Source organism: Capsicum annuum, chromosome 3, assembly GCF_002878395.1.
Source record: "Capsicum annuum cultivar UCD-10X-F1 chromosome 3, UCD10Xv1.1, whole genome shotgun sequence".
NCBI lineage: Eukaryota > Viridiplantae > Streptophyta > Magnoliopsida > Solanales > Solanaceae > Capsicum > Capsicum annuum.
In genome coordinates, this window is record NC_061113.1 from 229,757,881 (window position 1) to 229,829,969 (window position 72,089).

A 72,089-nucleotide genomic window follows, 5' to 3' on the forward strand; every position below is an offset into this window, starting at 1 on the left:
CATGGTAAAACTCATAATTCAAGATATCTAGGAGACACACTTCCTTGTTTGGGTAATTCAAGCAGCATTTGTAGAGAGACGCACTTTCATATTTGGGTAATTCAAGTGGTATTTGTAAGGAGACACACTTCTTTATTTGGTAATTGAAGCGGTATTTGTAAGGAGACACACTTCCTTGTTTGGTAATTCAAGTAGTATTTGTAAGGAAACACACTTCCTTGTTTGGACAATTCAAGCAACATTTGTAAGGAGGTGCACTTTATTGTTTTGGTAATTCAAGCAACATTTGTAAGGAAACGCAATTCCTTGTTTGGTAATTCAAGCGGTATTTGTAAGGAGATGCACTTCCTTGTTTGGGCAATTCAAGCAATATTTATAAGGAAACGCACTTTCTTTTTTGGACAATTCAAGCAATATTTATAAGGAGATGCACTTTCTTGTTTGGGTAATTCAAGCAGCATTGGTAAGGAGACACACTTCCTTGTTTTGGTAATTTAAGAGGCATTGGTAAGGAGACGCACTTCCTTGTTTTTGTAATTTAAGAGGCATCGATAAGGAGACGCAATTTCCTGTTTGGGTATTTCTAGCAACATTTGTAAGGAGATGCACTTCTTTATTTGGATAAATCAAGCACTTCCTTGTTTTGGTAATTTAAGAGGCATTGGTAAGGATACGCACTTCCTTATTTTGGTAATTCAAGAGGCATAAGTAAGGAGACACACTAGCCTGTTTGGGTATCTCTAGCAACATTTGTAAGGAGACGCATTTCTTTGTTATGGTAATTCAAGCGGCATTTGTAAGGAGACACACTTTCTTGTTTGGGTAATTCAACCAACATTTGTAAGGAGATGCACTTTCTTGTTTTGGTAATTCAAGCAATATCTGTAAGGAGACACACTTCCTTATTTGGGTAATTCAAACGGCATTTGTAAGTAGACTCACTTTCTTGTTTTGATAACTCAAGCAATATTGGAGCCCACCCGAAGCACAAGGTGAATAAATGGAAAGTTAAGCAACAAGGTGAAACAATTGAAAGTCAAGCAACAAATTGAAAAATTGTAAGTTACGAGCCCGCCTGAATAATAGGGTGATGAAACTCAAGTCAAGAGTTCAAAAGAAGCTGCATAGATAGAACTTTTATAATTTTATTTATCTTTTTAACTATTGTAATTTTTATTTTTTGATGTAATAATAGAGCCGCGACCGGAACCTCGATGGAACCTCAGTCGACTCTCCAACTCGGTATATCCCTTCTTCTTCTAACTCTTTGAGATACCTGGGACTCAATTTCTTCATAACTTGGGTAGTTAGGATGTCCTGATGTAGACTCGGTTTCACTACTTCTTTCTATTTCATTATCTTTGAATAATAGTCGGAAAAAAATTCTGTCTCGTTGTCTACTTATTTGTCTGAAAATACTTCGTGTTTACATTCATAAGGGGCATGATGTAGACACGTAATTTCATCCCTTCACAACTTAGTTTTACCATTTTACCTCTTGTTATTATGCACCCTCACCCGTATAATTACACTCCACAAAAATGACAAAAAAATAACAACTCCTAACTAATTTTATCTTTTCCTAACAAACTCACACAAAAAAAATAAAGGACACCTCACCAAAAGGAATATGTACGCATCATACACGACACGTGAGGAGGAGCATATTTTTTTACTCACAGCAACAATACCCCATAACAATATAAGGTGGGACCCACATCATCATTATGATCACATTCCCTCACCATAGAAAATAGACACTCCTCCTTCTTCATCAAGGCCGATTCTCCTCTACAAAAAATACAGAGCACACACAATTCATACACAGACCATCGTCCACACTCTTATCACCAGAACATACGCTCATACGCAGCAACCAGCACATACATATAGAAAAAAAGGGGGATTTACGCCATATACACCATACGAACAGATCCTTCATCATTTTTAGACCCTTCACACAACTACCATCACACCCGTACCACCTTCTTCATATACGCACAAGACCTCACGGGAAAATTCTCATACACCACTACACGCATAGAGGGATTGACGCAGTAACACGAGAGAGAGAGAGTAAAATCGTGAGGTTAAAAAATAGAAATAGTGAGAAATTGAGGAAGGTGTGCAGGATCCAACCAGCATCGAAGCTTTCCAGCGATGATGTCGTCGAAATCTGTTACCACACGTCGGCTAAACCATCACTGACCCAAAAATCATCTTTCTCACCATTAAAAGTCAGAACCAGTAACTGAAAAATTAGCTGAAATCGACATTTGGTTTGATTTTTCATTGAGATTCGAGTTGATTTCGATGGGATTTCGATACATTTCTTTTCTCAGGTTTTTTTATAATTTCTGTCTCGATTGAGTTAATATTCTTCTTTAATTCTGTTTGGGGTCAATTCAATTCTGTTTGGGGTCAATTCTGGATTCAAATTTGTTTGGAGAATTTGCGATATCGAGTTGGATTTTGAGGTACAGTTCGAGGCTATCGGGAGTGGATTTCTTTATTCTATCAAGCAATATTCTTTGAAAGTTCTGAATTGAGATCCATTTCTCATCTCCTTTCTTTGAGTAATTTTAAGTTTTGACATTTTGTGTGGCGAATTGATAATGCGTGAATCTTTCATTGTTTGATTTCGTGATGTTTGAATCATGAATATTGGTTGATGTTGAATTCGAATTATGAAAACTTGAATTGACAATCGAAGCTTATGTTAATCATTGGTTAATGGATTCCGGGGATCGAAATTTGATAAAAGATGAGTAAATTAGTTGTTTTGATTCATTGTTATTGTTACTTTGTGTCTAATTTTCAACTCCTTGATAGTATCATAATATGTTGAAATAGATAGGCAAAAGTAGGTCCGGGTAGGCAAAAATTTAGGAATAAGTATTTTCCTTATTGAATGTTTGAATGTGGAATTTGAGTTGAATGTTTTGGTTTTGGTTCTTACATTTGGAAATGTATTCTTTTAGTCGGGGAATGCCCTGTAATCACTTGTATTTATCCGTTAGGGAATATCCTGAAGCATTTTGTATTTGGAGGACATCCGTGATGAAGGCCTGAGGCATCGGGTAAAGCGTTGGAGCGTAGTTTAGGAATAATGTAGGTTAGATAGGATTTACTTTCACATTTTTATTTATTTTGGACTGTATAATTGGACTGAACACTATATTTTGGATTATTTTTATTTTTGTGTGTTTGGATGCTTGTTTATGTGTTTATGTGGTTTATACGTCCTTAGTGCCAAAATTAGTCGATACACTTCACCAAGCGACCATGGTCAAACCACAGGACTGAGGGGTGCCTAACACCTTCTTCTCGGTCAACAGAATTCCTTAGTCGGAATCTCTATTCACGGATCAATTTTAGAGTCAAAATTGTTTCGAAAAGGAATTCCAAAGGTGACTTGGCACACCGAATTATGCCAAGTGGCGACTCCGAGTTTTGAATGTAAAAATAATCCTTTTTCGAAATAAATTTTCATTTTTTGTCACTTTGATAATAAAACCCTTTCGAAATCTTAAAATGAATCCTTTTTGGAGTTAAAAAAAAGGGATGTGACATCTCCCTCATTGGCGGATGACAAGAAATAAATCATCATCCTTTTCTATAAATACCTTTCTCCCACATTGATGGAGAAGAAGAAATAAAACCTCATTCTCTCCTATAAATACTACCACTACTTTGGTAGTAAATGGGGTTGAAAAGTAAAACAAAAAAATGCTAGAAAGGTGAAAAAAATCTTTTTGAGCAAAATAGTTATTTTTATTTAGTAAAAATAAAATTTTCATAGAGTTGGTCGGCTAATCAAAATTTTTGAGTTGCCGACGACGTTTTTCTGTGGTGGTTGATTCTGACGAAACTCGTAGTCTTGTTTTGCTGCCCCCAAAAAGGTAAACACACCTTTTTTTTTTTTAATTTTATTATCGTTTTCTTCTTCATAGTTCGCAGTTATAATTTTATTTGCTGGGATTGTTTGCTGTAGATGGCCTTGAAGGCCATAGGACGTTGTGGTATCAATATTTTAATTATTTTCATGTTTATGATATAAAAATGAGCTAGCAATAGTTGTACGTGCCTTTTTTTTACTTTATTATTTATTTATTATAGATAAAGTTTCAATCTTTGTTTAAAAGATGTACTTATACTTTGTTTAAACTCATTGTTGGTGGATATGTTTGTTTTTAGAATGTAAAGTTATTTTCTTCATGTTGAAAAGAATAGTTAATATTTATTGTTTTGCCATTTCACTTTATTCTTTTGATTATTTTGGATAAAGTTTAGATCTTTGCTTGAAAAACATACTCATGTCTTATTTAAACTCATTGTTGGTGAATATGTTTGTTTTTAGCATATAAAGTTATTTTCTTTATGTTGAAAAGAATAGTTAATATTGATTGTTTCACCTTTTTACTTTATGCTTTGATTATTATAGATAAAGTTTCAATCGTTGCTTAAAAGTTATACTTATGCTTTGTTTAAACTCATTGTTGGTGGATATATTTTTTTTAGCATGTGAAGTTATTTTCTTCATGTTGAAAAGAAAAGTTAATATTGATTGTTTTGCCTTTTGACCTTATTCTTTGATTATTTTGTATAAAGTTTAGATCTTTTCTTGAAAAACATACTCATATGTTGTTTAAACTTATTGTTGGTAGATATGTTTGTTTTAGCATGTAAAGTTGTTTCTTTTATGTTGGAAAAATAGTTATTATTGTTTGTTTTGCCTTAATAAAACTAGTAATTAGTTAAGTCAAAAATTTGTCATTTGTTTGCTAATTATTTTAACGGTTTCAAAATCCTCATATAAGAGATGAAGTGCTAGCTTTATTTTCCATCCAAGATGTTTATTCTTCTTTTGTTTGCATGTTGTCTTGTCAGAATGATGAGAAAGTTTGGACTTTTTTGGATAAATAGAATCATTTGGATATTTTTGACTCATGCATAGTATGATTGTTGAACGATATTTCACTTTTAGAAATGTTAAACTTTATTCTTATTTTCGTACTCCGGATTGTTATATGTGCTCTTTGTGTGTGTAAAGACTTGATTCATTTCTCTCTTTTATTCATAATATCAAAAGAGAATCAACGTTGTCTTAGAAATATAAATCATAGGTCGTTACACGTTTTTTCATAAAATGTTGGTTCTAATTTAGATATATGAATTTTCGTTAATGTCGCCTTTATTGAAATTTAAAGATTCTCTTTCTTGAAAAGTTAACTTTTATTTTCTTTTGTTATATGGATTAGTGTTTATGTTTGTTCAATTTTAGAAGTCATGAGTATTTTTCCTGTTGCCTCATCCCTTACTTTCGCAAGCTTACGCTGTTTGTTTCTCGCATTAATTCATTGAATATGACCTTCTTCCTTTTACCTTTATTCATTCTTAATATGAACATAAATACTGAGGCATGCCAGTGGATGTCTTTGTTTTGCATTTTATCTATTGACTCTCACTCTTGTTATACATGTGCAAGTGTGCATATCATTGTAATTCAAAAATCGATTCTTGATATTTTCTTTTGCTTTGAAATATGTCACTTTTATGCCTTGAACGTATATTAATTTCTTTATCTTTTATTTTCATGCAAAAAATGTCTCGAGTTCAAATGAGCTCCTCTCCTCTTGCATTTCATAATGGGCCAATGAGGTCCACCTCTTCGAGTCAAGTTCGAAGTTTAAACCCAAGATCAACTATATGGCGTGTGGGTGCCAAAAGATAGACGAAGAAGGAAAATGAGTCAAAATCCATTGATGAGATCACTAAGAGACTTGACAAGACTCAATTTTTATTATTGTCTTCTTTTTATTTATTCATTTAGTCGTTTATTGATTCATTCATTTGTGCCTCGAAGCTAAAGTTGTATTTTAATACAGGTAAGGCGGATTTTGAGCGTCAAAGGTTCGAAAACTAACTTAGGACAGGTTGTGGGTCAAAAGTCCAATTAAATTAGGACTGGGTCTATTGATTTGGGCCCAATGGCCTAAGTCTTTTATTTTCTCCCCTTTCCCTTTTACATGTTTTGTTATTAATTTGTTCAGACTTAGTTAAAATTCCTACTAAGTCGTCTAAATCTATTTTACACAAGTCTTTTCCTAAAATCAATTACTTTTCAACAATCAATCTTTCTTTTTGAAGTTAGTCAAAAAATATTTTCAAACAGTCCGGATAACCGCAAGTTAGCGGATATTCTTGGTGCCTTAACAACCTTCCAAGAGTATTAATAGGAAGCGTTTACTCAGAATCTTCAAACTTAAATGATTTTTTTTTATTGTTTTGGATCGTTTAAGTAACTTTCAAAGGTTTCTTAATTCCTTTTAAAAATAAATTAAGTGGCGACTCTTAAAAGTCAAAATTTTCGTAAAACACCTAACATATTTCATAGCTGCTTATAGTCTCTCTCTTATGTTAGAAAAACTAACATATATCCTCCATCTTCTTTGAGGAATCCATCTTTGTGCATCATGGTATATTTATTAATTGTATACCGCACATCAAAGCTATTAGATGGAATAGTTGGTTCTGACCTTGAACCAATTGAGAGGGATGAAATAATCATAATTTATTGGTCTAATGCATACAAATGCTATTGTATGCAACATATCATATTTCAGACCAACACATGAAACTTTGTTCTCATTTGCAATGGTTTTAAATATTTATCTTATTCAATGCTAAACCATCATCATCAAGATGAATTGTTTTGATTACACAATCTGAAATTTATGCTCTTAACTCAATTTTATTGAATAAGCAACTTTATGAATGTCAAGATGCAGGTTGGCAATAAATGTACATATGATCATATTATTTCGGTGAATCTTAACAGAGCACATGATGGGTGAACGAACCCTTATTCACTTTTTATATTTTTCAGATTTTAAGGGATCCAATCCCAAAATTAGTTGGTCCAACCAGCTTGTCATGAGAACAAGAAACATAAACAATTCTTGAAAAATCTTTTAGTTCTTTGATCAACATATGTTTAATACTTAATATGCACATATTCGGAATGTAGCAATCGTTCATGTCAATTTATGAACTTTTATACTAGTAAACACCAAGTTTACCATGACATGTGTCTCTTTGCTTTAGTAAATTTCAGATTTACTATTAAATGAATAAATTTTTGAATTTACTACTCCAAAAGTAGATTTCAGAATAACCCTTCTCGGTTATTCCGCCTCTTTCAGAGGTGAGTTATGATACCATCATAATCAAGTGCACATTTGCATTAATAAGCTTCTCATTCTCCAGGAATAAAATATAATCATGTCTTAAGCCTATCAAATTCTGATAGTGTAATGCCCCAAAATCTGATCTCGAGACGTCACACGGTGCTCAAGACTACGAGTAGCCTTAAGCTAACCCTATCTGCCTTCTACTAGATCTGAGTCTCATAATAATGGGAATATAGACATAAAAGTCATACTAAATGTGAAAATTAATCTGAAATAACTAAGAATAATCTGAATATAATTTCTGAAAACCAAATACTATAAGTCTGAATCAAATCTAGCAGTCTGACAAGCCTCTACTACTAATATCTAGAGAGTCACTGGGACAAACCCCCAGCTGACTCGAACTGTCTGAAAGAATATTGAATCATCTAAACTGATAAGTTGAAAATAAACTGAATGACTAAGTCTCCGATCTATGAGGACTCACCAACTGTCGGATGAAGATGGAGATGCTCGAAAATCATTCACGCTGCTAAAATTGAGCACCTGAACCTACATTATGAGACAATGTATCACATAGACGTATATGTGGATTAGTACTTTGAGGATGTACGGAGTATATAAGGGTGAATGCATAAGTAAAACATAATCTCAACATTTATATCAATTTGCAAAAGAATGCATGCTAAATGTAAATGACTCACATAAGCTGGAATATCTGAAAGCTGAAAATCATAATTCATGAATAGTAAATCGTACTTTATAAATCTAGTGAGTCATACCATTTAGTTCTAGAAGTTGTACTAGTGATCTGTCTATAAATCATGCTGCCTAATTGTAGAAAGGACTCACTTTTATATCTGAGATCTAAAAGTTGAAGTTTGTAGCTAATATCTTTCTGTAAAGCATAATCTAAATAAAGTTGTGAGCCTTTACACTTGGTTTTCTAAAAGCTTTTCTTTACTAGTAGAGAATTCTCTTAAAAATTGTTCTCCAAGGGAAACATACTTTATCTGAAGAAAATTATTTTGGAAACTGTTCCGTAAGTCCTTACTGATAGGGAGGTTTTCTAACCGACATAAACCATGTGAGCTAACATGGAGTCCAATGTTTTGCTCCCCTGTGGAAAAAAACTCATGATGGGGAGAGGTGTCATACTCTTGCCAAGGAGTATAACCTGAGCTAAGTGATCACATCTGTAATTGTCACTCGTATTGGAATGAGAATAATCTCATAATTTGTACCTACATTGGCTACGTAGTTCTGTGGAAGATAGGACACGCTAATCCCACACTTTTCACTCGGTGCTAAATACTACTCTCTTTAAATCTGTATACTCATTCTGTTGGAAATCCACTTTAAAATCTAGTATAATGGTTTATTACGAAACCAATTATGCTTTTATCTGAGTTGTTCTGTAATTAAAGCTAATCTGAATTTTGTAATCTATAATGAATAAGTAAAGTGGATTCCAAATCTTATTTGAGGATCAAAAGATCAAAACTTTACTGAAAATCTGTAATTAATCTGATCATAAGATGCTTTAAGCATCATCTTTTTTGAAATATCAACATAAAAATGTGGGCTTAATAATTTTGATTTAACATGCCACCGCAACGCGCCACTATCGCGATGGCTCACTGGAAACTGACAACTGGGAACTGGAAGTTCAACGCGACATGGAGCTATCGCGGTACTTTATGGAAATGTCATTTAGGCCTTCATCGCGACACGGTACCTTCGCGTTGGCCTATTTGAAATGGACAACTGAGAAATTGGACCTCTCCGCGATGCGAGCTTATCGCGGAGGTCCATTGAAAATTGACAAATGAAAATTTAACCTTCACCGCGACGCGGTGATTGCTCAGGTGACACACTGCATTACTAAAAATGCCATTATTCCTCAACCGAGTATCGGATTGGGCGAAATTGATATCGATGGAAAGTTTGTTCAATTATCTACACAATGGAAAGTCAAAATCTGAAAAATTTTACATGTAACAAAAATTATTCATTTTTTAAGCTAACCCTTGACATTCTAGGAGCGAAATTAAGCTAGGAAAAGTACGGGGTATTACAGATAGCTTATAGCCTCTTTTAAGATATTGCTAATTTAGGAGCAGATCAAGGCATACATATGGTTGTAGAGAAATTTTCTCAAACATATATTATAATCATAATAAGCGTGTGAAAATATTATCACTTTTGATAATTATTAACATATTGTCCCTCTACGTTTATATTCGTACGTTGAATCACTTGTCTTCTTTTAGACATATTAAGCATTGCTACCACATTCATTTCAGGGAATGAAACATATTCAATAAAACATGTTTCTTTCATGACTTTTCACAAAAGACACATTGTTTTGCCTTAGCCATCATTATATCAACAATATGGTGCATTGAGATTCAAACTCGATGTCTTATCCATATAAAGGCGTCTTAGGCCACAAATCGATGGGGTTTGAACAAAAAATCTTATTTTCATAGTGTATGCATTCATATCGTGCTTTTGGGAGGATGACCATCTTCATGTAGTCAAATATTTCTTTTAGGCTATTCCATAAAACAGGTGGATCTTTAGTAGTAAGGTGTTCAATTTTTAAAATTTCGTCAAGATGATGACGCAAGAAAATCATAACCTTAGCACGATTTTGATTAGATGATCTGTTTTCTTTCTTTATGAAGTCTGCAAGACTCATAGCATCTAAGTGGATTTCAGCATCCAACACCCATTAGAAGTAGTTCTTGCTCGAGGCAACGAACTCAAGTTTTGTAAAATTATTAGTCATATGAAAAGAAATAAAATAATACCTTAGCCTTCAAATTTAAGACAACAGAGTCTCATGCTGATAACGTTTTATAAAATAACAAATAATAAAGAAGAAGAATACAGAGAATGTAGAGTAATTCTTATTTTTCTTGAGAATGAGAGATCATAAAATTGACTAAAAGACAGATACTTCAAATTCTGATAGATATGAACTAGATCTTGATAGATCTTATCTATATTTTTTATAGACATTCGCTATAATGGAAATACATTTATAACAGTAAAATTTTTGTAAATTTATGAAATTATCTTTTTTAGATGTAACCAAAAAAATAAAATAAAGAATTATCTTTAAAATTAGGTAGGATCAATAAAGACAAAAAATAGTTGTGTCGTTATATAGTTACTAAATAAGAAAAAAGTGATATTTCTTTTGGAACGAATCCAAAAGAAAAATATATCACGTAAAATGTAACTAATAGCGTGTAAAATAATGTTTGGCTGAATATGGAATATCATATAATATTATATTAGTTCAACATTTTAACTTATAAATATTAATATTATAGAAGGAAGTTAGAAGAAAAGATTAGCATATCAATATATAGTTGAAAAGTTAATTTGAAAGGAAATATAGTAAATTTGAAAAGTGTTGACTAATAGATTTGTTGTAAGCCCCTAGGCAGTGGCAGTTTGGCAAATTGAGTGGTAGATCGTTGAGTTATAAATCTTCTTTCAGTTTTGTAATTCTCTATTTGGTGATTAATAAAATGTTGGCTATAAAAAAAAAAAACAAATCTCCTAGAGGCTTCTCAAACTATGAATATAATTAGACATTTTAAACAAAATCTCCTGAAAATTCACCTTTTATTTTACAAGAGCAAGGTACGATTGGGAAAACTATCTATCTAAAGAAAAAAGGTGTGGAAAGCTTTTGCGATGAAGGAAACACATCAACCTTTGCCTCAATAATTTTTGTGCACAAGTAAGTTGATTATCCAACGAATTACGAATTACGAATTAGATATAGTTCTATTCTAAATTAATTATTATTTATTACATTTCAATCAAATATTATCAAATTAAAATTTTTCATGGACATAACCGTGTCGCCGACCAGTTGAACCTTTTTCACTTTAATTTTGCATCTTTTCCCTATCTCGGTTTAATGTTTGCTCTAAGAAAAGCATTTCATCAGTAATTAGTGGGTTCTTTCTTTTCTATCAAAAGAGAGAATGAACTTTTGGAAACTTTAAAACAGAACATGGGTACACATGATCTTTAATAGCAGGAAGGTTTATTTCATTCAAAGACTCAAACTCAAAATCTCTAATAAAAAATAAAAGAATTTTATTCATCTCATCACACCTTAAAGTCGAGCACTTGCCGTGGGTACACACAATTGCCACAAAGAGCAAGGCGGAGCAAAGTAGGCCGAAGGAGTTCATCAGAGCATCAGTTGATAAAAAATTACATTGTTGATACATGATTAATATTATTTTATAAATATAGTAAATGTTGAAATCTCTTTAATTTCTTTGAGTGTTTATTTCTTTATATTTTAAAATTCCTTAGTGAAAATTTGGGTTTAAGTAACCACCAAAAAGCCACCTTTTGACGTAACAACATCTGAATTATGCAAGAGATTGGGTAAAAGTATGGGAAATCATATGCTTAAAGTTTGGGATCAAAAAATTATAAGGCCAAATCCATCGGTGGTCCTCTAAACTTGGCATGATCTTTTACTTAGGTGTCTCAAGTGAACGATTTTCATTTTTGGCACCTCAAGTAGATATAAGTGTATCATTTTGACACTTTTCGCTGACATGGCAAAGAAAGTGCATTACACTCTCTATAGGCGCGTGAATGAGGAAATTTAGACGATTTTTAATTTTTTTTCGTCTTCTTCTTCTTCTCAATTACTCCAACCATTTTTCATACTTTTTCACCATTTTTTCACCTTTGCATCAACCTTAAACTCAAATAAGTTCTTCAAATCTCTCAATAGTTGTAGTTCCTCTCTCCCAACACTATTATTTCTTAATTTTTTTATTAAAAAAAAAATCATCTTTTCAGCATAAAAGAAAAAAAATTATAGACTCAAGAATCATCTTGAAAATTATTTTTTTGATCATCAATGGCGAATTCATTGACAATTAGTGTTGGTCATTCATGACGAATTCATTGAAAATTATTTTTGTTGAAAATTATTCACCGACGCCTCCATGATGATTTATTGTTCAGACCCCAATTTATGGGTATGTTGGTTGTTGCAGTGATGAATTATTGCATTGTTGTATTTTGAACAAAGCAAAAGAGAAAAGCAATGAAATTTTGCTATTGCAATCACAATTTCTTATGACCATTAGTGTTATTGAAGAAAATTTAAAGACATTTTTAGAGATGAAAATTGAAGAAGATCAAGGAGGGGGGACGGGGGGAGGGGGCTGCGTTGCTGCAGCAGTAGTTTGTGGGGAAGGGGTTGCTGCAGCAACCTTGGGGTGGAGGTTGGGTGGCAGCAATCTTGTAGTGGTGGTGGGGTGGGGGTGGTGGGGTGGGGGTACTTGGAGAAGATGATGGTTGGGGGAGTTATTTATTTATTTATTGATTCGTATTTAAAATTAAAATTAATTATTTAAAAATTAATTTTTTAAATTATAATTTATTTAAAATTATTATTTTAACAAGAACACCACATGTTGTTTTTTAATTGATGGTATGCCATGTCAACAAATGTGTATATTACACACTTTGTAAAATCAGTTGATTGTAAAAAGTGTCAAAATAACACAATTAATAGTTGGTTGAGGACTTAAAAAATAACATCGTCCACTTGAGGTGCCAAAGTGAAAGATCGTGCCAAATTCAAGGGGTTGGCGATAGATTTGGCCTTATAAAGAATCTCATGCCCACTGTGTATACTAGCCAAATCCTACCCCACCCCCTCCCCCTTCAGCCAGGGAAAATAGTAGTATATACTAACTATGAAGTACGTGGAGGAGGACCAACAAACAGTTTAAGGAATTGTGCAAAGAAAGAATTGAATTAAACAGATGAAACGTATTATTCGGCGACTTTGTAGCCCATACAGACATATTACTATCTTTCAGGGCTACAACTTTCTTGTCAAACATTGAATTTTTTAAAAATAATTAATTTACAATGATTTTTAATCAAAGACGATCTCCCTGTTTTGTCCAACTATTTTGTTGTTGTTTATTCCCCATCCGATAGCTCATAGGGTTAAAATTTATCCACACCCGATATATACATCAAGTCAATATGTGCAATGCTATGTGTTTGAATTTATAATTCGTATTGCCTAATCCTGATTAATTAACATGTATTTTACTTCATTTAATCACTTAACCATGATAAATTATATTAATTTGATATATACACCGGGTGCGAATAAGTTTTATCATCTCATAGTGCATGTATTCAATTTTTTATGAGAAAAAAACAAGTTACAGGTAAAACTGAAATTTAGAGAGAGAAGAGAACATATTCGTTTTTGTTAATTACGCTCGTTTTTTTTATTTCTTTAAAAAAAGGTGACAGAAGAAAATTGCGTAGTCCTAATAAACATATGTTGTTTTCTCTACAATAAGTGTAGCAGTATTTACATGGCAAAAAGGAAACTTAGGCAGTTAAAATTAGTCAATGCCATACAAGATTCTCTCCCTTAATAATTGACGAATAAATAGCCGTTTAACAACAACAACAGATTCAGTATATTCTCACAAAGTGATATAAATAGCTGTTTAAAATAAGAATAAAAAGATGGTACAGCATGGAAATACAGAATGAGGTGGGGATTATTTTGTTTTTGAGCAAGCTGGTGGTTGTTGTATAGATACAATTAAATATTTAGTCATCATACAATATTAAGATTTACGTATAAACATAAGATTTACGTAAATATATGTTTATTTATATAACTGCTTTTGTAGTACTAGTAGTAGTACTTTACAAGAGACATAGTAGGCAATCAGAAAAAAGAGAGGCTAAAGAGGAAACTAGCACTTCATCTCGTTTATTTGTCGTGCTTATTAGAAATAATTAATCCAAAATTATAATTATTTTAAAAATTTAAGACATAAATACTTAGTACTTCATTAGTTTTTACTCTTACATAACAGTTTCCTTTTCCTTTGAATCGCAATAAATATAGAGAAACATTACTATAATAAAAAAATTAGTAATTAAATTAAATAATAATAATAATAACACTAATAAACTAATTTAATCATATTATTTATTTATATTTTAGTAATCAAGATACAAAAAAAATATACTAACAAATAAAAATGAAGCAGAGGTATTACTAAGCTATAATAGTAGGGGCAGGTCAAAAAGATTTCCATTGGAAATATCATGAGTACTGTATATATGAGTGGATCCCAACTCCTTGAAGGAATGAATACTGAACTTGGCATTCTAAAGAAAGAAAACAAAAACGTAGGATTTCGTGGGAAGAATCTGATAAATTATTGTACTTTGTCAAAGTATATTTTATTTTGACACTCCCAGTTACTTTGTACTGGCCAGCCGAAATCTATAAAATTTGTACAGAAAATAATTAATCGCAGGGAATTTTTTATCAAGTGTTTTGATTACACAATTGACAGTAATCATATGAAGTTTCTTTTATCTCATAGAAAATTGAATCGAAATCTTATACTTTTAGGTCGACAAACTTTAGAAGCTCAAACAACTAATCACAAACTAGAGTAAATTATTTATCGCTTCGCTCTTACTTTCTAGTCCAGTGCTGAAAGGGTTAACGAATACTTTTAAATGCCTTATTCTCAACTAGCGCAATACTTTTAAATGCCTTTGTTCTCAAATCATTCTTAAGATTAAAGTTGGCATGGGTATTACCTAATAATAAATACATACAAAAAGTAATACAATCTTAACTGTATTTGGTCCCACTTCCCAATCCTCAAAAGTTAATAGTATAAACTAGCGCTAAAAGTCCATTACCAATTATTAAACCTTCTAAATCAAACTAACGTGGGTAAGGGGAAAAAAATCAACTAACGTGATCTATGGGTTAGTTAACCCAAAAGATTTCTAATAAACTAACTAAAATCCACCACAAATACTTTTTCGTCAGAAAAGCAGAACAAAATAGTACTACCAACTTACTATTCGTTATTCCTAGTGCTAGTCTGATCTATGAATAGACAAAGAATAATGGACTTTTCCAACTTTAATTAATGATAAAGAAATCTCATTCATCTCGTTATGTAGTCCAAAATTCTTCTGCTCACTAGCGATGGGCATAGCACAACACTCAGAACGTCTTGACTGAAACTCGGTATATACTAGTGTATAACTCATGTATATAATAATTAATATAACAATGGAGCTCTTTTGAATATTTGATATCTGTCATACCATGCTCACTCCTACTCATTATTGTGACTTTGCTCCATTCACCAATTAATCACTACATAATCACAGAGTCACAAACTAATAAGTCGAAGCCAGCTAACTCTCTTCTCCCTTAAGACATCGACCTCACACCAACCACTAAAAATCCTTCTTCTTAATTTACCATAACTCACTCTTCCACCGCCCAATATATACTCACTATATTCTTGCATTCTCCCTCACACTCTTCCACTCAATAACTTCACTTGTCCCATTTTTCATTCAACAATTACATAATCTTTCTAAAACTAGTTAGTACTAATTCATAAAAATGGGCTATGGCCGTCTAGGAAAACCCGACCCAGGAGAAACCTCCGGCAGGGTCATGATTCCCAATCCAAATCCCAAACCCCGCTGCTCTAAGATCAAATTCCTTGTAAGTTTTGCTACTGTACTTCTACTTGCCGCTGCAATTTCAGTTGCAGTTTTGGTCGGTGTGAAGCATAAGGCTGGAAACAGAATAGATAAACCAAGTCAAGCTATGGCGCATACCTGTAGTCGCACACTGTATCCATCTCTCTGTCTGAATTCTCTGATCAATTTCCCTGGCGCTAACTCTGCGTCCGACAATGATCTCGTTCACATTTCCGTCAATTTAACACTCCAGCGCTTCGATAAAGCGCTTTACGTTGCTTCCGATATCAACAACCTGCAAATGAACACTCAAACACGATCAGCTTACGACGATTGTCTCGAATTATTGGAGGAATCAATAGACCTTTTATCACAATCATTAACCTCTGTTTTCCCCGGGGATAGCAATTCTCCGACGGGATCGACAAATGACGTGATGACGTGGCTAAGCGCGGCGTTGACAAATCAGGACACGTGTACTGACGGCTTCGCTGATGTTACTGGGAATGTGAAGGATCATATGTCGGAGAACCTTAAGGACTTATCTGAATTAGTGAGTAATGCTCTCGCCATTTATGCTGCTGCAAATGGCGACGACGACTTCTCTGGAATTCCGATACAGAATCGACGGCGGAGATTGATGCATTTTGAAAAATATCATGATGAATTTCCGAAATGGATGTCACGGAGGGACAGAAAATTGATGAATAAATCAGTGTCGGCGATTCAAGCTGATATTATTGTGGCCAAGGACGGTACTGGAACGGTGAAGACGATAGCAGAGGCAATTAAAAAGGTGCCAGAAAAGAGTAATAAACGGACTATAATTTACGTCAAGGCAGGAAGGTAAAATTCAAATTACTCACCCGAATATAAGCTTCAAATTTTATAAAAATAGAAAATATTCTATAATTACATAAAAATATACTTCCTCCGTTAAAAAAAAAAGAAAAAAAAAATGACCTCTATTCACGTGATTCAAAAATTATATTTAAAAATTATACTTAAAATAATTTTAATTTATAATCATAAAATTCAAAAATAATCTTTACTTTTCTAAATTTCATGCAAGTCAAATTAGATTTTTTTTTTTAACAAAAGAAGTACTAATACTTCCTTCCTTTTAGTTTCGGCCTACTTTTCCTTCATTATGCTGCAAAAAAAGACCCTTTTTTAATTTATTTAATTTTAACATTCATTTGACAAATTTAAAATTATTAAATTAAAGTATATTTTAATTTAAAATTATAAAATATAAAAAATTATTTCCTTTTAAACGTTATCAAGTCTAAAAATTAAAATAAAAAAATAATTCATATTATATATAAAAAAATTGACCAAAAGCAATTAATTGACTTGCAAAGTTTCAATTATTACCGCGTAAATTGAGCGGAAGGAGTTTTTTTTTTTTTTTTTTTTTTTGATCGGGTACAAAGTTGTTGGAAAAGTGAAACTTTTTGATTCACTTTTTGGTAACGTATCTGATGCCCTTTTCAATCTATTTTTTATTTCACATATACGTGGCACACTCAAAAGTAATCTTTCCTTCAATTCTTTATCGTAGTGATTAAGCAATTTGACTTGGTATTGTTTATCATTTTATTATAGTAAAAGTATTTTACAATAATAAATGAATGACAGGTATGAAGAAAATAATTTGAAGGTAGGGAGGAAGAAAATGAACGTGATGTTCATAGGGGATGGGAAGGGGAAGACGGTGATTACAGGAGGAAAAAGTATATCCCAGCACCTAACAACTTTTCATACTGCCTCCTTTGGTAAAATTCTCACTCTTCGATACTTCATCAAATTTATTTCACTTATCATATTTTTCTCCGTATTCTGAATGTTTTTTAAAAGTAATTATGTGCATTAAAGTTTTTCGTTGTGTGGTTATTGAAGAAAAGCCAAATCACAAATATCTATTTTTTTTTGTCACATTCATAATTATTAAGTAAAAATAAAATAAAAATTATTTCTTTCATTTTAATTTGTTTATCGTACTTTTCTTTTAGTTCGTTTAAAAAACAAGTTTGTTTTCAGTTTTTGGTAACTTTATAATTTTAAATTTTCACGTAAGATATTGTTTAAGAGTCAAGAGTAAAGAACATTTTGATATATTTTATGTATCTTTAGTTAAGATCATAAGATTTAATTTATTTTTTTTTGTTAAATTTTATGTATAATCAAAACCAAATAAAAAAATATTGAAATAAAGAGAGTAATAATTAATTACTATATCTTAACTTTGTAAAATTATTATTATCATGCAACTACTAAAAATCACAAAATATAATAACAATATGCTCCTTCCGTTTCATAATAAATAAATTGTTGGATTTTGGCACACATATTAAGAAAAAAACATTAAAGACATAAATTTAACACAATTTTTTATTTTTACCCCAAAAAAAAAAAAGTTGACCTTGTAATACCTTTTCAAAAGTTAATTGGTTATCAAATCATAAGGACAAATTTGAAAAAAATTTAATGATTCACTTATTTTGAAACATCAATAAATACCCCAACAATTCAGTTATTCTGAAACGGAGAAAGTACTTAATAAAATATTACGAGTAAAATTTTTTTAAAAAATGAGTATCCATAAATATTGCCTCTATCTTTTCGAGTCAAAGAGGAATATAGTATCTTATCTTTATTTTTGGTGTCACATGAAATTAAATTTGGAAAGAGTGGGCATGGAGAATACTGGCTGGCGGCGTCTAAGCAGAGCATGTGGTAGAAAATGCTCGTGCATGGGATGTCATTGAATTCTTATTACCAAATCCTAATTAAGTTCTCCTAGCTTTAGCCCTTTGCACTTCTTCTGTCTTTTATTTATGTGGCCCACCTCACCCAAAAAAGTATTCCTGATTTACATGTTATGAGTTGGGATTTGTGATTTGGAATTTTACATGCTCCATCAAGTTTATTGCATTCAAAACCTATTCAGATAGCGATATGACCTAACTAATTTTGGTGGCCACAATTTAAAGATGGAATATAGCTATTGTAGGAGCAGGTGAGCTCATGACTCATTGTCCATGTCCTTTGATTCGTCAATTAAGTTCGCATTTGTGTTTAACTTGGTTATTTTGCAAGTACACTTCTAACATCTACCATAGAGATGGTATGTTTGGTGGTGACATGGGAGCTAAAATATAGGAAATAGAGCGATGAGGTTTCTCTCGCGCCATAGTGGGCTACTAGTGAGAGGCTTGGACGACGGGATATTAGCTCAGTGATACAGCACGCCTTTGATAATGCGTGGTGGTGCTTGGGCTGTGAGGGCACCCTGGAGTTATCCTATACTTGGAAAAAGTAGTAGAAAATGGAACAAATACCATGTTATGTTATAGGAGTTAATTATTACTATACAAAAATGCTCCTAGTATTTAATTAATTGAATTAATTGTGATTATGCAGCTGCAACTGGAGCTGGTTTTATTGCCAGGGATATGACATTTGAAAACTATGCTGGACCAAACGACCACCAAGCAGTAGCCCTTCGTATCGGAGGTGATCATGCCGTGGTCTTCCGCTGCAATATTATTGGATACCAAGACACACTCTACGTACACTCACAGCGCCAATTCTATCGCGAGTGTGATATCTATGGGACAGTGGATTTCATTTTCGGCAATGCAGCAGTAGTCATCCAAAACTGCAACATCTATGCTCGAAAGCCCATGGCCAATCAAAAGAACACCATCACTGCCCAAAACAGGAAAGACCCTAACCAAAACACTGGCATTTCAATCCATGCTTGCAAAATCTTGGCTACGTCTGACCTCGAGGCATCCAAAGGAAGCTTCCCTACATATCTAGGCCGACCATGGAAGATGTACTCTCGAACAGTATACATGTTATCTAACATGGGTGATCACATACACCCGCAAGGTTGGCTTGAGTGGAATGGTAATTTCGCGCTGAACACATTGTATTATGGCGAGTACATGAACTTTGGGCCAGGAGCAGCCTTAGGGAAGCGCGTTACTTGGCCAGGGTATCGGGTGATCAAGTCGGTGGAGGAGGCCAGCAAGTTCACGGTGTCAAAGTTTATTTATGGATCATCTTGGTTGCCTTCAACAGGGGTGTCTTTCTTGGCAGGGCTAAGTACTTAAAGGAAGGTCTAAATATCAAACACCTATTCCGGGATGGAGATTAATGGTTTTTACAGTTGGTATATAAATAAGTGTGTCCATTATTATTTAATTCCAAAGTGCAAATAACTTATAAGCCGTTAAGTTGCAATTTGCTCTATTGGTGAACCGACTAATTAAAGAGCAAGCCTGCAACATTCTATAGATACGTCTTCATTGAATGATCATAAGTGTTGTAATTTCGTTTTTGTTGTAATTAGAACATACTAGCAAAAAGCTATTGGTTCAATTGAAAAAGTTCCAGTTTTACTTTACGAATTAGATTCAATTGATTGAGTTTCAAATTGATGGCAACTTTTGTGGATGTGTCTCCTTTAATAAAATGCAAGGCTTCCATTCCTTTAGTTATTTTTTTAACCCGTGAAAACGCGTAGATGCTTTGAACTGTTAAAAACACATTGATGTCTCGGGGATTAAATAGTTTGTGAAACTTTCCCGAAGGGGCTTCAGCAAGCACCGAAGAAAAATCATATGCACTTGGACTAGTGCAGAAAGTTAAGCTAGCTAGCTAGAAGCTTAGTGAAAAGGGTCTCCTATTATAGAACTTTCGATCAAATCTTTTTTCTTTACCTTTAAATTGTACATAGATAGGAATGTGATACCGACAGAAGAACAAAACCAAACTTATGGTGTTAGTGCTCTGGCTTTTCTGAAATTTAAAGTAAAACATGTAAGAATGTCAAGGGCCTAACTTTTTTGGGTCCAAAGGCATAGAATAAAGGCAGAGTTGGAGAAATTGATTCGTTTGTTAACTTAGGGAAGGAAGGAAATTGATAAAATGACAGCTATAGTCTCTGAAATAAATGCTTAAATAATGGACACCCCTGTCTACTTTTGTAGACCTTACCTTAGCTGCGAAGCTAAATTAACTGCCTATAAATTAGCATGGCAAATCTCACACAATTTGACCTGCAAGATGAGTGAATCTCACACAATTTGCCACGTAAAACGTGTGTATCTACGTGATCAACTTTACGATAGTTTAAGTGAAATCAAGCATGCATAAAATACTTAACTTTTCCTCCAAAGTTGAGGACATAGAGGCCAGCCGAGACAAAGTCATTTATGTATTCTGCCCAAAATTTATTCATCATATCATGAGTGGTGGAGGGGACTGCAATTCCAATTCAATATGTGGATAGTCATGAGTCCAAAAAAGCTACAGTAGGTTATATTTACCAAGTCACATTTCCAGAATAAGCAAAACCAAAACATCAAAGTTAGTGGCCCTTATCTGTATGATGGAACTTGTATGAACACTACATCGACAACCACCATCAAATTAATACCATCCATCAAGATACAGAGCATAATAATATTCACATCCCATCTTCCCCAGGATTTAAGTTTCGACCAAGTACTTAACTGTTAACATATGCACAAAATTTACATCAAAATACACTTTACTTAATCAGGTCATCAAGACGTCGATCCATGATGAACGAAACAGACTGCAAGAATGCTGCCTCACTTGTTCCTGGGAGCACACCTTCTTCAGCTTCTTCCACAATCTCCTCAATGATAGACTCCTTCTTTACCGTTTCCCTACACATGATTCTTCCAATTGCAAAAGGTGTGAGCCCTCTCTCTGCACCTTTCTTCAGAAGCATAGTAGAGATACGAAATACACGTGCACAAGCAAGGGATATGGTCCAACCATGAAACTTCAGAAGCTCAATGTCTTTTTCGACATCAAGAGAGTTTATGTAAGCAATTGTCTCAGCAGAGTAAGGTTGTTGTGCTTGGGGCCAGTAGAGCCAATCAAAAGTACAATCCTTGAACTACATTAGGAAAGGCAAAATTAGAGGATATGAGGGGGTTAAAAAAAAGAGACCGGAACCACTATCGGAAAAGAAAAATCAGGGCACACAGAAGCTGTCTTTGATTAGTGCAATCACATTCCACAAACTGGCAGATACTTCAAGAAGCATAGGATGTAAGACCGAATCAACACCTTGTGTACCATGATCTAGAGTGAACGAGCAAGGTGATGCATACCAGGGGACAATCTCTTAAGCTATTATTGTACTCCTCATACTATATATTCGGCTAAAATATATCACAGAAAATATATACATCACCAGAGAAGTCATACAAAGGACGGAAATAGACCCAGTAAAGGGAATCAGAAGAGAAGTTAATTAATACCCATATCATCTTTGGATAGATCTTCAAAAGCCAAGACATTTTACAACAACTAAAATGTATTCCAACTTATCAGATTTCGGTAAATATAAAATGCTGAGTTGAGACACTTACATTTTCAGGCAAGCAGTAGCCATGATCAATTGGAATAAGCACAAGCTGGCCATCCTTATCATCTTTCTGAACCAAGATGTTTCCAGCATGCCTATCTGCATTCGCCAACCTTATGTCCAGTACAGAAATCCTGTGCACATCATCAACTGGAAAAGCACGAGGACCAATATCCTCACAACTTCCACAGTTTTTCATGAACATCTGCAGCGACCCAATCTTAAGACTCTTGGATGAATATTCACAACCTTCAGCATAATTGAAACCTGTATGGAGACACTTGACCATAACTGTGGGAGGAACCCCAGCAAATCCCTTCTCTTCACTACAAGTTGAGCGAGGTCCGGACTTGGGATGGTCCAAAATATATGCAGCAACCTCCCTAAATGCTCCCTCTCCTACACGTGTGCCCTTCTTCAACCCCTCACCATCTACGGACAATGGCAACCCCCGGGGATTATTCACAGCCATAGGCTCTTCATCTATTGGTTTGAAAACAGAGATATAATTCTGACCACATGAATCTAGCATGAAATAGGCACCCCCTGATCCCTCAGAAGACCTGATTGGTAGGTGACCCCTTGCTATCCCATTGAAAGTGCTACTGATCAACTGCTTAACCACTGGTGATAGTGTGATCTTAGGGTTAACAATGAACGGTTCCAAAATAAAACTTCTTGGAACAGTATTGAGTGCAACAACCTGAAAGGTCTCTTGGAGCTTCTCTACTGCTTCAGCTCCATTCTCATTTGATGCTGATGCTACAATTGAAACTTCAAAATCTTTTTGCACAACTTTAGCCTGTACTTTAGCTGATTTACGCACCAGCAAGTGAAGCACGGCATCATTGCTTTTACAAATATCATCTATCAGCCTCTTATCTTCCAGTTCCTCACCATCAAGTATTAGTTCCTGTTCCTTAAGATCACGAAAACCTTTCCCCTTCTTTGCAATCTGCTGTTTTACATAGCCAACATTTTGCTGTCTCCCGACGTGGAACTCGAACTCCTGACCACACACTGTCCTAACAGTAATTGCTTGTAAATCAGACAGACGAAGAACCAAATGCAAAATGTTACCATCAGCTACCCCATAGTCCCTCACACAGGAATTGTTCCGAGCCAACTCCTTGCCATCAAAGACAAGCTTCTGCTTTTTCACAAAGAAACCTCTGGACGTCTGGATTCTAAACTTCACAGAAGCAATAGAGTCGCACTCCTTAACACGCAAGGGAATTACAGACCCACCCACGGTCAAAAAAATCAAGATTGCATCATTCGACAAGGAACCGTGTTGGCCTGACAAGCAGCTTGCTAAATTCAAATTATCCTCATACACAGAACTAAGTGCAACAGTAGCAACAGACATTGTTCCCTAAAATGTAAGGACTTCTTTCCCTACAAATCAAATGTTACTTGTGAGAGTTAGGATATGATCAATAACCGTGAGCATCATGCTTGGTTAACCAGTCAACAATTATAGAGTGACAATTAAATATACAATAGTTTTTTTTCTTTTTGAGAAAGATTAAATCTACAACAGTTTAAAATGCTAAGAAACTCACAAGTTGACGGTAAAATTAACAGCTTCAGTTACAGATTTAAACAAATATGCCCACAATAGCCAAGAATTGGATATAGCAAGAGCATAGATGTGGAATTGAAGGTACTGCATAAAAACTCTTAAGTGTCATCAGTAAATCAGCACCAGAACTAAGGTCCAATTCAGAACCATATCAGACATCAGCTCACCAGCTCTTAGCTATTTCTCAAACATCACAATGATAACATCAACTGTTTATTCAAGCATTAAGGACTAAAAGAAAAGAGGGTTTTGGGGTTTCAGCAAGAAACAAACACACTAAACGCCCACAAGAATGGACAATATGATGGTAAATATCCAAATTTCTTATCAGAAAGAAAATAGTTGTCTCTCACGAAAAAAATTAAGAATCTAAAAACTTCAGGCCTTATGGTTGTTCGTTTATATTTGTTGTTTTCTGATAAGGATGTGTTTATTATTATGAGGTTTCCAGTCCCCCGGTTATTACTTGTGCATATGAGAAAACTCATTTGGATCCATGAGAATGATTTCCTCTCTTCTTCTTTTCAATTTATAAATAAAGTTTTGGGTTTTGGGTTTGGTTTTAGGTTTAGACCTGGACGTTCAAATGGTGAAATGACTAGTTAGAGCGGCAGAATCATGGTAGTTGTATCTGTTTGTCTATTAGATTGCTGATATTTCAACTTTTAGATTGAGAAGCATTGGTCTCTAGCAAATCAACTGTCCGTACAGAGTTCATTTTGTACTCAGCAAAAGCAGATCTAAAAGCTCTCCATTCCAATCTCAGATGGATGTTGAGATACTGATTTTATTGGCCTGTGGTTCTTTTTAAGAATCCCCTTGGCTACTATTTGGTCCCCATTACTCTTTGTTACTGGAGATTTGCTACATTTCTTCGTATTCGGGAGAAATAGTTAATGGTTACCACAAACCAAATTTCGCTCATCAGATTAAGCACATGATTCATAATCCCAAATAATCATGTGATAATCAGTCAAGAAAACCACAATTATACATCATTTTGAAGAACCAAAACCTTGGTATAATTGCACTTAAAGGAAAAATACCTGCATATAACAACGACGGCAACATACCTAGTGAAATCCCAAAAGTGGGTTTGGAGAGGGTAGAATGTACGCAAACTTACCACTACCTTGTGGAGGTAGAGAGGTTGTTTCATGTGACACTCGGCTCGAGTAGAACAAATCAAAGTAAGTAAGGTAAGGGAAAACAATAGAGAAGAAAACGTAGCAACGAAGCAAAAGAAAAATACTGCATACTTACATTAAATTCAATATCGTGGAAACACTTAATGATAATTTATATGTACATTACATACAATGTCTTGGAAATTTTTGAGGGATAAATTGTGTCGTTGTTAAGTTAATAGTCCCCGCGTCCAAAACAAGCATTCCTTTAGCAAAAAAATACTTGTCCCAAAATAAGTGTCACTTTAGAAATTCAAGACAATAATTTGTAACTGTTTCCAATAATACAGTTACATTAAAAACCTAAGTTGCGCGGACTCTTCATTTTTTACGCCGCAGCCGTGTCGGATTCTTCAAAAATACGCTAATTTTGGCAAATCCGACACGCACCCATTGCATTTTGACGAGTTCAAGTAGCATAGTTAAAAAGTATTTCTTCTTAGTTGTGCTCAATTCTCAAGAAACATCTAACAAATAGGGGAAACTTAGAGCAGCCAAGGGTGTGGCCTAGTGGTTCAAAGAAGTTGGTTGTTGGATTGAGCATCACGAGGTCTCAGGTTCAATTCCCAACCGAGACAAACACTAGGTGACTTCGTGATTCAAAGAAGTTGGTTGTTGGGTTGAGCACCACGAGGTCTCAAGTTCAATTTCCAATCAAGACAAACACTAGATGACTTCTTCCCATCTATTCTAACCTAGGTGGACAGAGTTACCCGGTGCCTATTGCTAGTGGGAGGTGGCAGGTATCCCGTGGAATTAGTCGAGGTGCGCGCGAGCTAGCCTGAACACCACGGTTATCAAAAAAGAAGAAAAAATTAGGGCAGCTCATTAAATGATAACTTATACTCCCTCCGTCCCATATAGTTTATCGATCACTTCCACTTTTCCACGATTCTTACGAAATCATAAACAAGAAGGATAGTTTTACTAATTTACCCCTTAAGATACATTCTTGGAATTTTACAAACTTATTTTTACACTTCCAAAGAGCATTAATTGTACGAATAAAAATGGAAAAATCTTAATTAATTTCATTTAAGTGGACAAGTAGTTTGGGACATGTATTTTAATAGCAAGATGACCAACTAATATGTGACGGAGGGAGTATTTATTATTTTTCTCAATGAGCGTGAAAAGAGCTTTAAAAAAAATACTTACTTTGGGACAGAGGTAGTATATGTCTCCTGGTGATTTAGAATTTAACTTGAATAATTAAAGTAATCATTACTTCAAAAGTTTAGAGAAAAATAATAACCAATCAAATTAAGACACTAAAAGAATTGAAATCTAGGCTTAAAATTGTCCAGGAATCTTCAATTGAAAAAAAAGAAAAAAAGCAACATAAAGTCACTACAATAAGTAGCATTAAATAATTCTCAATTCCTCATAAATGTGGAAATACAAAAGTGGGAAAACAAACACTGGTGTAAATAGGTACCTTCACGGGTTGGATTCGGGCACTTTCACGAATTGAAAAAGGTTATGCCCAAATCAGCCCATCAGAAAATTGTATCATTGTCCAAAACGTAAATCACTGGGTGGGCTAGATGGGCATGGGTCATTTTTGCCATTCCTAGTTCCAGCAAAGAGAACCAAAGATAGTATTTCTGGGGTTTAAGCAAGAAACGAAGATACACTAACTATGAAACATGAAAGAGAAAAATGTGAATTTCTTATCAAAGTGGAAACATATTAAATCTTTCATCCAAAAATGTTAAGAATCTAATAAAAAAATTTGGATCTTATGGTTGAACAATTATATATGTTGTTTTCTGATAAGCAGGGGTGGACGCATTCCCTTAAGTGGCATCATCCAACACCGCTTCGCCGATCAATTCCCCGGAATTTGTGACTTTGTTATTGCTTTTAGCATTTTACGTTTCTTTAAAAAGAGATCCTCAAAGGATTCGAAACGCCAACCTCTCCCCTTCAATAAAAATCAACAGACCAACAGACAAGAGGCTCTTTGAAAGTAATTTTGGGTCAATATTTTCCTTTTGAAGTGACAGGGTAACAACACAAAATATTTATACCGACCGAGAAACTTCATGAAAACATTTACTCTCGTCAATTAGTAGCATAAAGATTAACATTTACGTTAGTTTTTTTTTTTTTTGGATGAAGTAAGTTGTTTCATTTCTGGCATCAAGCAGATGCAAAGAGTACAAAAGTAGATATGCTAGCTCCATTACAATATAAAAGTTAAAACCCGGGAGCCAGCCACAAAATCAAAAAACCTAGAGAAGACTTAACATGACTATGGACAGCCTAGAGTTAAAGAGCTAACGAAATCTATGTAAGCAGTAGAAGTAGAAGTAGAACTATTCACAAATGACGGGTCGGACCAACAAAAAAAGGACTGAACAAACATTTACGTAAGTGTTACCAACAAAAAAAGGACTGAACAAACATTTACGTAAGTGTTATTTCGACACCATTTATGAGAAGTCCACAGCACGCCTCTAATGATAAGGATGTGTTTATTATATGATTTTTGGTTACCCAGCTATGAGTTGCGTTTATTAGAAACTCACGTGAATCCATGAGAAGGATTTCCTTTTTCTTCTTCTTTTTAATTTAGGAAATAGGGTTCTGGATTTCGGTTTAGGTCTAGACTCAGAAGTTCAAATGGTGAAAGGACTAGTAAGTGCGGTAGAATCATGAAGTTTAAATCAGTTTTTCAATCACATTACTACCACTTCAACTTTTACAATGAGAAGCATCGCTCTCTAAACAAATCAACTGTTTGTATAGATTTCTTTTTTTTTAATGGTATCGGTATTGTATAGAGCTCATTTTGTAGTCAACAAAAGCAGATCTCGGTTTCAATTCTGGATGGATGTAGAGATACTGACTTTATTGGCTTAGGCTTCTTTTAATGATGAATATACCTTGACTACTACATGGCTTCCATTACTCTTTATTACTGCACATTTGTGACATTTCTTTTATAAATTGGGGAGAACTAGTTAATAGATTGCCACAGATCAAATTTTGCTCATCCTTTTATTTTCTAATTTCTACTTTTCCCAAACAATCATGTTGATAATCAGTGAACAAAACCACAACCATACATTATTTTGGAAAGCGCAAAACTTTAGTATTGAAAAATTGCAACTAAAATTAGTAGCAGCAGCAAACTATAGATTTCAAACAAATATCCAAAAATTAGGCACAACAGAGCAGACACATTGAACTACAGATAAATTTTTGTAAAACCCTAATTATCAACAGTAAACATGCACAAGAACTAAAGCTCAATTGACACCCAGTTCAGTCTCCATCAGCTCAAAAACTCTCAACATCAAAGTTCCCAAAACCCCACTATAACAAAATCAACAATTTTTCAAACAAAGAAACCAAAAAATACAAAAAGGGGTACTGGGGTTTAAGCAAAGAAATAAATATACACCAACTATAGGGGGAAAAAAAGGGTAAAAATGTGAATTTCCCAAACCCCACTATGATAACATCTACATTTATTCCAACAAAGAAATCAAAAACAAAAAACACACAAAAAGGGGTTCTGCGGTTTAAGCAAGAAACAAATACGCACTAACTATAGTTCAAAAAAAAGAAGCTAAAAATGTGAATTTCCCATACCCCACTATGATAACATCTACATTTATTCCAACAAAGAAATCAAAACACACACACACACAAAAAAAAAAAAAAGGAAACACGGGCATACACAAACACAAAAAGGGGTTCTGGGGTTTAAGAAAAAAAAAAAAAAAGCTAAAAATGTGAAGTTCTTACCAAGAAAGAGAAGAGAAATCAAAGGAAAGGTTGAATCTTTTTAGCATAAGATCTTGAAAACTTATCAAGATTATCCAAAATCCATTATGAATTGTGCCCTCATCAGTTTAACCTGTTCCCAAGACTCATTATCCCTTTCTCACACTGTAAGTTTTTGCTCCTTTAGAGAGGGTTTAGGCATAGACAAGACGGGGGAGTAATGATATGGAGCTGGCCCCCCATGCATATATAGGGAAAAAATGAAACTATGACGCTCTTTTCCGTAAGAAACGGACTTTATTTTTCTTTTTTACACAGTTTCATATTCTAGAACTTACCATAGGAATTGTTTGTAAACTCAATAGTAATAATAATGTACGAAGAGGATTGTGTACTGTACTTATTCGTACTACCAGATACCCATGCCCGTGCAAGATACCGGCATTTTAGCAACACTAATATAAAAAAAAAATTAATTTTAGAAAAGATTATTTTTTAATTTTTTAAATTATTTAATGTAGGAGTAAAAAAAAATGTAGTACTGAATCAATATTAACATAATATATACATTCAGTGTGGAACAAAATTTAGCTTGCTAGACTGATCCAACCAATACAAAAGTAATTATATAAATCGATAAAAATCTAGTTATATTGTTACAACTACAGTTGGCCGCACGTCTTTCATTTGGACATTCCTGAAAAAGTACATGATGCAAGTCTTATTTGAAAGTTTCAAATATATAAGTTGAGAAGACATACGTCGATTTCAAAATATTTATTGCATCATAAAATTACCGAAATACCCTTAATAGTCATTTAATAAGGAAAAAAATGATATTTATAAAAAATTAATACCATGTATAATTCATTTATAAATATCTAAATAAAAATATTATTAAAATAATACATGAGGACAAAACTAATAAATATAAGAAAAAATTAAAATGCATGTGTAACCATTTTATTGCACCATAAAAATGGGGACAAAACTAATAAACATAAGAAAAAAGCAATATGCATGTGTAACCATTTTATTGCACCATAAAATTACCAAAATACCCTTGGGATATAAAAAAATAAGTAATTTAATAAGGAACCAAACAATATTTATAAAAAAAATTACTACTCTATGTAATTCAATTACAAAGGTCTAAATATAAATATTATTAAAATAATGTATGAGAACAAAATAAATAGATATAAGAAAAAAGCAATATGCACGGGTAACCATTTTATTGAACAATAAAAATGAGGATAAAACTAATAAATATAAAGAAAAAACATATTTATGTGTAACCATTTTATTAACTATAAGTGAAGGTTGAGGTGACTAAAATATTACTTATAAATGAAGAACAATCTCATTCTTCATTTATGTCAAGAGATTGTTTTGAAAGGTCATCGATTCAAATTGTGTATAATTGCGTATCTGAAGTAAATATAATGAGTAAAATAAATTAGAAAATTAGATCGTGTTACAATTCAAAAGTTTAATTAGAAAAGCAATAAAAAAAATAAAATTTGAATTTTTTTCTTTTAAGATTTATTATTGTATCAAATCGATGGAAGCAAAATATCTATTGCTTTTCATATTTAATTATTGTTGAATGATAAATGATACTATATTTTACTATTACTTTAATATGATATATATTTGTAAGAACGTATAATTTGGATATGAATACGTATTTTACAAAAGGTTGCCGTAGTTCATAACAAAAAAATGGAACATAAACAAAAATGTATATGAACAAGATGTATTTATGCATTTTTTTCTTAAACTTTTTAATCCAGAAAATTTGTCTCCAAATAATTATCAATAGTAATTGAAGACTAAAAGGTAACAATTGTTTTCAACTATTTTCTTAGTAAAAAAAAGTGTGCACAATATTAAAGATTAAAATTAGTCTACTTTGTGAAATAAAAAAAAACTTAGTAAAATTATTATTATAGTCAATGAGCGTAAAAAAAGGTAAAAGTGATAGTTAAATGTAACAGCGGAGTAATCTTTTAACCTTTTAACTTGGCCAGCAAGGACTGTTTTTAGGGAGGTAAAAACAATAGAACTTGGCCAACAAGATATGTCTGACATGGCAATTACAAATGATGGCCAATTGTATTTTGCCAAGTCAGCAAATTGACATGTCCCCTTCATTAAGGTAACGTTTGATTACAGTTAATGATCTCAACATTTGAAGACAACTAAAATACTCATGTTTTAATTTATTTGTTTTACTTTCTTTGTTAGTCAATTTTAAAAAGATTATTTCTTTAACAATTATTTAATTCTAACTTTTTGCACGAGTTTAAAATCACAAAATTAAATGATAGTATGCTAATAAATTAAATATATCTTTAATTTAAATCATAAGGCGAACCTCCTTACTGTCTCTGCACCTCTAAATTTTTATTTGTTTTCTTAAATTTTCTGTCATGTCAAGTCAAAATCAAATAATTAAATTAAAACAAGAGAGCACTTGTATTTCTTTCTTAGGAATAAATTGCAGCAGGACCATTTGAATATTTGAAAGTAACACCTAATTCACTTAAAATGGTTGTGATTAACTAATGCTAACTAAACATTTAGGACACTTTTGAAAAGTCATGAAATTATTTGAGAATTACTCAATTACTTTTTTGCACCAACCTCACTAAAAATTATGGAAATTATACTTTTAGGCTATTGGTTCAACCCCGCCCCCCCCCCCCCCTCCCTCAAAAAATAATAAAATAATAATAATGAGAATGTCTAAAAGTGATCTATCTTTAGAATAAGAGAAAATTATAAAATAATAATAATGAGAATGTGTAAATGTGATCTATCTTTAGAATAAAGGTTGATTGTTTCTTTTGTGTTTCTGTTAACAAAATTCCAAGAATGCATTCATCCCTAAATATAGAATAGAAATGGCAGCCAAATTGAAACCTTCCATTGTATTTGCTGTGTCAGTAATTGCACCTTTACTTTGTGTTGATCCAATGCAAATGCACTATTACACAGTTTAGAAAAATCTATTGTTGGTGGGAGGGGAAGAAGGGAGTAGTACATAAAATCTATATTGGTTAGACTCTTAAAAAAATGTTTGACAGACGCCAAATCTAGTGAGAGTACAAGAATAGTGGATCCAACACGAGTGCAACATCATTTTTGCAAATTAAATAAGAGGAAAGGCAAGTGCACTAATCACTGGCAGAGATGGTAGAAAACAAATTTCTCCCCAAGAAGTGGGGGTGTTTGTATTATTTTTGTACATCTGCTAAGCTTATGGTAAATGGCAGCTATTACAGAGACAACTTTTTATTAGCCTGCCTACCTTTGTTTTATCAGAGAATAGTACAATTTCTTCTATAATCAAGTAAAACATGCTATGGTAAACTGGAAATGAGACCCAAAATCTCTCTACAAGTGATTGCTACAACAATGAAAAGGCAATTCACAAGTTCCTCTCAATGAATTCCCAAATTCTCTCCTCCATGTATATACGGTCTCTGAGTCTCCGAGGCATGTGACGTTCATCCGGGAATATTAACAACTCATAGGGCTTTCCGGCTGCCACTAGCGCGTTAATAAGCCTAGCAGTGTGCCTAAAATGCACATTTTCATCAATCATGCCATGTACAAGTAAAAGCTTCCCTTTGATTTTGTCTACATGGTGCATTACGGAGCTCTCTATATAGCCGGATGGATTTTCAGATGGTAGGCCCATATACTTTTCTGTGTAAAATGAATCATATCCGTCCCATGATGTGACGGGGGCACCAGAAACAGCACACTTGAATACCTCAGGGAACCTTGCTAACGTCATAGCTGAGAGATACCCACCGTAGCTCCATCCATATAATCCAATGTGGCCCTGTTTTGCTAGCCCTTGTTTCTGGAGCCACTCAGCTCCTGTCAGTTGATCGTCAGCGTCAACAAGGCCAAATTTATGTTTGAGAACACCCTCGAACATGAGTCCTCGTCGAGCAGTGCCTCTATTGTCCATCTGCAAAAAGTTGAGCAGTAAAGTCGTGAACGCCTTAAAACAAAGATAAACAATCTCCTCTGATAAAAATTACAGGAAACTCAATTTAGAAAATATACAACAGACAAAGACAATGGTCTCCACATAAAAGTCATGCTTGGAATCGGATTTTGGGTCCTAACTATGGCCGAAGGAGGAGAGCAGCAATTTAAGGACAGAGAACCAAAGATGCTACAACAACAATCAGACTTCAACGTCTCTTGCATATGGCCAACTACAGCTGAAGGAATTTAGATAAAAATGCATATGGATAGAAACGAGAAGAGGAGCAAACCTTCCAAACTAAGACACCTTTGCTTCTTAGATACTGAGCTCTCATGTCGACTGTGTTTGTCCACGAGTCACACACAAGCTGTACACTGGGACCACCATAGACTTCAATCATGGTTCTGTATGGAGGAGGTCCAAACTTCATCGAATCTGGTTTGTATAGTGCCCCATATAAAGCGGTTCCATCTTTGGCCTGTATCTGAATTATTTCTGGAGATTCAAGATGGAGTTTTTTGGATTGTAGAACACTGATCGGTTGATCAAATAAATGCATAATCAAGCTTCCATCATGCAAGGAGCAGAGTGAAATTCTGGGAGGTGAGACCAAGGAATCATGGATATCTATGAATCTTTGCATTTGATGATCAAGCACAACTACATGTTTTCCACGTCCATTAGTCAATCTCAAAGGTGACTGCAATAAACTGTTAGCATCGGGGAACAACTTAGCACAGTAAAGGTGAGATTCCATAGGACTGTCCAAAGTACCTGTAAAATATACAAGTCCAGTAACTTCATTTACACCAGCAACTTGTTCGACCAGCCAATCACCTTGAGTTATAGGCCCCAAACAGACTCCATTGGTGTCGTGAAGATACAAATGTTTGAACCCTGTTTTCTCACTAGCCCAAATAAATGCACCATTAATTCTGTTAGGTCCTTTATCCAAAGGTATAAAACAATCGTGAACATTGACCCATGTATCATTTTCTTCAATTAATATTACATTCCTTTGCCCTGTCTTGATATCAAACTTAAGGATTTTCAGTTTGGATTGTGATCGATTCAAGACCTGTGCGGTCAGAATATTTCCATGCATCCAATTCACTCTGGCTAAATATTCCTCGTCCTCATTTGCTTTGTCCGTTTCACCACAAAAAAGATCCATCCATGTTATTTGACCTCCATTAGTTGGAACTACTCCTAGGCGAACTTTGACATTTGGCCCTCCCGCAAAAGGGTAAGCATGGTCTTCCTGTGCCTCGGGACCAATGGAATTTTTACCTTGATGCATAATTCTGAATAAAGGTATACCAGATGAATCAACCTGGGTGAATGCTATATATTTGCTGTCCAGTGACCACCAGTACCCATTTTTCCGTTCCATTTCCTCCTACAATCAGCAATGAAATGGTTTCAGGCTAAGACCAAGAAGGCGACATTGAAGCATCTTGCAATAAGCAAGCGGTCCCCTTCCTTAATACTAGAACTGTAAAAGATACTTTTGTTGTTTGCAGGTCAAAATTTCATAACAGCTACCGAAAGTAATGGATAAGCAAATTAGTCAGAGTTATCAAAGAAAAAAAAAGATTTAGGAAAACACATAAGTTGCACCTCAAACTTGTCCCGAGAACTTTAGCAACACACCTAAACTTTACGGGCATTTCTTTACCGCCCCTATTCTAATCTGAATCCTTAACAAGTGGCATGACAAGAAAGTGTTGCTAACTTTCTGGAAGTGCGTGAAAACGAAAAATTAACACTAAAACTGATTCAAACTATACATATCATCTTCTAATTGGATGAGATTTAGTATACATAAAATAATATTTTATTTTTCATTTTAGGTATTCTTTTCATTTCGCTTTCTTGTTCTTTCCTCAGTTTTCTCTTTCTTGCTTTCTCCAGATTTTCCCGACAGTGTCTCCCCATCTCCCCACACCTCCATGTCATTCTCTCGGTCTTCTTTGTAAATAAAATTAGTAGATGGGTTAATATTAATAAAGATCAAATTTATTTCTCAGACAAATTAGATGCGGGTTTGATTGTCCAGATAAAGTATTTGCCGGCACCATTTTCTTATGATGAAATTTACGATGTGTATGTTTCTTTCTAAAACATGAACAAAAATACTTTTCACAGATCCCTTGTAAATCAAAATCTAGGATTCAAAACTAGAGATTGAAGCCGTCTCATCTTCACCAGAAAGTTAAATTCTGGCTACTTTGCTTTCCTCTATACGGTTATCTATCTCATCTATACATTACCCCATCGATAACCCCTTTGGATTATGGGTGAGGTGTGCGCGTGTTGGAAATTCGATAAACAAAAAATAAACCTAGCATCAATGTGCAGCTGCTAACCATGGATTTGAAAAAGAAGAAAAAATAAGGAAAAAAGAAAGAAGAGGGTAAAAAACTTTTTCTAAAAAAAAAAGAACAAAAAAAATTTGATCAAAAAAATGATGTTATATACGTGTCGAGGACATGTAGAACACTCATTTAAAGAAATTTGGGATTTTGTTTGGAAGGAGGTGTTAGTTTTACTTCAGATTAGAATAGAGGGGGGTAAATAAATGCCCATAAAGTTAAAGTGCGTAACTGAGTTATCTGAACAAGTTTGAGGTGCAACTTACGTATTTTCTAGAAGATCTATTTTAGCTACATCATACTTCTACGCCAAGTTGTCAACCATAGTTCCACGTTTTAACAAAAAAGTTCAAAAGCACTAGATCCTAACCAAAGTAAATAAGGATATCAACCATTTAAATAATTTCTCCATTCACTTGACTATGTCTATGTTCATTTCCTTGCTCAGAGAAAATAACTTTTTGAACAAGTTTTACGGAGATATTCATAAACGTAGGTGTTAATGGTATTTATTAAAACAGGTAAATGATGAAATGTCAATATCAACATCAAAGAGGCTAATCTTCCCTAAACTAGTAATAAAACATCGATAACGATCTAACCTGAGCAATGTATTCAGCAAGACCATGTGTCTGCAGATGGGGAAAAAGGAAGGCAAAAAAGGATTAGTATCAAATTAAGTTAAATAAAGCAGTATAAAGCGAAACAATGGTCAACACAATATTTATGGAGAACTTCATATCTAGAAGATGACTCTGATGAATGGAAGGATTCAGATACGAACTCCAGCCAATACAACTCTTAAATGATAATTCCTGTTAAAACAAGATATTCTTATGGATACTCAATGGTTCTTCCTCTTCACCATATTCCTTTGTTTTTCCTTTGTAACTTGACCATCCCACTTGTCTTTCTCCCTCACGCAATAACTTATGCTCTTGCTATAGCCTAAAAGGTCTCTTCCTACGATCATCAGTATCAGATTACTTAGATACTTAAGACTTATTGCATGTGTAAAGATGTCGTAGTTTATGTATTAGTATCCTACATTGGGTAAACATGCTGCACAATTCAAGATATTTGTCTTCACGCATTATCCTCATCTTTCTCTCACATTCTCTCCAGTCATAGATTGAGGGTGCACGTGATAATAAAAATTCCATTTTCCGCAAGAATCATGATAATCTCAAAGAGAAATACAGAATAACATTTATATCTAATCGAACTTGGTCGTTTAAAATAAAGCTAAAAGAAATTACAACCAATGTGAAGGTTGGAAGATCATAAGAAAGAGACAAATTAACTAGTGCAAGTTGTTGTTTCTCAATGTTTCTCTCACTATGCTATGACATGTTAGAGGTAGGGGTTTTCCCCATTGAGTGGAGTCTCATTCCCCTCATTGAACACGTGCTTTCATTCCTCAATCCACTGGTTCCTTCCTTCATATATTTGCCCACCAATAGATAGAGACAAATAGGAATAGCCGAACCACGTCTACAAAATGTCAGTACCATGCAACTACTTCAAAGTCAATGTAATGCTCCTTGGTCGGGTGACCATAGAGTGGTTTTGTTACAAGAGTTCAATTCGAGGAAAGCATAAAATATAGGAAAGTACCAAGTTAAACTTAAAAAAAAAAAAAAACTCTAACTCAAATATAAATTAATGAGCCTTCAACTTCAAATTCCTATTTAAACAAAGTTTTATTGGTATTGTTCCATTTGAATATAAGTAAACTAATATAGCTTACTTAATCTCCCAATTGCTTTTTCATAGGCTTTTATGAGAGCAAAACAGTCCGCTATGGTGCAATTGGTAGACACACTGCTCTTAGGAAAGTGGTAATGCATCTCGGTTTGAGGCTGAGTGGCTGCATACCACCTTCTAAAAAGGATAAATAGACTTATAAGAAATTGAATTCCCGATTTCCATTTTAGAATAATGTAATTAAGGGACTCTTCTTTATAAAAACTTTATTTTCAACGTTAGAGCATATATTAACTCACATTTCCTTTTCGTTACGTTTCAATTGTAATTACAATTCATTTGATAACCTTTTTAGTCGATGAAATCGTAAAACTATACGACCCAAGCAACGAGGTCAATAAGATAGACCAAATAAATGAATCAGTGAGGATGAACAAGGTAAAATTAGCATTAAAACAATGGCATACGATGTACATTACATGTGAAGAGCAATTAAGTTCATTAATTACTCATAGCAATAGATAAGGCAGATATATCAGCAATAAGTATGTGGAACAAGTCCTTACTATAACATTGCCATCAGCGCCTGTTGTTAATTGCTTAGATTCATTGAACAAAAGGTTTAACACATGCAACTCATTATCTCTCACATAGGCAAGCCTGGTACCATCAGGTGAAATATGTGGATCCAGGACCGGCGAGGAGGATGTACTTGCTATCGTAAGTTCTGGTTCTTCATCCTGATCCTTCAAGTATAGCTGTTTTACATATAAAGTAAGCTCTGATTAGATCTGATAATTGGAGAAAAACATTCAAACAATCAGTTTGGACCCTGACAAAAATAATATGGTACAGATATATATTGGATTTCAAGTAAAAATGGAATTTTCATGAAACAAAATCATTATGATTTTCTCCAAAGCAGTCCCAAGAAAAAATTCTTTTTGCAGATAGAACAAAGTCACAAAAAATAAGAACGTGTCAATCAAAACTCAAATATTTGAGAACTACTACAAAACCCAAGATAAGGACGGTATATCAAGTGAGCTATTATAGAAAGAAAAATTGTCACTATTTCAGATAAGATGAAGAAAAGAGGACTGGCTAACAGATAGTATTCAGATAAGACTGTTCTAGATTTTCACAACTTAATTTTTTTTTTTTACACCAAAAGAAGGCTTTAACAGCTAAATGATTACTCCTATATAATAGGAGCCAGTAGTGAGGTGGTGAATGTATATCAGTTTTTTCAAAAAAAAAAAAAAAAAAGAGAGAGAGAATTGGGGTGGCCCAGTGATTTTGGAATATACAAAAAAAAATGAGAGAATTTCACAACTGGCAGAGAGCAACTTTCTTTCTTTAATTATCAATTGTATCAAGCAGTAGTTCCGGAGATTATAGTTAGTTCAGTTGAACAATAGGGATTGCAATAAATAGAAAGTGAGCACTAAAACTTACATGAGAAAAGATAACTTACTCCAGCAGGTAGTGGTACCATGATGACCTTCCGTCTGGCGCTTGCCTTAATCCATTCATATCGTGTTACCCCTAAACCACGCTCTCTTGACCTTTCCCTTCTAAGCTTCTCTTCCGCAGATAAGTTATTCTCATCGAGTCCACCATCCGGTGGACTAAAGAACAATTCGTGCCTTCCATTCTTGAAATCTAATACGAAAACCTTTCTACATAGATTTTGGTTTGGACTATACAAATATGTAACTAAACTATCATCTGGACTAAAACTTATACACGTTGGCGAACCACAACCAGGCAAAGGGTACTGCACTATATCTTCAACGGGAAACAAGATGCAATCCTCTAGAGGCTTTGCAACATTTGTATTTGGCATCTCACTCGGAAATGATCTCGAACGTTTCAAACACTTCTTTTCACTTGAATTTGTTGATTGCATTACAGATTATATCATCCAAGATTGTACAATTCACACATTGATCCAATCAATCTCAACAATTCTGCAATAAACACTATATCAATTTCAATCTGATGCTACCAGTCTTCACCAAATTACTCCTCAAACGTTCCACAACAAGAAAATAAACCAAATAAAGCACTAAAACAAGAATACACTAGCAGACAGCCAATAGTTAAATAAACCAAATGAAGAACTAAAACAAGAAATATAAAACACCCACTAGTAAAATAAACTAGGTGTAAATAAACAGAGTGTAGAACTAAAACAAGGAATTAACCAAATAAAGAACTAAAACAAGAAAATAGAAAACACCTACAAGTAAAACAAACCAAGATTCTAAAACAAAACCAAACAAAGTTGCAAGCTTTAGATTACCACCAAACTCTTACTTCAAGAAGATAAATATAACACTAAATAGAGGAAACAAGGATTTATAAACCAAATGAAGAACTAAAACAAGAAAATAGAAAACATCCACCAGTAAAATAAATCAAGAATCTAAAACGAAACCAAATAAAGTAGCAATCTTCACACTACCACCAAACACTTTACTTCAATAAAATAAACAACAAACACTAAATAGAGGAAATAGAGATATACAAACCAATCAAGAAGCTAAAAGATACTAGTAAATCACACAACAAACATACAAATCCAATTGATAAACCAAAATTTGTAATAAGTGATTAAGAGATTAAATGAACATGCCTGAAAGTGAGAAAACAGAAACCCAATCAGACCCTTTTAGATTCAATGAGCAAGATTTGAATTGAAGAATTTTGCATTTATTTTTCTGTTGAAAATTTTTAAATTATTCTGAAAAATAGAATTGGAGATTCTCCATGGGCAGAACAGAGTTGTTGGATTTTTCAGATTTCGAGGAAACTTGAAATTGACTAATAAAAAATGGTTTTATAGAGGGACAAACAATTAAGAGGAGCGTGGAATAACGTGCACATGCGCGCGTTGGTGAAGGTTTTGATGCGATGCATGATTGGCTTCGTTGAAAACACACATTTCATTTAGTACGCACTTTGAGTTCTACAAGGTTGGATTAAAGTACGCACTACTTTTATTTGTGAGAGTTGGATCAAAATAGTGTCATATTAGGGTTAATTTTAAAAAATTGGATTGCTAGATTTTTTATGATCAAAATGGTGAAAATGCACGGATATAGAGCACCTTCAATGTGTAATTTTCACGTTAAAAAAATAGACGGACGTTAAATATATTTGCATTGAAGGTACTTTACTTTCACGAGTTTTTAGTGAATCTTTTACATTTTAAAGAAAGGCTCCTTGATGGTCATGAACCTTCCGTGAATTTTACATTTTGAAAGAAAGACTCATTTCCTTCCATGCACCTTCAATATAAATTTTATTATCTCGAAATCTGAAAACACTGTCATCATCTGAATTGATGGGACAAGAGAAGACTATTTTTTCACATACTAAAGACTCATCTTTACAATATACCTTCAGTCAAATTACAAAAATACCTTTGAGATTTTTCTCCAAAAAATAATTTTTTATCTTCACTTTATCTCAACTTTACAAAATCTCTATCTTTACTCGAGGTCCCCCTTCTTCATCTCAATAAAATATATTTACACTGAAGGTTCTCTACTCTCACAAGTCTTCACTAAATTTTTCTGAAAAAGATTGTCATTTTCTGAATTGTCCATGAGTTTTTAGGGTATGAAAAAGTTATCCCCTATTGTCCCATCAATTAAGAAAATAACAACCTTTTTCAGATTCTTGAACAGTAAATTTCACAGAAGACTCATGACGATTAATGAGCCTTTATTTAAAATATAAAAAAATTACTGAAGACTCGTGAGAGGAGAGCACCTTCAGTGTAAATATATTTTATTGAGATGAAGAAGAGGGACCTCGGGTAAAGATAGAGATTTTGTAAAGTTGAGATGAAGCGAAGACAAAGAATTATTTTTTGGAGAAAACTCTCAAAGGTGTTTTTGTAATTTGACTGACGGTGCATTGTAAAGATGAGTCTTTAGTATGTGAAAAAATGATCTTCTCTTGTCCCATCAATTCAGACGATGACAGTCTTTTCAGATTTCGAGATAATAAAATTTATGTTGAAGGTGCATTGAAGGAAATGAGTTTTTCTTCAAAAATGTAAAATCCTCAGAAGGCTCATGACCAGCAATGAGCCTTTCCTTAAAATGTAAAAGATTCACTGAAGACTCGTGAACGTAGAGCACCTTCAGTATAAATATATTTAACGTCCGTCTATTTTTTTAACATGAAAATTGCACACTGAAGGTGCTCTATGTCCATGCATTTTACCATTTTAGTCATAAAAAATCTGACAAACTCATTTATTAGAATTGACCCTAATTTGACACTATTTTGATACAACTCTCTTTATTTGTAAGTACTTAGCCTAATTTACTTTTCATTACTTTTTTAATTTAATTTTCTTTTTACTTGTTAAATTTTATAAACTAAAAAAAAATATTTTATTGTTAATATTAATTACTTATTTTTTAATATCTATTATTAAATACTAATTAATAAAGATAATATGACAGAATTACTAAGCAAATTATGATTTTCTTAATGAGTGTGTCACGTTAAAAGTGATTTATAAAAGCAAACAAAGTGACTATATTTTAAACACCGAAGGTTAGGTGGTCAAAATATCAAATACAATTTCAGATGAATTCATAATGCATCCATTATAATTATCATGATTAGATGACTATATTGAAATTACTATGAATCCTTCAATCTTCAAGAAATCATTAAGGTAGTTCGAGTTAGGATTTTGAGTTGGTTAACTGAAGGATGAGGCTAGCAAAATTCCTATTTTGAGATGTTTAGAACTTAAGGCTCCAAGAATATTTAAAGAAAATTTTATGATTTCATTTTTATTTAAAACAGTATTAAACATGTAAAATCATCTAAATATATTTTTTAAAAAAAAAAAGAAAGAAAAATTATATATTTTTTACTAGAAATATATTAAAGCTTCGGAATAAAAAATTCAAAACTTCATATTAATAAATAAAAATTTTATAATCACATTCAAAGTAATATATTACAAACAAATGGCTAACATTTTATTAACTAGAATTAATTTTTACTTTTATAAATAATAAGATTACTATTTGAAGTTAAAGAATTCTTAAGAATAATACACTAAAAACAAGTAATAATATGTAATAAAAATGCATTACTACATTATTATTATTATAGTAACACTAATATAATGTGTTTTATTAAAATTTTATTTTAAATCACTAATTTTATTGAAATATATTTAATTTTGGGACAAATTAAGGTAATCATTTCTTCATTATACCTTTAAATATATTTAATGCATTTTGGAATGCCGATAGAGTAATAGCATGTTTGACATTGTTTTTTTCTTAAAATAAATCATTAAAAAATTACATGACTTTGAGCCTAAATTTTAAATATTCGGATAAATCGAGTAGACTAATTATGAGTTGTTGATAATGAATACATGTTGTAATATGTAGTTTGACTACAATGCAATTATATTAGAGCATGTGTTGTGAATGTTGGGCGTTGAATGATAATTTAGAGTGTCTTAAGAGGTTGAAGTAAAAGGAAGTTGAATTTACTTTTGGAAACGTTCTATTGACATCTTTATAAGTAAATTATTAGTAAATGTATAAGTCCATACTTGCGGGAGGCAAGAGGGCATGAGTTTTCCATATTTTATCGATTAGATGCATGATTAGTATCACTAATTTATAAATAATATGGAAAAGGACTCGATTATGCGGAATGACCTGTGCTTTGTTATATTTTGAGATAAAAAATGCCTCCATCGTTATCTACCACAAATATCCTTTAAGTTAACAATCCTTTTTTCAATTGACGTGACAAGTTACGCGTGACTTATCCCTCCCCCTAAACATTGCCAACTAGGATCCCACTAACCTTTAATCCATTTTTGCTTATCCATTTTCTAACCGGACCTACTACCAATTAAAGGCAAACACCGACCTACAATTCTCATTTCACCATTCAATCATTAGATAAGAGAAAAAAACGTTGATCCCTTGTTATGAAATAGTTTTGGGAATTTAAGGTAGTTCTTGAAATCTGCACATTAATTTAGAACTTGTTATGTTTTTTTTTACTTCAAAAATCTGATTCTTGCTTCTCCTATTGGAACGAGCTAGAATTATCATGAATGAAATGACATTATGTATTCTCTTGATCTTGAAACTAAGCTGAATCGAACATATTAGTAGAAAATGCAGAAGAAGAGTTCATGTCAGTTCGTATAGTCATGGTGTTTTGACTTTGGGTTTCAAATAGCTTTTGATTTTGCTTCTCTTGATGAAAATCTTTCATGGCTTTAAACCTTAAATAAATGGAGTAAGTACTTTCCTCTGAAATTTCATCTGGAATAGCTATTTGTTCTTCAAAGCATTACCTCAGACACAATAGGCCTAAGTGGAGGACTGGCACTAGTGCACAAGAGTGTCACTTTTCTATTTTTTTCACTTTTTGTTTATTATTATTAGACTCCAATCTCTAATCTATGAGCTCTTCTATACTCCCACTTCAAGAATTACCACAACAAAATCTCTAAAATAAGAATTTCAAAACAATGGATCGATCTTTTTTCTCATATCTGATGCTTGAATGGTGAAATCCGGAGTAAAGGTCATGTTTGACTTTAATTAGTAGTGGGTCGGGTTGAAAAATGGATCAACAAAAATGGGTTGAGGATTAGTGGGATTCTAGTTGCCAATGCTTAGGTGGAGGGATAAGTCTCGTGTGGCTTACTACGTCAATTTAAAAAGGGTTATTAATGTTAAAGAGTGAGGCTAATTTTGGCTTAGCAAGCTATTATCAGAAGTTCATTGCTAGCAATTTAAAGAAAGTTGCCTCATTGATGGACGTGTTAAAGAAGAATGTTAAGTGGGTTTGGTCTGAAGCAAGTAACTAGGCTGTTAAATCATTAAAGAAGGTCATTGTTTTCGAACCAATATTACAGTTGTCTAATTTTGACTTATCATTTGAAGTTCACATCGATGCTTCTGCATATGTAGTCGATAATGTGCTAATTCAAGAGGATCATCCGATAGAGCTTGAAAGCAGAAAATTGAATCCTACAGAGCAAAGTTATTTTACTGATGAAAAAGAGATAATGACAATCTTCAAATCTGGCAGGTTTATTTGTTGGGGAATGAGGTTTGTTGTCAAGACGAATAATGTGGCCAGTATATACTTCAAAACTTAATAGAAATTGAGTCCAAAGCAGGCCTGATGGAAGGAGACTCTTACTGAATATAACTTCATTTAGATATATAAGTTAGGCAAGCAAAATCAAGTTGCAGATGCATTGAGTCGCAAAGAGGTATTTGTTACAGTTTATGCAATCACCAGACTTGACTTAGATTTCTTAGATAAAATAAAGTATAGTGTTGCATATGATTCATTATATATAAAATTGATGGACCAAGTGAAAGAATGGATTGTTAGATGGTATTAGATCAAGGACGATCTATTGTATTTCAAAGGGGATAATAGTTGTGCCTCAAGGTAATAGTTTGCATTTAAAACTCCTAAAAAATACATGATACTGGTCATTCAAATGTTGAAAGAATGATGGCATTGTTGTCCCAAAATTATTTCTAGCCAAAAATGAAAGATGATATTGAAACCTATATGAAGTCTTATCTTGTTTGTCAACTTGATAAGACTGAAAGAAGAAAGAAAGTTGGCTTACTGCAACCTTAACCTATTGTAGAGCATCTATGGGCTTACATTTCAATGGATTTCATTAGTGGATTTCCAAAGGTTAATGGTAAAGCGTCAGTCATGGTTGTGGTTGACAAATTTTCAAAGTATGTTATTTCATTATTGCTCCTACTCTTTGTTCTTCTAATATAGCTGCTGAATTATTCTATGAGTTCATAGAGAAGAATTTTAGTATTCTACTTGATATTGTGAGTGATCGATATACGAGGTTCACACGCTAATTTCGGACTGCATGATTCAACATGATGGGTACTGAACTAAAGTTCTTAACTACAAATCATCCACAAACTGGTGGACAGACCGAAAGAATCAATCATCTGCTTGAAGAGTATTTGAGGCATTATATAACTGCAAGTCAGAGAAATTTGGTAGAATTGTTAGACAATCCATAGTTTTATTATAACCTGCGCAGATTGTCGGCAATTGAGAAGAGCCCATTTGAACTAGTTTTGGGCATGCATCCTAACACGCCACTGGAAGTCGCTAGGTCTAAATCAAAAGGCAAGTGCCCTGCTACCTACAAGTATGCACAAAACATGTAAGAGTTGCTAGATAAAGCACAAGGTAGCTTGAGAAAGGCAGCAAAATAAATGAAGAAGTATGCTGATAGACATCAGCGTAATTTAGAATTCCAGGTTAGTGACAAGATGTTGCTAAAGCTTAATCCCTAAATCTAGAAAAAAATCATTAGCAAGAAGATTCATCGTTGACTAATTTCAAATTATAATGGACTTTTTGATGTGATAGAATATGTGGGTGAAATAGTTTATCGATTGAATCTGCCGGAAAGACTAAAGATCCACCCTACTTTCCAGATGAGTTTTCTGAAGCCTTTTTATGAAGATACTTAAGATACAGTAAGGTCGACAAAAATATGCTCCTCTTGTTGTATGGCAGCTATATGGAGAGAAGATTGAAAAAATCTTGGATCACCAAACTTTGGGATAAGGCAAGAAGAATAAGCAAACAAAATTTATGATTTAATGGAAGGGCAAGCAAGTGTGTGATGCTACTTGTGGCAGTTTGAAAATGAATTCAATGCTTACTTAGATTCTAACTCATTGAGAACGACGAGCTCATCTGGTGGAGGGAATTTATTAGACCCCCAACTTGATGACTTGGATGGCTTGAGCTTGACTAGGATTTTGCATGATCAATCTAGCTAAGATCAAATGGTTAGCATCAAGATTAGATTCACTTAAGGCCAATCTTCCAACTTGAGCATGTTAGCAAGGAATGACACGTATCGACAGTGCATAGCAAGAACTTTCCAACAGAGTGGCTAAGGCATGACAAGGCTGGCAAACTAAGTCATATCAAGGCTAAGGATGATTTAAGCTATGACAAGTCATGTTGCAAAGGCGTGGATTATACAAGAAACGTTGGGATAGACATAGCTCGGATTAGGTGACTTGGGTGCTGACAAGGTAATGGCATGGGTGAGTACACAGATATACAAGGCCCTGGTGAAAAATTAGAACAAATGGTGTCAAGGATGTGCTAGCACTTGTAGTTAGGTAGTTACAACCGCTTGGACATATAGCAGGCTTTGTTTGCTATTGTAATTTGAATGTTGTATTTGATTCAAATTAATCCTATCAGTTGGGGATGCCAACTGTAATAGGATAAGATCATGTGTTGAACATGTGACTAGCATGTGTCAAAAGATATGACATATAATTAGGCACAAACAGGTCGTCTCAAGCCAAATTTAGTTGTGATGGTTAAATTTTTGTAAGGCTTTTTGAGTATGCTTCTTTGTGGCATAAGTTAAATACAAAGTTGGGGATTCATTCCTATTTATGCTTGTGTTTGTTCATTTTATAAGACTAGGTAAACTAAATGTTGAGTGAAAAAAAGTAAGGGATGAAGCCATAGTACGTGTGGCTGCCGAAGTGGGTTTGAACTAAAAGGTTGACCCCCTATTAGCATGCCTCAAGCTACGAGAGTTTCTATAATAACCCTCCTAAATGTTTTATAAATTTTAATTATCTTTTCTATTTTAGTTCTACCCGTAGTTTGTATACATGCTTTATGACTTACAGCAGAGGATAATACCGATTCTTGAGGTGTGCGAAAGTGATTTTAGTTATTGATGCAGTTCTTGAAGTTTAAAAAAGGTAGGTTCGACCACGGTCAACTTTTGATCAAGATTACCTCGATTTAATATTTTAATATTTTCAAATATTTTTTAGTAAATTTACATATTCGACTTATTTTCATGAGATTTTGAATGATTTTCAAAGGTCTATTTAAATTTTTGGATCATTTTGACAACAAATTAAATTGACGAGTAATTAAACTAAATCTATAAATTCACAAACTACCGTGTATCACCTAATCCAAATTCAAGTTAATTAAAATTATTAGTTTTAACTCCATATAACCGGTGGCAGATTTAGGATTTAAGGGTCATGGGTGCTCATGAGGTTCGAATACATTATTAACGCCCAAAGCTTCAAGGTTCCGCCTGAAAATCAAAGCACTCAGCTATCTTCTTCATTTCCTAGGTGCTTTTTTAAAGTTTTTTCTAATTTTATATAATTATATCTAATCTGCGTCAGATTTAACGAATGTCAAAGCACAAAAAAATACATATAAGTCTGCCTGTGCATATAGCAATAACAACCAAATCACAAGAGAAGTTATTCAGAAGCGTGGATTGTGCGGCGTCGAGGCAACAACGATTTCAGGTGAGAACTTGAAATTATATGCGTTTGAAATTAGTGTAAATTAGTGAATATTAATATGGAAAATTGTGAACAGTGACCGGTGCATGTGAGTAGAAGTTAGGCAGAAAACAATGTTTAGGGTGCAGTTGTTGGGTTCAAGGTGTATATGTGAATGGAAAATGGAGGAAAAATGGTGGAGGGAAGAGAGACACCAATTTAGAAAGTATACTCTCAAATTGGAAGTCTACTCTTTTCAAAAGAAAGTTCACTAATTCTCGCACATTGGTGAGAGAAGAGAACTTGTAAGTGTTTATAATGAGAAACACTAACTCCACATGGATAGTGAGGCAAGAACAAGGTGGTTCCTCGCACCGTTGTCGTCGTTGCTTGCTCAGCTCGGATTCAAATTTGGATTTGAAAAATGATCGATCGATAAGATCTATTTTTTTCGACAAAATTTATTTGAAACTTGTTTACAAGTGAAATTTTTAATCCAAAATCTGATAGTATTATTTTTCTCCAAGTGTGGGCGCATTTTTTACGCCAAGCAGACGCATACGCAATACATCACGAAGGGATGCGACCCTTCGAGGGAAAAGTCACACTGTTTTACGCTATAGGGTGACCTGCGGTCGCAGACGCAGAGCATGTACATGACTTGTTGGCGCAGATGTAGCGGAGAAGCTACTGGAATATGCCAAATGTCACCTGCAGCCGCAGAACAGGCGTATGTCCAGCACAGACTGGGCGTAGGGACGTGACTGCTGCTGAAAAGGTGCCTTTCTGCTGAACTAATACGTCCTTTCTAAAAGGATACATTACATGCTATAAATACCTAATATAATCCTCAGGTATTGGTATGATATTTGACAGTAAAAACACTCTTCTTCTATACAAAAAATCTGTGTGATCATTAAGCTGTTTAGTGAGTTTGAAGAATCCAATAATTTGAGGTACCGCTATTGTTCGGATTGAAGGTCATTTTATCCTGGGAGGAAGATTTCATAACCTCGGGTATAGTGAGGAAAATTATTCCTTAAGTACACTCCGTGAATTTGGGGGACTTGGCCTTATAATTCTGTTTCATCTCATTTCTAAAAGTTAACATACTTCTTGGATATATTATTTATAATCTTGTGTTGGAGGTGTTAAAGAACTTCATAAGTGTTCTAGTCGTAGACTTGAACTTGTGCTGAAGTTATTGTTGCATGTATATACAGATTCTTGTACCCGAAATATTGAAGAAATAACAATCTTAAGGAATTACTTCGGAATCTGTATAGCTTGTTTTTTTAGGTTAAAGCTTTAAGTTTTCTACTTCGTTTGAACTTAACTAGTGATTTGAAGACATAAAATCTTCATCACAAGTTAAATATCACTCGGTTGACAATTTGAAGTCATAAAAACTTCGTCGTTAAACTAGAAACAAGAGGTGTTTTAAAGTTGCTGCAATTTTAATAAGCATTTCTATCTACTAAAGGTACTGTCTTGTGGTGACAGAAATATGACGGCTGATAGTCAAATGCATGACGCTGCAATAACTATGGAGGCAACTACTATTGCCACATCAAGTTGTACGAATGCTCCGCCGGCGATGGCACCAGTGGAAAAACCTAAAAAGTTCGCAGGTTTTGACTTTAAGAGATGGCAACAGAAAATGTTCTTTTACCTCACCACTCTCTGTCTTCAAAGGTTCACGGTTGAGGAAGCTCTGGAGGTGCCTGAGGGAACCTCTGAAAAAGAATACTTCGTGATTGTGGAGGCTTAGAAACACTCAGATTTCCTTTGCAGGAATTACATCTTGAGTGGTTTTCAAGATGACCTTTACAATGTGTACAGTGGAACAAAGACATCAAAAGAGTTATGGGGGGCGCTAGAACGGAAGTACAAGACAGAGGATGCAGGAACTAAAAAGTTCTTTATTGCAAGATTCCTGGAGTATTAAATGATAGACAACAAGTCTGTTGTTTCCCAAGTGCAGGAACTGCAAGTAATCATCCATGATCTCCTTGCGGAAGGTATAATTTTGACAAATAACTTTGTTGAACCATTTAAAAATGGTCTTAATATTCACTTAACCTTTATTATAGGTCTGATCGTGAATGGGGCGTTTCAAGTAGCAGCAATGATAGATAAGCTACCACCTTTGTGGAAAGACTTCAAGAACTATTTAAAATACAAATGTAAGGAGATGTCAGTCGAAGATCTGATTGTACGATAATGCATTGAGAAAGATAATAAGGCTGCGGAAATAAGGTCAAGAGGCAATTCTGCAATGAATGGATCAAACATTGTTGAAGATAACCAAAATAATTCCAAAAAGTAAAATAAATCTGGAAATGAAAGCAATCAACCCAAGAAGAAATTCAAGGGAAAGTGCTTCAACTATGGCAAGATTGGACACAAGTCTATGGATTGTCGTGCTCCGAAGAAAGGGAAGAAGAAGGACCAAGCAAATCTGGCTGAGTCTAAGAAAGAAACGGATGATTTGTGGGATATGCTTTCTGAATACAACATGGTGGGAAATCCTTATGAATGGTGGATGGATTCTGGTGCCACCCACCATGTTTGTACTAACAAGTAGTTGTTTTCGACGTTCTCTCCGGCTCAAGCAGAAGAAAAGATTTACATGGAAAACTCCGCTACTGTAAAAGTAGAAAGAACAAAAAAAGTGTGCTTGAAGATGACTTCCGGCAGAGTGTTGACACTTAACAATGTCTTGTATGTTCCAAAGTTATGGAAGAACTTGATTTCAGTTTCACTTCTAGACAAAAATGGATTCAAATGTGTATTTATTTTTGAAAAAATTGTACTTAGTAAAGGAGAAGTGTATGTAGGAAAAGACTACCTCAATGAGGGCCTATTCAAAATGAATGTAATGAATGTTGAAATTAATAAAAATTTAATTTCTTCTTACTTGCTTGAGTCTTATGATTTGTGGCATGAACATTTAGGCCATGTTAATTACAAAACATTACCAAAACTGATTAACTTAGAAGTTTTGCCAAACTTTAAGTGCAATAAATGAAAGTGTCAAACGTATGTGGAATCAAAGTATGCAAAGCATCCTTATAAGTCCGTTGAAAAGAATTCCAATCTCTTAGACTTAATACACACGTACATTTATGATATGAAGTCAACACCATCACGTGGTGGAAAAAAGTATTTTATAACTTTTATCGACTATTGCACGAGATATTGTTATGTCTATTTGCTAAATAGTAAGGATAAAGCAATAGATGTGTTTAGGCAATACAAAAATGAAGTTGAAAATCAGTTAGAGAAAAAGATAAAAATGATAAGAAGTGATAGGGGTAAAGAATATGAATCTCCTTTCGCCGAAATATGTGTAGAGAATGGAATTGTCCATCAAAATATAGACCCATCTTCACATCAATCTAATATAATTGCGGAAAGGAAAAACTGAACTTTGAAGGAAATGATGAATGCCTTACTTATAAGTTCAGATTTACCGCAAAGTTTGTGGGGGGAGGCTATCCTTATAGTCAATCGATACTCAATAGAGTTTCCCATAGTAAGACACAATTAATTCCTTATGAAAAATTGAAAGGAAGGAAACTCAACTTGAAATATTTCAAAGTGTGGGAGTGTCTAGCAAAGGTCCAAGTTTATATGCCTAAAAGGGTTAAGATAGGACCTAAGATGATGTACTGCGGGTTCATAGGATACGCTAAAAGTAGTAAAGCATGTCAATTTTTAGTTTATAAATCCAAACATTCAAATATTAATAAAAATACAATAATTGAATTAGATAACGCTGAAATTTTTTGAAAGTAATTATCCATATAAAACTAAGCATGAACAGTATAGTGGAGGGTCTTAACGACCTCGAGAGAAACCAAGTGAAAATGTACATAATGATGAGAATCCAAGATGTAGTACACGTCAAAAAACGTCAATTTTGTTTGGATCGGATTTTATAATATTTTTCTTAGAAAATGAGGCTCAAATATTTAAAAAAGCGATGATATCTTCAGATTCATCCTTTTGGAAAGAGGCAGTCAATAGTGAGATCGATTCAATCTTAAGCAACCAGACGTGGGAGTTGGTTGATCTTACTCCAGGAAATAAGCCTTTAGGTTCTAAATGGATCTTCAAAAGAAAAATGAAAGCAGATGGTACTGTTGACAAATACAAGGTAAGACTTGTTGTAAAAGGTTTCAAACAAAAGGAAGGTCTTGATTACTTTGATACATACTCGCCAGTAATAAGGATAACGTCAATTCAGATGTTAATTGCCTTGGCGGCAGTATATAGTCTTGAAATCTATCAAATGGATGTGAAAACAATATTCCTAAATGGAGAATTGGAGGAAAAATCTACATGAAACAACCTGAGGATTTTGTGGTTTCAGAAAAAAAAAAGATGTGTAAACTTGTTAAGTCACTTTATGGACTAAAACAAGCACCTAAATAATGGCATGCAAAGTTTGACCAAACCATATTGGCAAACGGGTTCAAGATAAATGAATGTGATAAATGTGTTTACATTAAAGACACTCCAAATCACCAAGTCATTATGTGTTTGTAAATGGATGATATGTTGATCATCAGTAGAGATCTTTCGGACATAAATGCAACGAAATGAATATTTGAGAGAAAGTTTGATATGAAAGACCTTGGAGTTGCGGATGTGATCTTAGGAATAAGAATCCATAGAACTCCACAAGGGTTGGCATTGTCACAGTCTCATTATATCGAAAAGGTACTTGACAAATTCAAGTATATGGAATTCAGTATTGCCAAGACTCCATTGGACGTGAGCTTTGCACTTCGAAAGAATAAAGGTGAAAGTGACTCACACTTGGAGTACGCAAGAGTATTGGGATGTTTAATGTATATAATGAACTATACACAACCAGACATAGCATGCACTATTAGGTAGTTGAGTTGGTACACGAGTAATCCTAATAAAACTCATTGGATGGCAATGAAAAGATTTTTGGGGTATCTTAAATACACTCAAGATTACGCTTTGTATTATAATAAATATCCTGCAGTACTTGAAGGATATAGTGATGTAAATTGGATCATCGAATCAAACGAAGTACAATTCATGAGTGGATATGTATTTACTATCGGTGGAGAAGCGGTCTCTTGGAAATCATCCAAACAGACTTGTATTGCTCACTCTACGATAGAATTTGAATTTATCGCATTGGATAAAGTCGGTGAAGAAGCAGAATGGCTCCAAAATTTCTTGCAAGATATTCTTTATTGGCCCAAACCAGTGAAACCAGTATGTATACACTGTGATAGACAAGTGGCAATAGGTAGAGCAAGGAGCATGATGTATAACGGTAAATCTCGTCACATAAGACAGAGACATAATACCATTAGAGAACTTCTCTCAAGTGGAATTATCACTGTTGACTATGTAAAGTCATGGGATAATGTGTCGGATCCACTTACAAAAGGCCTATCTAGAGAAGGAGTTGAGAGGACATCTAAAGGAATGGGTGTAAGGCCTAGGACAAGTCAGCATGGCGGTAACTCTACCTAGCAGACTGGAGATCCCAAGAGTTAGGTTCAAAGAGATCAAATAAAGTTGTGTCTGACAGGTTCAACATTAACAATACCCAACCCATTCTCATGATGTAGACAATATTTAGTAAACAAGAATAAGACTTAAGGTGAAAAACTTTTTAATGATTATCTAAATTTGACAGATTTGACCAAATAGTTTCATCTATAGGATTGAACATTTAGAAATCACCTATGTGAGGGCGAAGTAGAAGCCGCTTCAAGGAGAATGTTAGTAAAGGCCTATTCTCTAAGCGCTCATGAAATCGAAACATGTTCATAGCTGAAAAAAAATAAAACTGTGAGAACCATAAACAGTAAAAGACTGTTTGTGTGACATGTGTTGTCTAAGTATATATTAAAGCTCGACGGTTCAAAGATATTAAATCTACCGATTGACCGAGTTCATCCGATGCATGTTCACTATGGAAAGTTCAAAGGGAAACCTACTTATCCAGATGCAATTAGCCTTTGCTAAATGATCACATGATTGTCCGTAAATTTCTTCAAAGGATAGCCATTCCCCATTCATGTGGGGAATTGTTGGATTCAAGGTGTATATGTGAATGAAAAATGGAGGAAAAATGGTGGAGGGAAGAGAGACACCAATTTAGAAAGTATACTCTCAAATTGGAAAGTCTACTATTTTTAAAAGAAAATTCACTGATTCTCCCACATTTGAGGGAGAAGAGAACTTGTAAGTATTTATAATGAGAAACACTAACTCCACATGGATAGTGAGGCAAGAACAAGGTGGTGCCTCACGCAGTCGTCGTCATCTCTCGCTCGCTCGTCTTTGGATTTGGATTTAGATAATGATCGATCGATGAGATCTAATTTTTTAGACAAAATTTATTTGAAACTTGTTTACAAGTAAAATTTTTAATCCAAAATCTGATAGTATTATTTTCTCCAAGTGCGGGCGCATTTTTGACGCCATGCAGACGCATACGCAATGCATCACGAAGGGATGCGACCCTTTGAGGGATAAGGCACACTGTTTCACAATGTAGGGTGATCTGCGGGGGCAGATGTAGCGCAGGTACGCGACCTGTGGGCGCAGATATAGCACAGAAGCTACTAGAATATGCCAAACGTCACCTGCGGCCACTAAGCAGGCACATGTTCAGCACAGACTAAGCGCAGGGACGTGACTTATGCTGAAAAGGTGTCTTTCTGCCGAACCAATACACCCTTTCTAAAAGGATACATTAAAAGCTATAAATACCTGATATAATCCTTAGGTATTGGTATGATATTTGACAGCAAAAACACTCTTCTTCTATACAAAAACTCTGTGTGATCATTAAACTATTGAGTGAGTTCGAAGAATCCAATAATTTAAGGTACCGCTATTGTTCGGATTGAAGGTCATTTTATCCTAGGAGGAAGATTCTATAACCTCGGGTACAGTGAGGGGAGTTATTCCTTAAGGACACTCCATGAAGTCGGGGGACTTGGCCTTATAATTCTGTTTCATAGTTAACATACTTCTTAGATAGATTATTTATAATCTTGTGTTGAAGATGTTAAAGAACTTCATAAGTGTTCTAGTCTTAGACTTGAACTTGTGTTGAAATTATTATTGCATGTATATATAGATTCTTGTACCCGAAATATTAAAGAAATAACAGAAGTTAACAATTTGGGTGCTATGGGAAGTGTGAATAATAAATAATAATGATGCTAATCATTAGGTTATGGTAGAATAGTAGCATGGTTAGGACTTGTTAGGTATTAAATACTCCTCCCTCCCAAATTATTCGTCCCAAATTTTTTAATTTGATTTCTCATTTTACTTATCTTTTTTTATTAATCAAGACAAGACAATTTTTCTTCTCCGTTATACCCTTAGTAATTGATTACTCCTTGTTGCTAACATTGAATTATAAAATCTTGAAAAATATTGCAAAGACTTTGATAATCCTATAATCCTAATTATCCATGCAAAAAGTGGTATCAGCCATATAATAACTACATTAATATTGGAACTAACAGTATGACAAAAGTAATAGAGGCAAAATGGTATAAAGTTACTTTACCAATCATTGTTTTCTTAATAGCCGTGTCATCTCAATTTGGGACGGGTAATTTGGAATAAGGGGAGTAGTATTGTTGCTATTGTTTCTCATAGGATTATCACGAGAAATTAGGTAATTATGATAGAACGAGTTTGGGTTAATTGCTGCTGTAAGTTTGATGTTTTGCAGTTTACTGTCTTCGTATCTTTTCTTGAAAATTTTAAAATTTTCATATGATTGTCGATTAACTATCGTTTCTCGATAAATTAGATTTTAGGTCTAAAACTTTTAGAGTAAAAAATTCTAAAACGTGTCATTAAGTTTGTACACTTATGAAAATTACATATTGGAATAAATTTTTGACGTTTCAAAACTTTGAGCAAGGACAAGACGCTTGCGGACTAGCTATTTTCGGATTTATCGGTTGAGGTACGTTGGTTTAATTGAAGTTTTGATTCGATTTAATTGTGTGTATGCTTCTAAATTGATGCTTGTTGATTGGTCTTTGGACATACTTGAATTTGATGATATTTGAATTATTGACGTTTATGTGAATAACTAGTTTAGTATATGTGCTTTGCACGTTTATGAATACTCCTAATTTTAGTTAAAATTATTTAATAGACACTTCGATTTATATTATAATCAAATTTATATAAAAATATTAGTTGTCTTTAAAGTAGAGTTTGATACTATATACTACTCTACTTAGATTAAAATAAATAATTGATAAAAATATTTAAAATCTCTCACTTTTAATGATAGTAAAAATATATAGAACTAACCACAAGAGTTGGAGCAAGAGGTTGGGGGTTCGATCCCCACCTCTGGTGAATGAAAAAAACTTTGTGGCCAGTTCTCTATTGCTTAATGCACTGACCGTAGGAACGGAGGATTAGTCTCACGGCTGCCGGCTGTGGAGATACCTTGGGAAACCAAAAAATATATATATAGAACTCACTTTTTTAGATTTTTGTGATTTTCTTTCCTTTTTAAGATTTAAATTGTGTTAACTCAAAAAAATATGTTCAAATATACTTTTTTATCATATTAACACGAGAAAACGTGTGACTAATAATACTTGTCATATATTTTTAAATGTTATAATAACTAGTGTAGGTACCTGCGCTATGCGCGGATGACCTTAAAATTCGTATATAATTGTTTAAGATGATGATTGTAATATAAAATTTTAAATCATATTAAATTAAATAAGTAATAATTATATTATAAAATATTGTATGATTTAAAAAATTTATTAATACAATATTTATTATTATTCAAACATTTTAAAAAGATTTAAGTACTTAAAATATATTGGTCACATTTATAAAATTGTTTATAATGTTGTATTTATTTAGTATTATATAATTTATTTTAAAAATAGGTTCAAAACAGAAAAATATATTTAGTAACAATAACTCTAAAATGTTAATTTAACCTCTAATGTTATGATTCATACACACAAAAATATAAATAAATTATATTAGAATATAAATATTAAATGTTCTCATATTTTTTTAATTATGGATTTTAAAAAAAGAGTACACAAATTATTAATAATATTTAACAAAAAATTAAAAATTTTATATAAAAATGAATGGTTGACAAAAAGGTGATTGGATAACATATTGGTCCAATAGTAGTTAAAGTACAAATAAAGTAATATGAAAGTAAAACACTCTACATTCTGATTCTAGAAATTTCTCTTTCTCATCTACTTTCCTAAAAATCACCTAGTTTTCTTCAGCAAGTTTTTCAAAACTCAAATGTTCTTATACAAATTAACTCTAGAAATATTATTCCAGAGGGCAATAATGAAATTCAAGAAAGAAAGATAAGAAGAAAAAAAAGTGATGCTAGTATGGTTGTGGTTGTTGGCGTTGACAGGTAAATAATTTAAATTTATGAAAAAAAAAAATTACATATGCTAAATAAAAAAAATGGGAAAAAGAGTTAATGGAGTGATGTCAATGTGCTTGTGTACTCTTCTTCTTGCTCATTTTTTTCAACTTCTGCTCTTTGACTGATATCTATCTCTTTCAAAGTTGAGTTTTTTAGGTTTTGACCCTCTTCAATTCTTGATTTTTCTTGTTTTAATTATGTACCAGCTTTACTATGTAAGCTTTATATGTAGTATTTTTAGCTTTTTAATAGGTGTATCATTTATTTTTTTTAGGTTTTTGTTTTTCATGTGTTTTGTTGGTAAGTTGATTTTTGTTGTTTAATCTGAAGCTTGTAGTTTTTGATGAGAGTTGTGTTTTGTTGGTAACTTCATCATCACGAAACTTAATAACTTTGTAGACCTCATCATATTTGTGTATATTAGATTCCTTAACCACGATCTTAAGCATGAGTTTTTTTTTCAATAATATTATCCAGTTCAGTTGGATATGAACATTCATCATCTGAGATTAAGCCTTCCTTTAATTCTTTTGCGGACTTCCCTATAAGTTGCATAGCCTCACGGCTTCAAAGCAGTAATGTTATAAGATCAATTACATCCAATACACGAACTTGTAGCCTATACCTGAAATAGAGTATTTATCACGTTAAAAAATTTATTTGTTAATGAATTAAATTGATATAGGATTGTAACAATCTGTGAATAACTTTTGTTTTTGCATTGCATTTTGAGCAAAGATATGAGTTTCCATCTAGTTCAACCTTTATAAGACATTTGCTGCAAGACAAATATGACTATCCATATTCAAGATCCAAGCAAACTAATTGTGCACCAATCCAGCAGGTATTTTCTTGTTTATTAGAAATGTTATTGTTAACAATTGTTAAAACAATATTTGTAAAGTCAATATGAACTACAAAAAAATTATCAACGTACTTCAGTGCATGTAATCAAATCACTGATAGATTTAAAAGGAACAATTTCTTTGGATAGCTCATCAGTGATGGATTAAATTTGTTGAGAACTTGTCTGACTAAGCCGCTCACAGTTAGAATCACATACTGCCTTTAATCTAAATAAAAAATATTATAATATTATTCTAAATAAAAAATATTATAATATTATTCGTTAAAAATTTAATTGGTGAATATTTTTAAAAAAGGGTAGTGACAAACCTGTTTTTAAATGCAATAGATTCAGGTAGTGATGGATTTATCCATAACTTAGTTTGATACCAACAACTACGAATAGAGTAGATATCTGTGGAAAAATAATTTTATAATCAAATAAATAATTTCTTTTTTAATAAATATGATTTACATTACAATGCCAATTAGTTATACCTCTAAATTTTTGAGCATTCATAAGTTGAAAAACCACAATCAAAGGTTCATCTGTAGATGCAGTTAAATGAGGTTGAATTTGATCCACAAGTTCCCCTCATATAGTTGTTGAAAGCCTATTTCTCTTGTATATGTACAATAGTTTATGAAATCGGTGAATAAAAAATATGTATTTTGTAATTGAATTTTTTTTAGTATGTTGCAACTTCTGTTGTGAAATGTAAAAAAACTTACTTTTCATCTTTCAATACAATATTCTGAAAGACACTATTATTTCCTCCGTTATTACATATTTGAACTGCTTCATAACTTACAACTTGACCAACGATATCTACAAATACTCAGGTTAGGCAAAGTGAAAAAAAATATATTATCGTAATTAAAGTGAATAGGAAGAGATTTATTACCAAATGGTTCAGTGTCATCGACGTTTTGTTGAATTGTCAGGTGGTCAAATGAGCGCAAATCAAATATGTCCATATCAAATGAAGGATTAGTGATTTTCTCAACAAAAGTTGTTTTGATGAAAAGCAACCTGTGTTTGTGTGTCGTTGTTTTAAATTTTTTTGAATTTGATGTAACAACAAAGTAATTCATGCGATATAACTCGAGTTCTTCTATCTTGTTCCTGAAAAACTTAACATCATATTTGCCAATTGACGCATGAATGCGATCGTCCTAAATTCATCAACAATGAAAATTAAAATGATTGAATTCATTCGGAACATTAAAAAGGATGATTAATAATAAAATATAAGTGAAAGCAGTAAACTTAGAAGAAAAAGAGAACAATCAGTACCTTTGCATCCTGTAATATCATATCAATTGAATACAGTATTTCAGGTTTGAATTTATCTGGTACTTGACAGAGTCGAACAACTCATACTTTCAAATTCCATTGCATGGAATTGCTTGTAATCTGTGAGATATTATGAAATTGGAAAGACATAGTTTTATGGTTGTGTTCGGTAGATGTCTTTTTGGAAGAAGAAGTAAACATCGACAGAAAGTAAAAAAATATAAAAAAAAGTGGTATCAAGTGTTTGTGTTTAAGAGTGTCTGAGATTTACTTTTTAAAGATAATTGTTGTTTTTTTCACAAATGAAAAATATTAGTATTTTCACAAATAATAAATAATACTGTTTAGACATTTTTTGTGTTGCAGTTTTGGTCTTTTTTAAATTTATAATTTTTAATGAAAAATATGTTTTGATTTCTAATAAAACATGTAATTATTAAAATAATACAAATAATAAATAATATTTTATGTAAATGATAAATTTGTAGTGTGCTTTTGTATGCGATATTTATATTTAAATAATTATTTAAATAGTTAATTCTGAATGAAAAATACTATTTATTTCAAAGGATAATGACAATGATAAATATTGTCCAAAAATAACTATCGTTTTAAATTGTGTAGTGTTTATCCGTTTTTTGGGGGTGTGGTTGTTTTAATATTTTTAAAGTTTTAATTTTAATTTTAATTTTTAATGAAAAATATTGTATATTTGTAGTGATGACACGTGAACTGTTTTGCTTCCTACAGATAACTGTCATTTTAAATTGTGTTGTGTGTTTATCCTATGTTTTGGGTGTGGTAGTTGTAATGATTTTAAAGTTTTAATTTGAAGTATATTTTTTAATGAAAAAATTGTATTTTATATAATGATGACATGTATTTTTTTGCTTCATACAAAAAGTTATCTATTTTTTAATGAAAAATAGTGTATTTTATATAATGATGACAGGTTTTTTGGCTTCCTACAAAAAGCTATAATTTTTAATTTTTAATTGTGTAGTGTGATTATTAGTTTTTTTGGGTGTGGTAGTTTTTTTTTTTTTTTAAGTTATTATTTTAAGTTTAATTTTTAATAATGATAAATATTGTATTTTTTGTAATGGCAACACGTATCTTTTTGCTTCCTACAAATAAGTGGCATTTAAAATTTTAAATTCTGTAGTATGTTATTTTCGTTTTTTGGGGTGTGGGAGTTTAAATATTTTAAAAATTTTAATTTTGAGTTTAATTTTAATGAAAAATATTGATTTTTTGTAGTAATGGCACGTGTACTTTTTTGCTTCTGTTTTTATATATAGACAGATTTTAAAACATCAAGTTAATCTAATTCAATTTATCTTCAAAAATTATTTAAAATTATTGCCTAGAAACTATTAAGATTCTAGGAGAAATAGGATTAAGTAATTATAAATATATTTATATTGTAGATGTAGATGTGTACACACAATAATTTTTTATTTTTGCATACATTTACTACTCATTGAAGTCCTTTTACAAATTATGTTATTACTTAAATCAAAAAGGACTAACTTGAATATTTTATTAAATAATTTTAAAAATTAAAATAAATATAATTTTAGCTAAGTATCACAAATATTTTAAATGTCAATCATAAAACATGTTATCATATTGAACATAAATCAAAATTAGACCCCACAGCTAGTTATAATATATAGATGATAATGAAAATTATAAAAAACAAATTTAAGAAATTTGCATAAACAAAAATTATCAATTTGTAAGTGTGATTCTTTGGACATGGCAATGATAGTCTTTTCTTCGTCTTTCTTTTTTAAAAATTAATTTTTCTTCTTCTGCTCGTAATTCATGGAGAAAGAAGAAGAACTTTAAGTCCAAAGCAAATAAGAACATACATATCATCAATTGAGTGTCGTATACAATTTATACGAATTATAATTAGAAGCATAACCTTTGATTTTTAGTCAATATAACAATTGATTATCATCATCTGATCCACTTCATTCCTTGACAACGTCGTATGGTTCTTCTCTTTTTTCCGATCAAAATTTTCAGCTGAAAGGATATGAAAAATATTAGAACTAATTGTATGCGAGAGGAAGAAAAATAAGTTGAATCAAAACTAAATAAAAAAAAGAAATGAACAAGAAAAAAAAACGCATACTATATTATTGAGAGCTAAATCTTTATTCACAAAAATTACTTAAATAGAATTATATAAGGTAGTATTTTATTATATAATTGATTTAGAAGTGTACTAAATATTAAGAATTTTACTTCTTTTAAATAAGTAAATAATTATATAAGGTAGTATTTTAATTGATTTAAAAATATAAAATAGTAACACTTTTACATATTTTTAAAAAGCGAAGATTACATATAGTTTTTTGTTTTTTTAAAAAATAGGGAAACGGATTTACTTTTTTAAAAAAATATTTTTTATTTTTTTTCCACTATGTTCATATGCATGAATTTTGGTAAAATTTCTTGAAAAACTTGACTGATGTTGGTAAAATGGTTTTTCAAAAGAATACTAAATTTTAGGTACATAACTCAAATAAGTAAAGGTTTAATAACTAAATTTTAATGAATTTTTAAATTTTAAAAATTATTTTAAAATATCAAAAAGACGATTTTGTCTATTGCAAAGTGTTTTAATGAAGGGAAAAAAGTTCAAATCACCTTTTTAAGAGTCTTCACACTTTTAATATGTTATAGAGATAGATTATTAAAAATCAAACTTGATCGAATTGCCCTACAATTTTAAGTGCACTTGCAAATTTAGTACGTCATATTATATCTTGATAGTGTAAATTTGATGAAATGTATATACAATATGGTTATAGAGGAAGGGTACTACGTCGGTATGGATATGAATATTGATATAACTTGTTATGAAGGATTGGGTACCACGCCGGTACGGTACATGAATTTAGATCGTCTTATGTCGGTCATGACTAGTTGAAAAATAAGTCCCTTAGCATGTGTGTACAAACTAATGTTGATTTTGAGAAGTCGTGTGGTTTAATAAGCTAATAACGAGCTAATGGTACTCTAATTGCGAGGTTGAAAAGTACACAATTGTTACTTATGATATTATTATTGATTTCATGGTTGTTTACGGTATGATTGATGCTCGTAATGGTTATATGACTTGTTTGTAAAAGCATTGTTTGGCCCGTCATTGAGGTAGTTGATTCATTGAATACTTGTTATGTGTTGAGATTTGTTTACTTGTTATTTGATTTATATTATATGCATACTATTAAATTAAGTTAACTTATGATACCTAGCAGTACATAGTGTCTTATACTAATACTACCTTTTGTTCTTCTCTTGTACAATGACTTTTGAGTTTTGAAAATTATGAAGGTAATTGTGCGTTTTTCTGCATTATTAATGGTTAGTTTTGAATTTATTATTATTAAGTTGGTTTTTATGATAACCTCGTCTGAATAGATCAAAAGACACACATATAAGTTTTCTATGATGCATCCATTATAGATTATCATGGTTAATTCGACGACAATATTTAAATTATTATAGAACAAATTTATAGGAATTACTCTAATCTTCGAGTAATCTCTAAGGGTAAGGTTCGAAAAGTCATCTTGTATTATAATTATATTATGACAAACAAACAACTCATGATAATTACTATATTATGTAATTATAATCCTAATAATTGCATTAATTTTAATTACCTAATGATTTTTCAAATAGACCTTATGGGAGATTAAGTTAGGATTATGAGTAGGGGTGGATTATGGATGAGACTAGTAAAGTCTTCTTTGCTTTGGGTTTCCAAGGTTTTGAGGCTCCAAATTTTAATAAAAAATTATGATTTTATTTTCACTTAAAATAATATTAAATATTGTAAAAAGAGAAAACAAAATTTATATTAAAAAGAAAAAGAAAAACTATCTATTTTTTAACTAAAATATTTTAAAACTTTGAATTATTCACCTCAAAACTTTATATTAATAAATAAAATTTTTACAACAACATCCAAGATAATAAACTACAAATAAATAACTGATATCTTATTAACTAGAATTCAAAGAATCAGTTTGGATATATATATATATATATATATATATATATATATAGTATAGAAAAGGTACGAATATACCCCTAAAATTTCATAAATGGTACAGATATACTCTCCGTTATACTTTAGGTATAAATATATTCTTACCATTAATGATGTCACACCCCTTTATTCATCCAAAAAGAATAGTTTTACGGTTTGAAAGGGTTTTTATTATTAAGTGACAAAAAGATGAAAATTTTGTTCCGAAAAGGATCTTTTACAATTAAATTCAGAGTCGCCACTTAACATAAATCGGGTGTGCCAAGTCACCTTTAGAAATCCTTTTTCAAAATAGTTTGACTCTAAAAATTGATCCGCGAACAGAGATTCCGATTAAGGAATTCTGTTGACCGAGGGGAAGGTGTTAGGCACCCATCGATCCCGTGGTTTGGCCACGGTCGCTTGGTAGAACATATCGGCTAATTTGACACTAAGAATGTATAAACCACACAAAACACATAAACAAGCATCCAAACACACGAAACAAAATAAATCTAAAGTATAGTGTTCAGTCCAATTATACAGTCCAAAATAAATAAAATGCGAAAATAAATCTTATCTAACCTACACTAATCCTAACTACGCTCCCGTGCTTTACCCGACGCCTCGGGGTTTCATCACGAACATCTTCCACCAACATAATACGTCGGGGCATTTCCCGGTAAATAAATACAATGTATCTCGGGAATTCCCCGGCTAAATGAATACATTTTGAATTAAACACGATAAAACTAGAAGGAAGCATTCATAGACACATTCCAACATTCAACCAAAACAACAAGTTCTAAAATTTATCTACCCAAATCTATATTGCCTATCTGTTTCAACCCATCATAAACCTATCACGATTCATGCCAACAATAAATCAAAATTAAACCGAATCTATCCTATTTGTTAATTCTTCAATTTCACCCCAACTTTCTTTTAATCAATCCGTTAGAACATGATCAATTTTATTCCTCAATCTACCAAAACCAAACAACCAAGCATCATAATCATAACATCAACTTAAACAAAATCCAACAAATCATAATCACACCACTCGTAATCACAACCAATTCAAACAGCCAACCAAATATATGTATAAAATAGACGAGTTAAGAAATGGACCTCGATAGAAGGTTTTTCCAATAATAAAGAAACCCGGGACAGAAATCCTCGAACGAAAACCTCCACAGTATCATAATCCACTCAGTATCAAGAATGAAATACCCGGACAGCGTGAGAATAGACGAACCCAAAACCCCGATCAATACGACAGAAGAGAGAAAATCAGCGTAGCTTGAGCCTCGATAAGCTCAGACGAGACAGAAAAAAAAGAACCAAAAATTCTTGTGATCCTCACTGTTTCTCGGCCGGGTTTGCTTCAAAATCAGTGGGGACGAAGAAGATTCCGGAACTTTAAACTCAAATCGATAAAAAAACCACCTGCAGGCCAAATCCGGCGAAAAGGTTCGCCGGAAAAAGCAATCGAGACACCGGATTTACACCGTTACCCCCTTTCCCGTTTACCTCTTATCTCGATTTCACTTTCTTTATCCCTTGTTCAGTATGTGTCCATGCGATTTAGGGTGTGTCGGTGTAAGAGGTGTGTGTGTTCTTGGTATTGTGTGTGCGATTGTTGCCTCTTGTTGTGCGTGGAGAAGAAAAGAGAAGAAAAAGCTAAAGTATTTTTCGTGGGTTTCAATTCCCTATCTCTATTCTGTATGTGTTGTCTCCAAAAATAGAAAAGAAAAAGGAAGATCCTTTCCTTTCACTGTGTGCCTGCGTTGGGTATCCTCCCAAAAGAAAAAATGGGAGTGTCAGTATTATTCTTGAGTCCCCCCCCCCCCCCCCCCCCCCCAAAAAAAATGATTCTTCTATTGTGTGTGCTAAATAATGAATATTGTTACTCCTATGGGCCCCTTCTGTTATTGGAATATAGTGTATTGTCAAGGTTGGTGAAGAATTGTTCTTCAAGACTATTCTGTGGGCCCTTCTCCTTTTGTTATGGTGTGATATTTATTTGGTTATGGGTTTGTCACCAATAGAAAAAAAGTAAAGGGGTACGTGGGGTATGGTATGGTTAGGGGTGGGGTGAGGGTAGGTTGTTAGGATAAGATAAATTTTGTTAAGGGTTGTTATTTTTATTATTTTATGGAGAGATAATTACATGGTTGAGGGTTCGTAGTAAGTTAAGTTAAAAATGGGTAAAATTAAATTTGGGAGGGACAAAATTAGGTGTCTACATCATGCCCCCTTTGAATGTAAACACAAAGTATTTTCAGACAAAGAAGTAGACAACGAGATCAAATTTTGACCTGACCATTATTCAAAGAAAGAAACAGAAGGAAAAAGGACAATCGAATCTTAACTTAAGACATCCTACCTACCCAAGTTATGAGGGAATCAAGTCACGGATATTTCAAAGGATTGGAAAGAGAAGGACTATACCGAGTTAGAGAGTCGAGTGAGGTTCCATCGAGGTTCCGGTCCGTGGCTTTGTCATTACATCAAAAATGAAAATTATAAGTTAAAACATAAATGAAATTACAAAAATCTTATCTATACACTTCAGTTGGACTCCTGGCTTAAGTTTTATCACCCTATTCTTCAGGCGGGCTCCTGACTTGTAATTTTATCACTTGTTGCCTGGTTTTCAATTGCTTCACCTTGTTGCTTAACTTTCCATTTATTCACCCTGTGCTTCGGGCGGGCTCCTGACTTGCCATTTCATCACTTGTTGCTTGATTTTAAATTTCTTCACCCTGTTCTTCAGGCGAGTTCCTGACTTGATATTTTCAATTTGTTGACTTTCGATTTCTTCACCTTGTTGCTTGACTTTCAACTTCTTTACCTTGTTGCTTGACTTTCAAATTCTTCACCTTGTTGCTTGTCTTTTCATTTATCTGCCCTGTTCTTCAAGTGGGCTCCTGAAATCACATCAAAACTAAAAAGAAAATTATCCAAAAAAAGATTATTATAAAGAGATTTCATTTGCCAAAAAAGTGAAGTTCCAAACACAAGAATTAAATTTTGCCCTAGTTTACCATCAAAGGACTTTTGTGAAAGTCACATCATTATAGGAATCAAGGAGAATGACTCGACTAAAAGGTATGTCTTATAGGAATCAAGGGGAATGACTCGACTAAAAGGTACGTCTTCTAAGAATCAAGGGGGACGACTCAACTAAAAGGTACATCTTATAGGAATCACAGGGATAACTCGACTAAAAGATACGTCTTATAGTAATCACAGGGATGACTCACCTAAAAGGTACGTCTTATATGAATCAAGGGTGATGACTCGACTAAAAGGTACATCTTATAGGAATCAAAGGGAATGACTCGACTAAAAGGTACGTCTTATAGGAATCATAGGGAAAACTCGACTAAAAGGTACGTCTTATAAGAATCAAAGGGAATAAATTGACTAAAAGGTACGTCTTCTAGGGGTCAAGGGAGAATGACTCGACTAAAAGGTACGTCTTATAGGAATCAAAGGAAATGACTTGACTAAAAGGTACGTCTTTTAAGAGTCAAAGGGGATGACTCGACTAGAAGGTACGTCTTCTAGGAGTGAAGGTTCAATTTAAGAAGTGTATCACCCAAAAAATGAAAATTGAAATCCCTAGACAAGAAAGTGTGTCTCTGAGAGATATAAGATAATGAATTTTTACCATGATTTAATTATCAAACCTGTGCAGTAACATTGCTTCCTGCATTTGTAAAAGTGAGAAATTACGGGCCTTGATGTTTAGCTTTGAAATCCTTGATTTGAAGGTAACATGTGTTCCTGTTTCATGCAAAGAAAGGTTGTGAGTTTAAAAACATGGTGGCTGATTTGTGGCTTTGGCTTTCGTGGAAAATGCTCTTGCCGTAATCACATTTAACCTTGCTTACAACCATTACATATATCATTGACTTGATGCATCATTGACCCAAACTCAGATTATTAAAAGTGACTGTGAAACAAACACAGTATCTTTGCTTTGCCATGCTCTTCAGATAAACCCTTTGAACTTTGGTATTTCCATGAGTTCCCAGACTTATCTGTTGACAGAACTTTCTATATGCCTTATTTCGGCTCACAATCATGTCTCTTTCATGTGTTGGCCTTTTGTCTCGCTTTTTGTAATTGAAGAAGCTGGTATCCAGTTTTGAAATCTTTTCTCACTTGTTTTGATATGGTCTTGACTCAAAGTCGAGAAAAATGACAATAATTTTTGTTTTATTTGCGTAACTGACTCAAGAAAATAAAAATAAAAATATAACTAAAGAGAATAAAAAAATGACAATGAATGTCCCTATTGAAAAAAAATAAAAGAAAAATTTATCTGAAAATGATAGTCAACTCCAATAATTATGACATGCATATCGGATTAAATTGCCCGATCTTTCCATCAAAAACTTTCTAGCAATTGTTGTTAATGACCTCAAAATTGAGTTTCTTTCTTAGATCAATTGCATTTAAGACCTCATTCAGCTAGTGAAGCCTTGAACGATTTTTGCCAACAAGCCTCTCTCATTTTTCTTTTCTCAGCTCACCATTGCCTTATGGTGTCTATGAGGATTTTTCATCGATGAGACTCTCTTATTTTCATTTTTCTAAACTCACCATCGTTTTACAGTTCCCGTGAGGGTTTTCACTGATAAGACTCTCTCATTTTTATCTCTCTCAGCTTACCATCATCTTACGATGCCTGTAAGGGTTTTCACCGATAAGACTCTCATTTTCATTTCTCTCCTGATTTCTTATGATGAGGAAGATAAATAGTTCCCAAAATACATCATCACATCTATTGCATGCTTAGCCTTAACATTCTCAAAGATCGATCTGAAGGTCTTTCTTTGGTTGTAACTTGGCTTTTGGATAGGGTTAGAAGAAAAGGATAGCATGAGGCCCAAACGATACCTGAAGTGGTGTAGGCCTTAAAACTTTTGGAATCGACTCAAATAATGAGGATTAACTCATGCCCCAGTTTATTTTGACTGGTCAATTCTAAACCTTTTATTTGGTTGGACCGAGCCCAGAGTAGTGCCTACGTATCTCACCCCCAAGAGAGGAGAATCAGGTCACGCATAGTTCTGGCAACTTGTTCTTTTGCTTGATTCTGACTTCTTATTTTTCTCTTTTACTGACTCTTTTTCTTTTTGAAACTTTTTTGACTCTATTTTTCTTGACACTCTTCTCTTTACTTTCTTTTTGGACATATTTTCTTTTTTTTTTTCTTCTCTTCTTCTCTTTTCTTTTTTTGAAATTTTTCTAACTCTATCTTGATTCCAAAAGAGGGGTATGAAAGAAAATACTACTAAGGCTCAAATGGGGTAAACAAAGGATGACACAATGTTTGGATAGTAGAATGAAATGCCTTCGTCATATCAATCCTTGAAAATGTTAGTACATAACATGCACTATGAAAGTGAAAAATGAAGATCATTTGTGACACTTTAACAACACAAACTTTAACTGAGCATGTGTGTCACTTCTTCTTCCACACTTGTCAAACATACAACTCCACCTTTGTTGTACATCCATCACATTGAATGACTCATGCTTTCGTGGAGTTGATTTTCTTTTTGTTCCTCTTGAAAGGATCACGTAGACACTGTTTGACCTAATTAAGACATGTCTTTCAATTGATGACCAAGTTATTCTTGTGATTCTCAAAATAATTGTCTTAAATTTTAAAAAAGGCTTGAACTTGTCACCAAATGTCTCAGCACTCTACCTATTTTCTCAAATGCTCTCTTTTCTAACTTTAACCCTCTGATTCAATGTTTAAGATCTAACTGAAAATTCTGCAGGCATGTCATATCACTAGAATCAACATAAAATGTACTGTATAAAGAAAACAAACAAACAACATATATTTGAAACATAAAAGGAAAGGGACATTTCATTTAGTTGAAATAAAAGATAAAAGGGTTTGAACATAAGCAACGAAGGGACAAAACAAGATAGATCCCAAACTACAACCCTGAAATATTTTGAAAAATAGAAAAAAAAAAAAACAAACTACCAGATCTCTTTCTAGTAGGGAGATGAGTGACTTTTCAATTGCTCAGCCTAACAACTTAGCCACTGGTTTGCATATTAACATGACTAGAGCTTCCCTTACTGTCAATGTTCTTTACCATAATCGACCCATCTTGAATCATCTTTTCAGTTTCCCTTTTCAAATCTTGATAATCTTCGATACTATGACCCTGAGCATCAGAATGATACGCACATCGAATATTAGGGTTAAAATTTCTTGAACTCTAATTAAGAGTGCATCCAAGAAGAGGAGTGATCATGCCCCATTATACCAATCTTTGAAACAAACTGGCATACTACTCTCCAATTGGTGTGAAACTATCTCTCAACTTCTTCCTCATTTCATCGTTTGGCTTAGATCGAAAATCAGGTTTAGAAGGGTTTTGATATGTTTGTGTAGTTAGAGGATAGCTCTGAGGAGTTGGTGTGTTCCACTGTGGGTAAGATGGGGGTTGAATATGTGGTTGTGCGTTATATACTGAATATGGAGGTGGATGAGCAGAGTATAATGGATTTTAGGAGTGATTATGTGAAGCTTAGGAATGAACTTGGGTTTGAGCCTGAGAGTGACGACAATGGGGTATTATTGACCATGCCCATTGTCCAACTACAATAGAAGATGCATCTTCCTCATTCTTTATCTCCCCAACACTTCCTGAACTATTTTGAATTGCTTGAGTTGTCCCTTTTAATGTTGCAGAACTCACAATGCGACCAATCTTAATTTCCTCTTCTATCATCTCCCCCATTTTAAGGACCTCAATAAATGACTTGCCTAATGCAGGTAACAAGTGTTGATAATATGTTTCATCCTGCACTTGAATAAACACCTCCACTTTTTTGCTTTCTTTCATTGGCGGTTTTACTCTAGTAACTTGTTCACGACATCTGATCGCATACTCCCTAAAACTCTCAGTATTCTTCTTTTTTATACTAGTTAGGGATTTTTCGTCAGGGATCAACTCCACATTGTATTGAAATTATTGCATAAATTCATTCGCTAGATCATCCCAACTAATCCACGTATCAATGTCTTGGTCAACAAACCATTCCGAAGCTAGGCCTAAAAGACTGTCCCCAAAATAAGCCATGAGTAGTTCTTCCTTCCCTTTAGCGCCTCTTAATTGGTTACAATAGCACCTCAAATGTGCCACTAGGTCCCCATGTCCGTCAAATTTCTCAAACTTTGGCATTTTAAATCCAGGAGGAAGGTTGACACCTGGAAACATGCATAAGTCCTTATATGAGACACTTTTGTAACCCCCAAGTCCTTGCAAGTTCTTCATAGCTAGTTCCAAACTTCTCAATTTTCTGGTCATTTTCTCTTGTTCTTCTATCATAACAGGCTTCTCAGTGTTAGGAGGAAATTCAGGCGGGTGAGTGTCACAGTAAAGACCAGTCAACTTGAATGTAGGCTCGGAAGTGCAATGTTGATCACCAGTAATATCTAATGCAGGATCTTTTGTAGAGTAGGGAGGCACAACTTGTGGATGAACATCAAAAGTAGGAGCTTCAGGTAGGGGTGGCACCACAAAAGCATGAACAGCAGGTGGAGCCAAGTATGTGGTAGTCTTGGATTGGGGAGTGAGGAAATGAACATTGGAAGTGGTTGGATATTATTGCCCCGGAGTCGATCCTGATGCATGTTGTGCCATATCAAAAAAAATGGGAAATTGTGCATGTGACACAGGAGGCGAGCTAGAAAGATATTCTAGATTATCAGTGGGAACTGGAGGAGGAGGCAACCCATTAGCCCAAGCTCGATGCATTTCTATCATTTGCTGCCTTAATTTTTGAATCTCTTCATTAGCTCCTAAATTCTCATTTTCCGAACTCCCTATCTGATTAGTGATAATAAACTCGGTATCCTTGTTGGTCATAACCTTCTCTGTGGCTTGGTGCAATATGGAGGACCAGTCAAAATGCCACAGACCAACCACCTCAAACTAACTAAACAAGAGATAGCAAATGCGTTAGAGTTCAACACTTTCTCAAAATTTCTCTTTTTTTCTTTTTGAAAAGGTCACCGAACCCAAGAAGGGCGCCTACATATCTCACCCCCGAGAGAGGAGAATCAGGTGTGCGTAGTTCGTGAAGTCTTGCCAAAATGACCAAATAAACTAAAATCTTTTTCTTTTTTTTTTCTTGAAATTTTAAGAAGAAAAGAAAAATGACAAATTGTCAAAAGAATAGACGAAGATCTTTTTGAATTTTTCGGCTTTAATAACTTATACAAAATGAAACCTATGATTACCAAAGAAACTCTTTTTGAGTTTTCAATTTTGCATTTCATACGAAAATGAAACTTGAACCTATTGAAGGAAAATCTGTGTAGTTTTCTTTTAAAGATGTATATGAAACATCTACTCTAAATGAAGAGTGAAGAAAATCTTTTTGGATTTTTTAAATAAGATCCCCGAACCCACAATAGGTTGCCTACGTATCTCACTTCCGAGAGAGAAGAATCAGGGGTGTGTAGTTCGTCTAGATTGGACAATTAAGGATTAAATAACCGACTGAACCCTGACTTGAGAGACGCGACCACAATCAGAAGATGAAAAACATCAATAAAATTTTTTTTTGAATTTTTTGAATTATGAATACTTACTAAAGGAACAAAACAAAAATCTTTTTGATGTTTTTTTTTGTATTTTGAGAAGATGAGTGCAAATGGTAAAAAAAAAAAAAAATTCGGTTGTGAAGAAGAAAAGCCATAAAGAACTCGAAACTTTTCTGATTCACCCTTTTTCTCTTTTTTTTTTCAACAACCCTTGCGTACACATTTTGCTTCTAACACATGTTTTTGCCCAAATCAATCTGTCAAATGACCTCGTTACCCTCAAAGATGCAACATTTAGCATGTAGGGATGCTTTAGAGGTGAGTCTCCTACAAAGGGCCATGTGGGTCCCTCTAGATCTCAATATGATGCAAATAAGAATGACCTAAAGGTTGACCTACGCTGGAGTTCACTAACAAGGCTTTTCGGAGGAGCATATGGTCGATAGTGGTTGTGCTAGCTTTCCACCCACTCCATACCAGCTGACGGCTCCCCCTCCTAAAAATAAGGGTGACTCAACTATTGGTCGTGTACACAACGTGTACTACAGAACTTGTTGCAGAAAGAATTGAATCAGGTTATGCACATGATGCCAGATATAAAGCGGTAACACATAAGATAATAACTGTAAACAAAGAGCACATAGACACTCAACAATGATAAA

The 72,089-nt window shown here is 33.3% G+C and overlaps 3 protein-coding genes across 4 annotated transcripts; 1 reads left to right on the forward strand and 2 right to left on the reverse strand.

The window, feature by feature from the left end:
- Window positions 1-15,320: 15,320 nt before the first annotated feature.
- On the forward strand, window positions 15,321-20,181 carry LOC107863138 (probable pectinesterase/pectinesterase inhibitor 61). Its single transcript, XM_016708939.2, has 3 exons — window positions 15,321-16,610; window positions 17,406-17,542; window positions 19,191-20,181. The coding sequence occupies exons 1-3, from the start codon at window positions 15,682-15,684 to the stop codon at window positions 19,886-19,888; spliced, it is 1,764 nt and encodes a 587-aa protein (XP_016564425.1). The 5' UTR covers window positions 15,321-15,681; the 3' UTR covers window positions 19,889-20,181.
- Window positions 20,182-21,191: 1,010 nt separating this feature from the next.
- LOC107863140 (phosphatidylinositol 4-kinase gamma 3) lies at window positions 21,192-29,070 on the reverse strand. Of its 2 annotated transcripts, none has more exons than XM_047409432.1 (3): window positions 28,714-29,070; window positions 22,187-23,580; window positions 21,192-21,708 (listed from the first exon to the last, which is right to left on the reverse strand). In XM_047409432.1, exons 2-3 carry the CDS (start codon window positions 23,549-23,551, stop codon window positions 21,331-21,333), a joined length of 1,743 nt encoding a protein of 580 aa, XP_047265388.1. In that variant the 5' UTR covers window positions 23,552-23,580; window positions 28,714-29,070; the 3' UTR covers window positions 21,192-21,330. The 2 variants fall into 2 exon arrangements, with proteins under 2 accessions (XP_047265388.1, XP_047265389.1); XM_047409433.1 differs by lacking the exon at window positions 28,714-29,070 and adding an exon at window positions 26,393-26,527.
- A 2,821-nt stretch (window positions 29,071-31,891) lies between these two features.
- Window positions 31,892-39,614, reverse strand: LOC107863141 (dipeptidyl aminopeptidase 4). The gene is made up of 6 exons (XM_016708941.2): window positions 39,428-39,614; window positions 38,264-38,759; window positions 37,353-37,544; window positions 35,682-35,711; window positions 32,994-34,103; window positions 31,892-32,680 (listed from the first exon to the last, which is right to left on the reverse strand). The coding sequence occupies exons 2-6, from the start codon at window positions 38,696-38,698 to the stop codon at window positions 32,129-32,131; spliced, it is 2,319 nt and encodes a 772-aa protein (XP_016564427.2). The 5' UTR covers window positions 38,699-38,759; window positions 39,428-39,614; the 3' UTR covers window positions 31,892-32,128.
- Between the last annotated feature and the right edge of the window lie 32,475 nt (window positions 39,615-72,089).

Bases quoted from the DNA above. Each gene is read 5' to 3' on its own strand.
- LOC107863138 (XM_016708939.2), top strand. From the start codon at position 15,682: ATGGGCTATGGCCGTCTAGGAAAACCCGACCCAGGAGAAACCTCCGGC. The intron at 16,611-17,405 runs GTAAAATTCAAA...AATGAATGACAG, and splicing joins ATTTACGTCAAGGCAGGAAG to GTATGAAGAAAATAATTTGA. The intron at 17,543-19,190 runs GTAAAATTCTCA...GTGATTATGCAG, and splicing joins TTTTCATACTGCCTCCTTTG to CTGCAACTGGAGCTGGTTTT.
- LOC107863140 (XM_047409432.1), bottom strand. From the start codon at position 23,551: ATGTCTGTTGCTACTGTTGCACTTAGTTCTGTGTATGAGGATAATTTG. The intron at 21,709-22,186 runs GTAAGTGTCTCA...TTCCTAATGTAG, and splicing joins GCTACTGCTTGCCTGAAAAT to TTCAAGGATTGTACTTTTGA.
- LOC107863141 (XM_016708941.2), bottom strand. From the start codon at position 38,698: ATGCAATCAACAAATTCAAGTGAAAAGAAGTGTTTGAAACGTTCGAGA. The intron at 37,545-38,263 runs GTAAGTTATCTT...TATGTAAAACAG, and splicing joins TGGTACCACTACCTGCTGGA to CTATACTTGAAGGATCAGGA. The intron at 35,712-37,352 runs GTAAGGACTTGT...CCCCATCTGCAG, and splicing joins GCGCTGATGGCAATGTTATA to ACACATGGTCTTGCTGAATA.